We start from the raw sequence: 72,089 nt of genomic DNA on the forward strand, positions 1-72,089 counted from the left end.
CACTTAACACCTTTGGGTTGATTTTTGCAGCTTGAGAAGAAAGATGTCCTGATGAGGGAGGGGCTCAGAGCCAGGGATATTGAGATTCTCGGACTCAAGCAGCTAGGGGTGTGCATTCGAATCGGTTTATCGATAAATCGAATCGATTATTTGTTATCGAAATCGAAATCGAAAAAATCGAAACCTTATTGAAACGATAACGATAAGCATATGTACAAATCGATATTTGATAAGTAATTATCGATAAGGGTCAAAATCGAATGCACACCCCTAGACAGTAGACACTTGTTAAATGAGTAATTACCTATTTGTGTAGATTAATATAACATACAGAATGTATATATATTCCGCTACTATTTTGAAAGCGGCTATACAATATTATTTTCCCTCATCTATACCCTTTCCTTTACCCAAAGTCCCTTACCCTATTATTTCCTCTACCACATTTAAGGAATGATCATATTTAAAGATCAAGGGAATGAAGTTCAAATTAATGGAAAACAGAATTAGCCGTGATGATGTGTTCTTTTTTTTTTATATGTTGGTGGCATACATTTGATCCCTTACTTTAGTTTTGTTGCATGTGCTTGTTGACACAATTTTTATATTATAAATGGTGTTCGTCTTATTTTAGCTTCTTTTTGTCCATATTAGTTAGGCGCGTTTATAGCGATATACTTTCCGAATCCCGCAAATTTTCTTATTGGTGTAATCGATAACCGAATCGATAAGCCCCCAAAATCGATAAATCGAAATCGAAAAAATCGAAACCTTATTGAAACGATAACGATAAGCATATGTACAAATCGATAATCGATAAGTAATTATCGATAAGGGTCAAAATCGAATCGATAAATCGAATGCACACCCCTACAAGTAGCGTATGGACGAGATAGCCTCCGAGAGAGATGCCCTTCAGGAAAAGTTGACCTTGGTTGAGCATCATCTTCAGGATGCGAGGGCAGATAGTAGTAAGTATAAGGATCTCCATGCTGAATCGGTCGCCGCGCTATCTGCAGCCATGTCCGAAGCCGATGCGCTCATATCCTCGTACCGAGAAGATGCTGCTGGAGCACATGCTCGAGCTAGGAAGGTATCTGAAGATGCCGAGCTTGAACTGACCCGGGACCTGGAGCATGCCCGATTAAGATCTCGGAGACAGGCTCTCGAGGATGTACATACAGGGGGCATCGATTTGTCTGCTGAGATCGAGAGGGTAAAGGCCCTAGAGGAAGAATCGGCAGCTCTGCTTTCTTCCGATGATGATTCAGTTAGTGGTTCAGCCAGCGGCTAGGAGGATGATGAAGGTGAAGGTTAAGTCTCCGAGGGGGAGGAGGCCGTTGATGTTTCGGGGGTCGAGGGCCAAGCCGTTGAAGGCACAACTTCTGAGGGAGCTCCGTCTGGTCAAGTGACCCCAGCGGTAGATTAGGCTTTTATTTGTTCCTTTTTTGTGTAAGGGCTCCAGGCATGAGCCTTGCAAATATGTCTTTGTGAAACTTTGATATATATATATATATATATATATATATATATATATATATATATATATAATGATCTTTGTTTCTCGTCATTTCTTGTCTTCCCTTTGCCTTTTTGGAATAAATTTTGATGTTTATCGATAACCAGTCCGCTGTGTCGAACTTACAATATAAACCCTTCAGGTTTTCATGCTCAATGAATGATTGGTAACAATTGACTGTTCGGGGTTCGATCCTCGAGTCAAATTTCGACCCGGGGCTATCGACCTTCAAGTTTTTAACACATTGGCCCTTAGGCTCTTTAGATCGGCCCTTAGGCTCTTTAGGCTGGCCCTTAAGCTCTTACGCATTAGCCCTTAGGCTCTTTAGGCTGGCCCTTAGGCTCTTACGCATTGGCCCTTAGGCTCTTTAGGCTGGCCCTTAGGCTCTTACGCATTGGCCCTTAGGCTCTTTTTAGATTGGGTCAATGCGACCTCTAATATGGCTATAGTTTTCCCTCATTTTGGCAAAAGACTTTTGAAGTTTTAATTATGCATTGGCATGTTTTATGTTCGTCCGACTCTTCGACGGCTCAAATGAGAGCCTCGATTATGAGTCGATATGTGACGATAGCTGAGTACCTTGGGAGGTTCGCTCGAAGGCTGAGTTTTCGAAGCCTTTTCATTGAAGGCTGATTATTTTCGAATCCTTTTTATTGTTCGGAGCTGATATTATCGAAACTCCTTTGCTTATGCTGAGGGTAGCCTGATTAACCGATTCTTTTCGAAGTATTTTCGAAGTATTTGGATTTATGGCAGCAGTCAGACGTCTCTGAGCCACGTTTATTCGGGCGTAGCCTTTAGTTCGACCGTAGTCTTTATGTTTGGCCGTAGCCTTTAGTCCCCGTGTGCGGTGACCTTGGCGTCTATATCGAGGGTATGCCTTTTTAGAGGTCTTACAAGTTCGGATATATAGCCTTGGCCTTAATATCGGGGTTATGCCTTTTTAAGGTCTTATCAATTTGAGTATGCCTCGTTGAGGTCTTATAAGCTCGGTATTGCCTCATTGAGGTCTTATAAGTTAGGGCATGCCTGAGGTCTTACAGATTCAATAATGCCTCACTAAGGTCTTATGAGCTCGAGTTTTTGATGGCTTCAATGAGCTGACTGTTGATGACAGTCCCCGAGTGTTCGAGGATTTTTGGCCCTTGAGCCGTTTTGCGTGACAGTAGTAAACTTCTTTGAGGCGCACAACATTTTGACAAGCAGAGAGGCTTCTTTGATTACTTGATATATGTGTACATGTTCTTGCCTTCGGAGGCTCGATTGTTCTACATGGACACGGTTCATTCGACCGTTTGGCCCAATACAATACTTTCCTATCGAGGTCCCCTTAGGTGTAATTCGATTTTTCGAAAAGATAACCTCCAAGGGGGATGCCCTCCAGTATTCGAGGTTGATTAAGAAGAAGCCTTGAATACTTGCTGAGTTTTCCTTGGCTAGCGTATAGATGTCGCCTCGTTAAAAACCTCACCGGTAAAACCCATTTGGGATAAAACCCGATCGAAGGGAAAAAGAATGCAACGCATGCTTTAAAACCTAAGGTCTTCGAGTCGAAAGGTGTTTCGGCGTCTCCAGTCGAACACCTGTAAGAAATTAGTGTGAGACATAAAGCGAAAAGGGAGAAGGTTATACCTTAGCAATAATAGCGTTTGAGCATTAATATGTTCCAGTTGCTCGGAAGTTGCTCGCCTTCCATGGTGCCAAGTTTGTAGGACCATTTGCCTACTGCTCCGAGGATGCAGTACGGTCCTTCCCAGCTCGGGCCTAGCTTCCCTTTGTTTGGGTTTCGAGTGTTGAGGGTGACTTTCCTTAGGAGTAAGTCCCCGACTCCGAAGTATCGGAGGTTTGTTCTCCTATTATAATATCTCTCGATCCTCTATTTTTGGGCGGCCATTCGGACTAGCGCAGCCTCTCGCTTTTCATCTAGTAGCTCGAGGGCTGTAGTCATGGCTTCGCTATTCGAGTCCTCGGTGGCATGTTGAAATCTGGCGCTTGGCTCTCCAACCTCGACCGGTATCAAAGCCTCGGACCCGTATACCAAAGAGAACAGTGTCTCTCCTGTGCTCGACTTCGAAGTTGTTCGGTATGCCCATAGTACTTCGGGGAATACCTCCCTCCATTTTCCCTTCGCATTTTCTAACCTCTTTTTCAAGTTTTGGATGATGGTCTTGTTCGTGGACTCAGCCTGTCCATTTGTGCATGGGTAATAGGGCGTTGATAGGATCCTCTTGATTTTATGATCTTCGAGGAATTTTGTCACCTTCCTGCCTATGAACTGCTTCCCATTATCACATGTAATCTTGGAGGGGATCCCGAATCGGCATCTGATGTGGTCCCATATGAATTCAATGACTTCTTTTTGTCTTATCTTCTCGAATGCCTGTGCTTCCACCCATTTCGAGAAATAGACGGTCATAAACAGAATAAATCTAGCTTTACTTGGTGCCATTGGTTGGGGGCGACGATGTCCATCCCCCACTTTATGAACGGCCATGGCGATAAGACTGAATGTAGCTGTTCACCGGGTTGGTGAATCATCGGCGCAGACCTTTGGCATTTGTCACACCTTCAGACGAATTCCTTGGTGTCCTTCTCCATCCTGTCCCAATAGTAGCCTGCTCTGATCACCTTCCGAACCAAAGACTCGGCGCCAGAATGATTTCCACAAGTGCCCTCGTGGATTTCTCGAAGTACATAATCGGTGTCCCCCGGTCCCAAGCATACTGCTAGAGGTCCGTCGAAGGTCCTTCTATATAGTGTTCCATTTTCGTCGAGTGAAAATCGAGCTGCTTTGGCTCGAAGGGCCCTTGATTCTTTTGGGTCTGTGGGCAGCTTCCCGTTTCTCAAATAGTCGATGTATTTATTCCTCCAATCCCATATTAGACTTGTTGAGTTGATCTCGGCGTGGCCATCTTCAATCACTGACTTGGATAGATGCACAACGGACGACCCCGGGAGTATGTCATCTTCTTCGACGGACGACCCCAGGTTCGCGAGTGCATCGACCTCATTGTTCTGATCTCGAGGAATATGGACTAGAGTCCATTCTTTGAAGCGATGCAATGTGACCTGAAGTTTGTCTAAGTATCTTTGCATCCTGTCTTCTCGAACATCGGAGCTCCCATTTACTTGGTTGACTACCAGAAGGGAGTCGCATATTGCTTCGACGACTTCTGCTCCTAGGCTCTTAGCCAGCTCAAGACCTGCAATCATAGCCTCATACTCGGCTCGTTGTTAGTTATATTCAAAGTTTTTATAGATTTCCTAATCATGCCGCCCGTAGGCGGTTTCAGAACGATAACGAGCCCGAACCCTTTCACGTTCGAGGCACCGTCGGTGAATAGGGTCCATACCCTCGATGATGTCCCGTTTTTAGCAAGAGTTCTTTCTCTACCTCGGGCACGAGGGCAGGCGTAAAGTCGGCCACGAAGTCCGCCAAAATTTGGGACTTGATAGCCGTAAGGGGTTGGTACTTGATATCGTACCCTCCGAGCTCGATGGCCTATTGGGCCAATCTGCCCGATAATTCAGGTTTGTGCAAGATGTTTCGAAGAGGGTATGTTGTTAAAACACATATACGATGGCATTGAAAATAAGGTTTTAATTTTCGAGATGCATTTATTAATGCAAGAGCTAATTTTTCTAAGTGTGGATACCTGGTTTCAGTATCTCCTAGAGTCCGACTTACGTAATAAATAGGGAATTGTGTACCTTGTTCTTCCCGAACCAACACACCACTTATCGCTACTTCGGATACTGCCAGATATAAGTACAACGTTTCATCTTCCTTCGGGGTGTGGATCAAAGGCGGGCTCGAGAGATACCGCTTTAATTCCTCCAAAGCATGTTGGCATTCCGGAGTCCACTCAAAGCTGTTTTTCTTCTTGAGCAAGGAGAAGAAATGATGACTCCGATATGATAATCTTGAGATGAATCGGCCTAAGGTCGCTATCCGCCCGGTCAGCCGTTGTATGGCCTTCACATTGTTTACCACTGTGATTTCTTCAATGGCCTTGATTTTGTCGGGGTTGATCTCGATCCCCCTATTCGACACCATGAAGCCTAAAAATTTGCCCGATCCTACTCCGAAGGCACATTTCTCGGGGTTTAGCTTCATGTTGTAACTTCTAAGGATATCGAATGTTTCTTTGAAATGAGTCAGATGGTCCTCTGTGCGCAGGGACTTAACTAGCATGTCATCAATGTAAACTTCCATAGATTGACCTATTTGATGTTCGAACATCTTATTAACTAGGCTTTGGTACGTAGAACCTGTGTTTTTTAGCCCGACGGGCATTATATTATAACAGTATGTGCCATACTTTGTGATGAACGAAGTCTTTTCCCTGTCCTCCGGGTTCATTTAAATTTTATTATACCCAGAATAGGCATCGAGAAAAGTGAGAATCTCGTGGCCGGTCGTGGCATCGATCAAGCGATCGATGTTAGGCAATGTGAATGAGTCTTTGGGGCATGCTTTATTCAAGTCTTTATAATCTACGCACATTCTTAATTTACTACATTAGCCAACCATTCGGGGTATTTTACCTCCCTTATTGATCCTATTTTGAGGAGTTTTGTTACCTCGTCTTTGATGAACGCATGTTTCACCTCGGATTGAGGCCTCCTTTTTTGCTTCACTGGTTTGAACCTGGGATCGACACTTAGTCGATGGGTTGTTATTTCAGGCAGAATCCCTGTCATGTCTAAATGGGACCAAGCAAAGCAATCAATGTTGTTAATAAGAAATTGGATGAGTTTTTTCCTGAGTTCGGGGGTTAATCCTGTCCCCAGGTATACCTTTCGATCTGGAAGATGCTCGATCAAGACGGCTTGTTCGAGTTTTCGACCGTTGATTTTGTTGCATCCGAGTCCTCGGGGGAAACGAAGGTCCAAGGAGTAAGGAAGTCTTCTTCCTCGTCTTCGTTCGAATGCTCACAGACCACCTGGTCCTTGGGGGTCAGTCTGTTTCCTGTCTCATCCTGGACGGGGAGAGTCGATGTCGGTGCCATGTCGCTTACCGCGAACATCTCCTTTGTTGCACGTTGTTCTCCGTACACCGTTTTTATACCATCTTTTGTTGGGAATTTCATCATCTGATGAAGAGTTGATGGTACCGCCCCCATGTTGTGTATCTACGGTTTTTCAAGCAAGGCATTGTACCTTATGTCACCTTCGATGACATCAAACTTGGTGTCTTGAACTATACCGGACACGTTGACTGGGAGGATGATTTCTCCCTTTGTTGTCTCGCTTTCCATGTTGAATCCATTGAGGATTCGAGAGGTGGGTATGATTTGATCGAGCAGTCCGAGTTGCTCCGCCACCTTCGACCTGATTACATTGGCCGAGCTACCTGGATCCACGAGCACACGTTTAATTTGAACGTTATTTAAAAGAAAAGAAATTACCAGTGCATCATTATGTGGTTGGGACAAGGCCTCTATGTCTTCTTCTCTAAATATCATGGCATCCTTGGGTATATAGCTCCAAGTTTGCCTTCCCGTTGTGATGGACACTTTGGCCCATTTCAACATGGGTCCTTGTGGGACGTCGGTTCCTCCAACGATCATATGAATGATGTGCTGAGGTTCTTCTGGGTCCATTCTTTCCATTCGCCTCTCTTTCTCGAAAGTGGTTTTTGGCTCGATTGCTGAGGAATTCTCGAAGGTGCCCTTCATTGATCAGCCGGGCCACCTCCTCTCGAAGTTGCCTACAATCCTCGGTCCTATAACCGTAGATGCCATGGTATTCGCACATGAGGTTGGGGTTCCTTCGGGAAGGATCAGACTGTGCGGGCTTTGGCCATCTGGTATCCCTGATTCTACCCATGGCTGATACGATGTCCGAGACATTGATGTTGAAGTTGTATTCTGACAATCGGGGTGCCTCCATTGGCTTCAAATGTCTGTCAAACCCGGTCTTGCTCATAAGTCCCCGGGAGTTTTGGCCTCGATCTACTCTTCGGTCATTTCGAGGTATATTCCGCCCCGAAGTGTCTCGTAGATCTTTAAAGTATGGCTGATACATTTTTTTGCCTGACCTTGTCTCCCTTTCTATAGACTTTGATTCCTTTGCTAGGAGCCTGTTTGGATATACTGAGCCAGAGGGGGCTCCCAATTGGTCGTCCTCGACCCTAATCTTCGATTGACATCTGTTGTGTACATCTGCCCAGGTCACAGCGGGATACTCAACCAAGTTCTGTTTTAGCTACTTCGAAGCTATCGAGCTTTGACCGTTCAAGCCCTGAGTGAAGGCCTGCACTGCTCAGTCATCGGAGACCGGTGGTAATTCCATTCGCTCCATCTGGAAGCGAGATACAAATTCCCTCAGCATCTCGTTCTCCCTTTGTTTGATCTTGAAGACGTCGGACTTCCTTGTAGCAACCTTGATGGCACCGGCATGTGCCTTCACAAAGAATCCGCCAAAATGGCAAACGAATCTATCGAGTTCGGGGGTAGGTTGTGATACCACATCATAGCCCCCTTTGACAGTGTTTCTCCAAATTTCTTTAGCAAGATGGACTCAATTTCGTCATCCTTTAAGTCATTCCCTTTTACAGTACAAGTATAAGCGGTAATGTGCTCATTGGGGTCCATGGTCCCGTTATACTTCGAGACATCGGGCATTCTGAATTTCTTTGGGATAGGCGTCGGAGTCGCACTTGGTGGGAATAGTTTCTGTATGAATTTCTTTAAATCTACGCCCTTCAGAATCGGGGGTGCGCCCGGGATCTGATCGACCCTCGAGTTATAAGTCTCTACTTTTTTATCGTTAGCCTCTTTCTTCTTTTCTCCTGATTCATTCCTTTTGGTGAGGTCCTCGAGCATCTTCATAATAGCGGGGTCTGATGTTGACCCGTTGTTACTCGATCTCTCTGGTGCCTGCTCGACTCGAGGAGCCGTTTCCAGTGCTGCTGCGCTTGGAGTTTTTTGTTGACTTTGTAGCTGAGCAATAGCCACTTGTTGTGCTTGCAACATCTCAAAAATGACTTGAAGGCTAACTTCTCTTTCCTCCTGAGCTGGAGTCCCCTGTGCTTCACGCCGATTTTCCCCGCGCACACTTCCGTCGGTATGAGAGTTTACGTCGACATGCACAGCGTTGCGTGAGCTCACGTCGACGGGGATTTGTGCTGGTGCCACCCCTGGGTTTTACGGTGGTACACCAGTATCTGCACCGTTCTCTCCATGAAGCCCAATACCGTTGTTTTCATGTGCGTTTGCTGAGTTAGACATTTTTTGACCTGAAATCAGAGATTCTTGGACAAGAAAAAGTGTGAAAGATAATTTGTGTTTTCAGAAAACTAGCACCAAAATAGTCACTATTATTTTTAGCCCCATAGTGGGCGCCAAACTGTTTACCTTGAAAATGGTATTTACAATTATATTTAATTTTGTGGTTCTAAAAATATGCGATTTATTTCAATACTAGGTTTTAGGCAATAGATGCTAAGTATAAATAAAGAGAATAAGATATGCAAACCAAAACTATCGCAAGACTGAGTCTCGAGCTGGCTGGAACAAGGGCTTCGAGGTAGTTAGAGCGGTTAGCAATGAACAATTTGATGAAGAAACAATGATAATGAAGGCCTCAAAGGTAGCCTTTTTCGGTTAATAATGGGCAATAAATGGTGAACAATAAATGAACAAAAGATGAACAATAAATGAACAAGCAATAAATGAATAGAGCAGTTGTGGAGCACGTTTAAGCAAGAAAAGCAGAGAATGTTGTATTGTATTCAATAACGTGTCGTTACAAAATGACAAGGGTTCCCTTTATATAGAAAGGGGAAATCCCAACACAGTACATGTCTAATCATGACGAAGAAATGCTATTGGTACAGCTGTATAACGGCTCAATACGGATTTGCACTATTTCTCACAGACTCTGTTAGTTCTGATCACGTGCCCTTGGGAACTTTCCACCTTTTCATGACGGTCATCGATTTGTACTACTCCGAGATTGACCCTCGATATGCTTCCTCGAGGGATGCACCTCGAGGTCACATTTCGAATTTTGCTTCGGGCTTCTCGAGGTCGGGCGTGGAGTGCCCCGGTAGCCCCAAAGTCGAACTCCCCGATTTTGGCCGTATACACATAGCTTATTAATATATGTATGATTTTTAAAAAAATTTTATACTCATCGATATAGAGTTCACGCGCAACGTGCGTACCCTAAAGCTAGTTATATAAAATGGGCAGAGAGGTATTATATAACTCGATCCATCATATCATAAAACGATAATTTATTATTTACTGCTACTATTTATTATTGTAATTATTATTTGTTGTCAATATTACTTATCTATATATTGTTGCTTTTTTATTATTTTATTTTTAATTTTGGGTTCGGTTTTTAAATTTTATTTTACGTATTTCTTGAACTCCCCTGTCTATATCTATATTATTATAAAAGCATGAATACAATGTTGGTTTACAAATATAACCTTATAATATTAAGCATAATAACTCATAATAAAAGGACATAACCGGAATTCTAGATATTAGCCTTATAATCCTATTAGTTTTACGTTACTACTCACGCTAGCTTCAAATTAAGTGCAAAAGGACTTATCGTTATTTCAGTGAGTGAAGTCTAACAATGAATTTGACCCATTTACTTATCCATGTGATAATTTTTACAATTTGGTTCCAACAATGTAGAGGAACAAATTTTGTGTCCAAAATTATTTATAACTCTATATTTATTAACCGGAAGAACTCATAGGGAAAGGACATAACTGCAATAACCTATTTTTTGAACTACAATATCTTCTATGTTAATTTTTAATATATAAAATTAATAAAATCTTGTCTATTGAATTCTTATTAAAAATATGTAGGAAGGTTTAATAAAATCAATTTCATAAGAATCCTCCGAATTGGCAATACATTACCACTACATAATATCCCATACGAAGAAAAAATAAAAGTAATATTAANTCTTTGAAAATAAAATTATAGTGGATAAAATTATAATTAAGATTAAATATTACAAAACAAGAGTAGAACTAATATTAAGATCTGAATCAACATAGAATAAATTATTTTTATGTTAAAATCAAACAATTAAATTTTTTAATTAATTATTTAGCAAGAGAATCCAATTCAATTATTTTTTAAATTCATCATATGAGTAAAATTCTTATTCAAGTTAAAAAAAATCTTAGGGTACATAACTTTATTTCATAAAAAACAGCGTTAAACACAAAGTAAAAAGGTTAGTATATTATTAAGAATCAAAATACTATATACAAGTGTCTGAGGAAGCATAATCAAAGCTAAATCCTAAATAAGAATACGTTTTCAAGACTATATTATAAAGAGTCGACTCTGGTATAACGCGATTATTCTTTGTAGATGCCTCTGGCGTAATTGAAATAATATTTGTATGTCATGCATTACTTTCAAATATCATATCAAGAGGCATGACACTATTAGCAATAATAGCAAGTGGTATACCCACAACGATTTTATTGTGAGATCAATTACTGTAGATTTGATATACCTCTTCAAACAACTTATATAACCATCACAAATAGACCAAAACAGAGCAATGTTGATAAATTTATAAGGAAAGCAAAATTGATAATGTGGGATGAAACACTTATGGCTAAGTGTCAAACGACCAGAATAATTGACCGGAGTTCTAGAGATATGTTGGATATTAATGAATCGTTTGGTGAAAAATTAATGGTTTGGGAGGCGATTTCTGTCAAGTACTACCAGTAGTTCCAAAATCGACAAAAGCAGAGACTGTAAAAGCTAGCTTGCCAAAGTTATACTTTTAGCCTCAAACGAAAAAGATTTAACTTACAAGAAATATAAAGTAAGAATAGATCCAATATTCAGTGTCTTCTTGCCGTGTCGGAAACGAAGAAGAGCATCCAATAAAAGATGATTTGGTTCTTCTTAAACACTTGGTTGTCAATCCCAATGGTAATAATAGTGCATTTAATATGAGAAATATTTTTTTATCATTAGATTAAAATATAATTTGTGCAAAATGCATAATTGAATTAAAAAGATATCTTAGCTAGAAATGAATATGTTGATCAACTAAATAAAATGTCGATTGTAAAATTTTATAGTAAAAACAAAATGTTTTTCAGTTTTTGATTTAGTAGAAAATGATACCAATAATTTCTACCAAGAATAATACTTAAATACTTTAAAACCAAATGACCTTCAACCATACACGTTTGTTGTCAAGTTTCTTATTTCTTACGTATATTACTGTCACCGTATATATAATAGACTAAGTTAAAATTGATCTGCATTGTATATAAGTAAATTTTGAAGAAAAATATGCCTGTCATGCTACTGAAAAACTTAGATACGCCGAGTAGCTTATGTAATAGCACACAGATGGTATATAGAAGTTTTGACAATAATGTCACACATGCAAAAAATTTGATATTGGTTAATGTGTTTCTAAGTATATTCTTACCCCTGAATTCAACTTTCGTCTTCCGAAACTAAGGAATATCCTTTTAAATGTGTGTGAAAATAATTTTTAGTCTATTTATGTTTTGTAAATATAATAAATAAAGTGCAAGGACAAACATCCTAAATATTGGACTATATTTACCACAATATATTTTCTTGCACGAACAACTGTATGTTGCACTTTCAAGGGGGATATCCAGATCGACAACAAGAGTTCTGGTTAAGGCAGAGCAACCAGCGCATTAGGAGAAAACATACACAAAAAAATATTGTCCACAAAGAAGTGTTCGTTAAGATACCATCACATTAATAACTTTTAAACTATAATATATAATTTTTCTAACTAACATGATAAAATTGATCATTTGTGTAAGATTTGATAATGTCCTTTTATTTTAAATTCATGTATTATGCTAATTATGTAATAATATTTTCGGCATTTAGATGATTGTTATATTGTTATACATAAAATTTCTTTCAATAATTAAATTTTATTGTTCCTTCATATAAATAAATATTTAAATCATCACGCGCCATTATTAACGTGTATCCCGTAAGTTTTTAAACAATCAGAGGCAAGACACGTCGTCCCTAGAAACTCCCGACCCGAAGGGTTTTTCTTTTAGCTCTTTTGAGTCTCGACACAGCATGAGAAAAGAGGGGTTTTAGGCTCAACCCCAAAATCCACCTTTGCTTCTGCACAGGCATCGAATCTACAATTACTCAACCCAATGCTTATAAACCTAGTTCGGGTTACATAAACCCCTGAAATCTCTGCAGAAAAAAGATGGTAGCAGCTGCTTTGAGTGGCAGAGCAAGGCTGAACACTTTAACTTTCTTATGCCATTCTTGTTTCAATCGATTGAACTACAGTATCTCTGTTGGATTACACTCTGCGAAAGCAATTCGGCCATTCAATACACTGCATCGGTGTAGAAATTTCTTTCTTAACGTGAGTATTATTCTTTTGGATTTTTAGCTTCTCTATCTCTAAATGCTAGTAAATGCTTTTTCTAGGCTTTTACCCTTTGGAAATTCTTCAGTTCGTTGCTTCTTGCATTTTCTCTATTAGCTGTTTTTTATATATATACTTTTTGGAGTGGTTAAGTAGGCTATTCTTTATTTCCTTGAAATTTAGTGATTTTTTCCTAATCCATTTATAAAAGAGCTTTTAGATAGGGATTTTTCTATTTGTGCAAGTGCGCCAAGAGTGTAATATCATTTTAGTAACCAGTTAAAAGAAGTGAACTTTGAGACAAGCTGGCCCAACCATGCCGGTTTTTGACCTTTCATAAGAGATATGATTAGTGAAAATCTCATTTTATAAAGGTTGCAGTACATGATGTTTCTTCTTTTCCTTGATTTTTCCTTTTTTGTTTTTTTGGTGGTTGAGCGGTAATGGGAGTGAGTTAAAATGATATTAGCAGGAAATTTGATGTTGAGGCTGCGAAACTTCTTATGCAACAATAAATTGTGAGATTGTAATTTCTAACAACAGTCCTTGTTAAGGAACAGCTTTGTCATGTATTGAATGGATAAGATATTCTGAACCAGGCTTCACTTCCCTCTTGCATTCCTGTATCTTGAGGCACTTGCTTTATCTGTTTCTAATGGTAAATTACATGGTTTTTGTCTTTTAATCTTGTGATTTACTGCTAATTTCTAATACAGAATTGTATTAAATCCATCCCAGTTGGAGCCCTCTTCGATTGGCCAACTTTTTCTCCTAGTATTTTGTTCATTAGCCGCCAATCAATCTCAACCCAAGCATTCCCTGCTGAATTTGTCGATGAAGCGTTGATGGAAGTCCTTTCGGTTATGGCTAATTCACAAAGTTCAGGAGAGGAACTGTGTGCTGCTTATGTTGATAAGTTTTGCAATGACAGAAATCTATCAGCAGCCGCTAAGCTTTTGCAGATTTTGCAGGATAAAAATATCCTCCTTCCCCCCAGTGCATACAATCGCCTTCTGAAAGCTGCAGGCGAGGAAAACGATATTGGCCTTCTATGTCAAAGTTTCAAGGATCTATTAGTATCTTGCAAATCTCTGAATTCATCTACATATCTTATCTTTGCTCAGGCTTTTATCAAGGAAAATGATGTTGCCTGCTTACTAAGATTTGTCCGGGAGATCTCCGAGTCGATTTTTCCAAGTACTGCTACAGTTATGAATAGGATCATCTTTGCCTTTGCCGACTGTGGACAGGTTGATAAGGCCTTGATGATTTTTGATCAAATGAAGAGTTTGAAATCTAAACCTGATGTGGTTACATATAACACCATTTTGGGAATACTAGGCCGGTGTGGTAGAACAGATGAAATGCTTAAAGAGTTTGTGGCCATGAAAGAGGATAGTCTAATTCCTGATATTGTTTCTTATAATACCGTAATTACTGGACTGCGGAGGGTAGGCAGGCTTGAATCATGCTTAGTATTTTTCAAGGAGATGTGTGAGAGAGGAATTAAACCAGATTTGCGGACTTATAATGCTTTGATTGACAGCTTTGGAAAATGTGGTAATATTGAGGAATCACTGAGATTTTTTAATGAGTTGAAGCTCAGGGGATTCCGCCCATCAATTCATGTTTACAGATCACTGATCAGTAATTTAAAGAAGATGGGGAAGTTGGAGTTGGCTGTTGCTTTTTCAAATGAGATGAAAGAATCAATCTCAAACCATCGTGGACCAAACAATATTCAACAGAAAAACAGATAGTTTTGCAGTTCAAAAGTAATAGTGGATACCGGTTGAGTAATGTTTATAAAGAGCATCAGTTTGCTCCATGCTGTTGCTGCTGCTATGTTCAACAAGAATGGATCTGTTGTGGTATGTATTTCATAGAATAGAATATAATGTTCATAGTATATGAGTACTGTTATTATAGGCGCAAGCTCTCGTTTAAGTGCGTATTTAAGTTAAAGGATATTTTCTTTTGGTTACAGGCCAGTAAAATTTTGAAGACCAGCCATCTGGTCCATCATAGGCTGGGTTGCCCACGTGATGGATCTCTGATTCGAATCTCTAGGGAGATGGATATTCACGAATTTTTCGAGGTGCTTTCTCTCTTCCGTTGGTTCTTACTATGCCCCTATCCCATCGGAGAGAGAGAGAAAAATACTTCTAGTTGAAGATTGGTGGTGTAAATATCAAATTACATCTTTTTGGATGTTGTAACCTCATTCATTGGTAGTTCAGTGCAAATTGTAAATGGTGAAAAAGGGATTCTATGCTGCATGAAGCATGAAACGTTTTGGAGAAGAAACAGAGATTTAAAAAATAGTTTAATGTGTCTCATGCTGACCCTTGTATGAAATAATCTCACCTTCTTTGTTCTGTATCTCATTGGTGAACTATATATTCTCATGATTCATTGAAGGCTTAAGGTTTTAGCAGTTACATGATGCAATTTATTTTAGAGGGAAGTCTCTCAAATGCTTAATGAGTAAAGTGCAAAAATACTTGCAGACGTGTGAAATTCCATTTCTATAATAAACAAGTATATGTGTTTAATAATACGCCCTTGATAAGTGCCAAAGAGACGGAATAAATAGCTAAAGGAAATCGGTTCAGGAAATATAATACTAACAAAATTTCTCAATTACAGTAAGTAAAGAAGAACAAATCAAAGTTGGGTTTGGTGGAAAAGTCAGATGCTGCTTCAGATTCTGCTAGAGTCCCTCCCAAATGTGAAACGCCTTATCCAATCAGATACCACCAACACCCTTGTACGCCAGCTGACTAGCTTGCTGAAATATGAAACCAAGCACATATTAATTTGGAACTCTAAAAACATATATTGTTTAGTTTGCTACAGACACTGGGTGCTGAGTTAAAGTTTTTTTTTTTGTAATGTGACAGACTTGTTACCTTGCATATACTGAATACCAGAGCCACTGGGTACTGTGACCTATTGAAACCCAGTCTCCAGGGAGTTGAGCTGCAGTCTGTTCCCCACCCAATGGTGCAAATTGCCCCAAATGCCTATACCTGTAAGAGAGGGAAAAAGAAGGGGTAAAAACATTGAAGCATAAGATCAGAAAAAAGGTAAAGAGTGAACATTAGTGTCAACTCTAACCAAGAGGAGTCATATGATTTCCTAAAATATGTTTCTGTAATCCCTAAGCATTCTTGCTAGAGTTGATGGTGTTTCATGCCCTACCTAAAAGGATGAAAGCGATGGCGGCCCGTTCCTCGGAATCTTAGTGGACCTTCAGGATTAGCTTCACATATTTCCATGCGATTGAAACAGTCAGCAAGGTAACTACCTTGTTGAGCAGCAACCTAGGTGTAGAAAATAATAACAGAAGCATAAGATGAGGAATTATAGAAGCATATAACAAGAGAAAATAATCTATAAATTTACCTGTGCTGTAGCAGGAAGATTTTTCATCTGGGAGTCTACTTCAGCAAGTAGTGACTTGAACTTTTCAATGTTAATTTCAGCATCTTCTTCTGAACTCTTTAGTAAAGCATTAAAGTTGTTCAGCTGCCTTTTCTTCAGATAAAGATCCACTTGAGGGTACCTCTCACATATGTCATGGATCACTTCTTTAAAATCTTCTGCCCTCAGGGTACCAGAATTATCCTTGTCTGCCTTGCTAAATATGATTCCAATATCTTCCTGTAATGTAAATATAAATTCTAAATATTTTAAAAAAAACTTGGTAGTTCCTTAACTTGTATAAAGATGAATGAAATTTCATCCACTTTGCTGAGGGTCTATCGGAAATAACTTCTCTGCCTATGTACATCCTACCCTCTTCAAACCTCACTTATGGGAATACACTGGGTTGTTGTTGTTGTTGTTTCATCTACAACAACAAATACGCCTCGGTCCCAGATGTGAAAGCATGATATTGTTCAATTCCTGATCATGAATTTCAAAGTTGTACCAATTTATGAGGGAGAGTGAGGGTGGAACTGAGAAGTATAGTTAAGTCCGCACAGTATATTCAGGATTACTAGTTGCAATACTTCATTTAATCAGGGATTTGAAGTAGAAAAGACCATTATACAAGTTGAAACTTAATGTTCCAAGAAATAATACTAGATTGTTCAAATTCAGTACATATAAGAAATCAATCTAAAGATTGGTCAACTGTACCATGACTTTGCGTTGGTTTATTGTGGCACAATCACCTAACGCATAAATATCGCTGCACCCTTCAACTCGGAGCCATTCATCTGTTGCTAAGACTCGCCTGTTTATCTGCAAACCATCAAGAAACAGAGGTTCATCTTTGAACCGATGAAAAAAGATTGGCGCAAGGTGATGAAACACAAGGAATTCAGTAATAGTAAATGAACATACCTGACCAATTTGCTTCATGAAATCCATAATGACAGGGCGAGTTCCAATACCAGTGGACCAGACACACATTCCAAATGGTATTGTAACAGTTTGTCCGGTGCTTCTCTCTTTTGTTGATATTTCACGATCACTTACTTTCACCACCATTGATCCAGTTTTCAGCTGAATACCATCTCTCGCAAATTTTTCCTCAGCAAAAGCTGTAATTCTTTTGTCAAACCTGAAAGCCAACAATAATCTCTGAGCCAGCAAACAAGTTACAAGCTATAATGTACTACTGCAGAGAATGTTGTTTTACATGTTCAGTATATGATCACCAGCCTCAAGGAGTGTTATCCTCGCATACTGTTTAAGGGCAGGATACAACTTGGCGAGATCCTCTTTGACAAAATCATGAAGCTCAGCAGCAAACTCCACGCCGGCTGGACCACCTCCAACTACCACAAAGTGAAGAATTCTCCTTCTCTCCTCTTCACTTATGCTGGGAATGCTTGCCCTCTCAAAACAATCTATCACATTCCTACGAATTCTTTGAGCATCTTCAACTTCCTGCAAACAAATATCATTTCCTCCTTCTTCAAATAAGGTAGTATCAGAAGGCTCAAATGCGACTATACTTCAATTCATTGACTCATTGATTCAGTTAAGACAGTTGCTCAGTAAGTAAAGCTACCTTCAGAAAGTGTGCATTCTCCACAACACCAGGGGTGTTGAAAGTATTTGCTCGAGCTCCCATAGCTATCACCAGATAGTCATAATCTACGGTAAACTCTTCTGTGCCACCACCCAAATGACTTTGTTGGGTTGTTTTACAGTGAACTTTCTTGTTTACTGTGTCAATCTTGTAACACTCAGCTTCCTTGAAATCAGCATCAAACTTTTTCTGTACAGAGAAAGATACAAGCTTATTATTAGAAATTATTGGTCGGAAAATGGTTAAAGAAAACAACTAACCACCCATATTATCTACTAAAAAAGGGGTTTGATAATGAACTTTTTAAAAACGGGTCAAATATGGATAAAAACCATATTATCCATTTAAAAAATGGATTACCGATGGATTACTAATGGTTTAACTTTTACATTTGTAAAAGTTCAAATCGGGGGTTCCTCAAGTTTGGGAGACTAAGAATTATGCTAAAAGTGATCATATTCATGAAGTCATGGATAATATGGTCCGTCAGCTAACCCGTTTTTTATTCGTATTAAATATGGGTCAGGTCGGATAATTTATCCGTTTTTTCATTACATGTTTTCGACCCGTCCCATATCCGACCCGACTCACCCATTTGCCACCCCTAGTACAAATACTTAAAACTCCAAAATTTTAAGGGCCCGTTTGGTCATATAATAAAATTACTTTTTTCCAGAAAATTTTCACGTTTTTTCCGAAATCAATGTTTGGCCATGAAAATTTCAATTTTCACTTGAAGTTAAATTTTGAAATTTTTCAGAAAATTGAAAAACTCCAAAAAATTTATTTTCACTTGAAACCACTCACAAAAATTCAAAAACAGCTCCAAATTGTATTCATGTCCAAACACAACTCTAATTTTCATTTGAATTTCTGAAAAATTATGTCCAAACGGCAGTAAATATGCAACAAAGACATCACTTTGGAGACTTTGAAAAGACGAAGGATATGTTATACTACCTTTTTGACAATATTGCGAATTGGTTCTACGATGCTTCTTGCTTCAACTGTGCCACAGGTAACACTAGGTAACAGAGGAGTGAAGGCAAAATAGTTGCGAGGAGACACGACCTGAACAGAATATGAGGGGTCTTTCAAATTCTTAAGGAAACTAGTTCCGGCCCAGCCTGTTCCAAGCACTACCACTTTCTTCTTCTTAACATCATTTTGACCTGCATCAGCATATACTGCAGCTAGCCCTCCACCACTACAAGTCCAAAGCAAAACAATTAATCAATTGTCCCCAATAGCTACATGATTCCACTCTACACGCTCTTCATTCCCATATGAAAATATTGCAGGCAAATTTATACAAGTACTATCTTATATGTAGCCGGCAGAAATATTAAACAGAAACGAAGTCTCTGTTACACCTTCAAATAAAAAGTTGCAACGTATGACTGATAATGAAAGCAAATAACTGTGAATTGTGTTAGCAATTGCGTGAAGGAAATTCAAATTCCTCAACTTATCTGTCCAGTATGAACGTAAGTTTATCTTTGGAAAACAGAAATAGAATTTAGAATTTTGTTTCACGTCCCGAGATGCAGAGTCTTACTGACCGGCAGGGGCGGACCTAGCCTATTACGGGTTTAATTGAATCCATAACTTTTGACGCGGAGTAAAAATTTTACATGTAAAAATTTATTAAAATTACAAAAATAATAGATATGAACCCATAACTTTAAAATTGTAACGGGTTCATACTAAAAACTTTAAAAGGTGAACCCATAGGGATTAAATCCTGGATCCGCCTCTACTAATCGACCCAAAATATTACTCCCTGAGTTACTATAAATAGTTGTTTCAAATTATTTGTCATTTAGAAGTTCAAGACAAAATCGATTGTTTTTTTCTTTTTTACCCTTAGTAATAATTGTTCTTGAAGATAGATATAACACATAAATAGAATAAATATTCAATAAAGAAAGATTATATTTTAAGACATAAATAAGGGAAGAATAGTCTAATTCCTTTCCTAATTAATATTTCTTAAGGGCATAAAAGAGAAACACGACACATAATATTAGACAGAGGTAGTAATTTAAGTGGCACGTCAGCACATTGATGACCAATATAAAAGTGCACATTCAATTTGAAGCTATCTTAATACACCCACTAGTTTTCTCTAGTTATAGTTTTGAAATAATGAACTATCGGGCTAAAAATAAACCATACACACTGCAGAGTCAGATCAAATTCCTCTATAAGGAACGAGCATGGAAAATGGTTGCAAGAAAATCAAATGTATATAAATAACAACATTGATGACAACCAGACATAGCAAATGCAGATTAGATATATATGCTCTCTGACAAGCAAAAACTTTAACAGAGACCATAACAAATCTGGAAATACTATATCCATTGGAATTGGTCTCGAACAATCCTGACTTCTAGTATGTGTAAGTTATGGATTCGGGTAGTTTTGGCTCAGACCTGTATGTTTGTCAAAAACTAAATATGTTCAATAGTAGATTTCAAACCCATACGAGCTGTGGTACAATCTCAAACTCACACTCATAAAGTTCATATCTAAATCCGCCTATAAGTATAAACAAGAAACATACTGAACAGCAAAACAATAGTGTAATAAAGAAAAATGGTGAAAGCAAAAGTTGACAGACCTAACAGTGAAAAGAACAAGAACTTTAGGGAGATGAGGGTAGTCATTGAAAGCTCTGGAGGCTCTCTGAAAGAAACTGTACCCACTCATTGTGTTACAATACAAACCCTAACGAATGAACTCTGTCTTTATAACTTTTCTTCAGTTTATATAAAGATGGAAACTAGGGATGAATTTGCAAACTTTCCATATATGAACGTAGTTGCAGCGCAGCCACTTTTTATTGCTTGTTTTGTTATTTCATGGGCCTTGTGGCACACACAAACAAGTGCGAAAGCAGTGGAGTAACTGTCACGTAATAGGCAATTTTTGCATATATTGACTTGTCAAACTGAAAAGGTAGGGAACGTGTCATTATGGGGCAGAGGGATCTGCATCTCCTTGTTATTAGGAGGACTTTTAGACCAAACTTTTGGTTTTTGGCCCGTACACCCTTCGATTCGGACAGCTGACTGGCCAAGCAGAATCATACCTGGCGATACACTTTTCCTTTTCTGACGCTATTAGAGAAAACATTCACAAAAACCCCCCAAAATCAACTAAATCGACCAAAATTATTTTTACATTTTTTGTTTAATTTGGTTTTGGTTTGAATTTTAAAAACCGATTAAATTTGATTTGGTTTTAGTTTTAATAAAAAAAATTAACCGGAAAAAAGTCGAACTAAACCGACTATAGAAGAGTCATTTAAATTTTTTATAACATCTATATATGTATATTCTTATACAAAGATTATGGTCCATGTTAATTATTTGAACTTTTAGTTGAGTTCTTTGCTATTAAATTATTTGCCTTTACATTCTAGTTTGAATAGTAGTTTTGCTAAGTACAAGAATCTATTTTAATTGACTCCTTAAATTATTTAGTACTATTTGATCCAGTTATCATCAATATATCTTGATAAATGATAGATTTCTCAAAGGCAATTGATTTGGTTTTACGTTGAAAATGTAGTCGCCGGAATATGTGTTTGGTAGTGTATGTCTCATATTTAAGAAAAAGTCGATGAATAACCAAAAAACCGAAAAAACGACATAATCGGAATCGATAAAAAAATGACTTAATTGGTTTGGTTTGGTTCCAATATTTGAAAAACTGACTTACTTGGTTTGGTTTCTTTTTAGGAAAAAACTAATCCCAACCTAAACATGAACACCCCTAACTACAGGAAGAATTTAATACAAATACTCCTATACGACGTAATTCGAATTTCAAGAGTTAAACGATTTTCTTTTGCCATGATTTTTTATATCCTTTTAAATATTTGAATTGTTAACTATTGTAACTTATAGTACTTTTATGTAGTTTCCAAATTTGTAAATTTTATTTTAAATTTTTTTAAAGATTAAGTGTCCCAATCAAAAGCATAGCCAGAAATCTCATCAAAGGGTGTTCAAACTTTAAGGAAGTCAATATTTTTCAATGAATGGGTCCACTGATTTTTTTCTAAAATCAAACTATGCAACATTTAACTAAATAATTACCACGCTTGTATAGAACTATAATTTTATAAATTAAAACTAATATAAAACAAGGTAACAAAAGAATTTTACCAATAAAAGTAAGCATAAATTCAAAGAAACGAGAGAGTCGAGAGCGTCTATAGTAAGTAGAGGATTATTGTTGAAGAAATTTTTGTAGAGCTTGACTTTAAAATTATTTATTTTGCTTAAGAAACAACTTTTAAGATTAATAGTTTGTTTTTACCCAAATTTTATGTTTTAAGAGTTATTTATTAGGATTTTTTTGATTCAAAAGAATCAAACAGACCACACAAGGTGGTCCGTTTTGTTTTGGCAAACAAAATGAGCAGATAAAAATGTTTAGATGAGGATTCAAACCTGTGAACAACACCTCACTTTGAACATTCTAAATAATTGAATTACTTCACTGAGCTATGTTAAGGGTGTAGAAAATATAATATATAGCCATATAAAAAAATATTTGACCTATATATGTAGTGCAATTATCCGACGAAGGGTGTGCTAGAACACTCTTGATATAATGTGGCTACGCCATTGGTCCCAATTAACAATCAAAATTAAGGTGTTTTAGATCTCGACTGCATCACATAAATTGGGTCATAGGAAGTATTTAAATGTTTAAGTATAATGTACTTAATATTTTGAAAATAAAATCATTGTCTAAAGAATTGAAAGATGATCATGTCCACATTTGGTATTACAACGAACTGGGGATGGAGTAGTTTTGAAAGCTGTACTGATACGGCTACTTAAGCTAAAGTCAGTACAGCGATTTATGTAAGCACCAAGACGGTGTGACCAATCAATAGTGAATTTATAGTTTGATGCTATGATTATGGTGAATTCATAATTTTGTTGAAGTCGGTTGAGCAATGAGACTAAAACAAGATTTTAATACTATGAAAATGAAAGCTAAAAGTAGACGTGACAAGTCGTATTATCTTACGATGTTTGTGCATACGGTCAAAATCGATGAGCAGGATTTTAGAATCTTAAATCGAGTTACAGGTCCGAGTCCGGGAGACCCGAGGTGGAGGCCAGATCCTGCTAAGGGACACTCATCTCGAGGAAGCTGATCGAAGACCTAGCACGACCTGCATCGAAGGCAGCACAATCTCGAAGTCAATCAAGAAAGAGTAAGAATTTCTCAAGGACACGTGGACCAAGGCATTAATTAAAGGAAAGGGTTTGTACGAAATGGTACAGGTCCGTACTAGGCCGTTATACACCTGTACCAATAGAATTCTTTACCTTTATGAGGAATGTACTATATTGGGGTTTTCTCCTCCTATATAAAGGGGACCCCAATCATTTTGTAAGGCATCTGACATTATTCTCTGCAATAGAACATTCTATTCTTCTCTTGTTTAACGTGCTCAGCAATTGTTTTTCAGCTTTACTGCCTTTACCTTATTTTCATACTTTATTGGTCTTAGCTGACCTCGAGGTCCCTGAATAGCTGAGCTCAAGGCCCCTACTATTTCAACAACATTGATTTGGTTCATATTTCTTCTTACTTAAGCTCAATAACTTGTATAATCACTAGTATTAGAATATATCACATATCTTTAAAACCACAAATCATCTCTAATTGTTACTTACATTTTTTGAGGTAAACAGTTTGGCGCTCTGATGATAGACTATAATTACGTATTTTAGTCGATTATTACACTCTAATTTACTGCACTTTAGTTGAGTTTGCGCTTTAATCACTAGTGTTTTGCACCAAGTGTGTGTTTTATGCCTTGTAGTGATTCCAAGCTATGTAGATGCTATGGAATGAATTCAAGTGATTTGGAGCTTTGAAGTCTGAGTAAAAGCCCACGGAATTAAGCCGGGATCGTATTCGGGGACCAACGGATGATAGAGCAACAAAACGAAGAATCGAGTAGGCATATTGCGCACTGTCTAGTAAAATACACATAACTTTTCACTCAGAACTCCATTTGAGCTCCACAATATATGGTTGGAAATCTAACTCAAAGAGCTACAACTCTCATGTTTTACGTTTTTCCAAATTCCAAATAAAACAGGGTGAAAAATGCGGTCGAAACTGCAACCGCGGACCTGATGCGGACTGAAATAGTAGACTTGCAAAGTACCGCGCCCGGACCGCGCCCGGACCGCACCCACGGACGTCCAGGCCTGGAAACTTGTCCTTTTTCGCGTAGGAGAAGGTATAATTGTTGGGCCCGACCCTTCTTGGTATATATACATGGAAAAACGATATTTTGAGAGGTTGGACACACTTTTGACATAATTTAGACCTAAGGAGGCTAAGGAGACCGGAGATTCGACCTAAGGAGTCAAGAACACACTGGGATCAAGGCGGAGAATTCTTCCACAAGTTTTTCACTTCCTTCTTCCTATTTCCTTTATTGGTTATGAATTCTAGTATTGTATTTTTGCATACTATTATGAATAGTTAATTTGTTATCTAGAGTTTTGATAGAACCTTTTGTAGGATAAATTCTTGTTATGTTTTTATATAATTGAGCCGTTGGATTTCTCTACTGGTTCAACTACGTGTTTATTGTTGTTGATTGAATGACCATCGATTGACTGTGCCTATTTATTATGTGTTGCTTGAGAAAGGATACATATTTAGGTGGTTGTTGAACAACGTCACTCCTAACGTATGTGAGAAATCAATACATTGGGTTTAAAGGTAGGTTTAGAAATAATAAAGCCTTGACGTGGTCATAGTGAGCGGTTAGATGAAGCCAACTAGCGTAGTTCGAGAGAATATGTCTAGTAAATTATTGTAGTTGCTCGAGAGAGAATTACGGCACCTAAAGAGCTCACGATCAGTAGAGAATATATCGGCGAAATTGTAGGGAACATAGCTGTAAGAATTCCGACAATTAGGGAAATCATAACTCTAGACCTCCTTAATTTAGTCTCCAACCCTTTGTCTCTTTAGTTGATAATTTTACCGTTTTCTAGTATTTGCTAGTTAATTAGTTAGAAATATAAATCTCAATCTTTATAATTTAGAAAATTGTTCAAACTTGTCTTTTTAGTGATATTAAACAAATATAGCTAAGCCTTAGTTCTCTATGGGATTCGACTTCGGACTTTTAGACCGGATTATATTTGCAGCGACTGCTTATCCTTTTTAGGACTAGAGTTGGGCGTGATCACGCTCACCGTGGGGCTAAAGATAATAGTGATTATTTTAGTGCTAGTTTTCTGATAACACACGTTATTCTTCACACTTTTTCTTGTCAAAGATTTTTTGATTTTAGGCCAAAATATGTCTAGCACGCAAAATGTACCCGCTCATGACAGTGAGGGACTCAGAGAAAATAGCGGTATAGGGCTTGGTGTACCACCCATAAACCCTGAGGGAGTGCCAAACGTGGAGCCAGTTGATATCAGTTCACACAACGCTCTAAACACGGACGCAGGCGAAGACCCCGTAAGGAATGCACACGGGGAAGCCCGAGCTGGAGGCCAGGAAACACAAGGACTGGAAGAAGGAGGAGTCATCCTCCAAGTGATATTCGAGATGTTGCGAGCTCAGAAAGTCGCCATCGCTCAGCTCCAAAGTCAGAACAGAACTCCTAACACCGTCGAACCAGTAAACACACGGCATGAACTAGTGTTAGAAAGGCTCGATGAAAGTGGCTCTGGGACTGATCCCGCTATTATGAAAATGCTCGAAGAGCTCACTAAAATAATCGAGTCCGGAGAAAAGAAAATTGAAGAAAATGACAAAATGGTAGAGACTTACAATTCAAGAGTTAACCAGATACCAAGGCGCCCCCGATTTTGAAGGGGCTGGACTCGAAAGAGTTCATACAAAAACCTTTCCCCCCGAGTGCAGCTCCAATGCCCATTCCCAAGAAGTTTCGCATGCCCGATATACCGAAATATAATGGAACAACTGAGCCTAATGAACATATTACTTCATACACTTGTGGAATCAAAGAAAATGACTTGAACGATGATGAAATCGAGTCAGTAACATTAAAAAAGTTTGGGAAAACATTATCAAAAGGAGCTATGATATGGTATCACAACTTAGCTCCTAACTTCATTGACTCATTTGCTATGCTGGCGGATGCCTTCGTAAAAGCACACGCTGGGGCCATAAAGGTGGCCACAAGAAAATCGGACGTCTTCAAAATAAAACAAAGGGATGACGAGATGCTAAGGGAGTTCGTGTCCCGGTTTTAGATGGAAAGGATGGAATTACCACTGGTCTCCGACAATTGGGCAGTTTAGGCCTTTATGCAAGGTTTGAACAAAAGAAGTTCGATAGCATCTCGACACTAAAGCAGAACTTGATCGAATATCCAGTTGTAACATGGTCGGATATGCACAATCGGTATCATTCAAAAATTAGGGTAGAGGATGACCAGTTGGGAGCCCCCTCGGGCTCAGTTCACCCGAACAGATTCGCAGCCAAGCCCCCGAGGGACACAGACCAGGGATCAAGATTCAACAAAGAAAGATATCAACCATACATCGAAGATAGAAGGAATATTTCAAGGCGTAATGCACCCTGGAATGATCGAAGAGCAGATCGAGGCCAAAGCTCCCGGGGACTTATAGGCAAAACTGGGTCCGACGGGCGCTCGGGACCAGTGGAGGCACCTAGATTATCGGAATACAACTTCAATGTCGACGCCTCAAGTATCGTCTCAGCCATTGGCAAAATTAAAGATACTAGATGGCCCAAGCCCAAATAGACAGATCCTTCTCAGAGAAACCCCTACTTAATGTGTAAATATCATGGTACTCATGGGCATAAGACCGAGGATTGCAGATAGCTTAGAGAGGAGGTAGCCCGACTATTCAACGTGGGGCACCTTCGTAAATTTCTCAGTGACCGAGCTAAAAACCATTTCCGAGAAAGAGATGCAAAGAGGAAGAATGAACTCGGCGAATCTCAACATGTCATTCACATGATCATCAGTGGAGCCGACGTCCCACAGGGACCTATATTCAAACGTACTAAAGTATCCATCACAAAGGAAAAGCGGACTCGGAGCTATGTGCCTGAGGGCGCCCTATCATTTTGCGACGAGGAAGCAGAAGATGTGTCCCGGCCTTACAACGACGCCATGGTAATCTCTATCTTTTTGAATAAAATTCAGGTTAAACATGTTTTAGTGGATCCAGGTAGCTCGGCGAACATAATCAGATCGAGGGTCGTGAAACAACTCGGCTTGCAATATCAGATTGTACCTGCATCCCGGGTACTGAATGGCTTCAACATGGCGAGTGAAATAACAAAGGGAGAAAATATCTTGCCAGTAAGCGTGGCCGGGACCATACAAAACACCAGGTTCCATGTAATCGAAGGTGACATGAGGTATAACGCGCTCCTCGGGAGGCCATGGATACACAATATGAGGGCAGTGCCTTTGACTCTCCATCAGATGATGAAGTTCTCGACAAAAGGAGGAGTGAAAATAGTCCGCAGAGAACAGCATGCTGCAAGAGAGATATTCGCAATCGAGGAAGCGGTACCGATACCGGAACCCTTGACCTCGAAAACATCGAGCTCCAAAGGTAAGCAGGTGGCTAAGCAGTAGTCACTGTTCCGAGTCTCGACGGAAGCAGAGTAACAGGTAACCGAGGGCGAAGGAAGGAATTTCCCAGATCCTCGAACCTTCGTTGTTCCCAAGAAGCTCGATGCTACCAATCCACCCGCTCGAGAAAAAGGTACACCTGGGAACGAGATTAATCCCCGCACTCAGGAAAAACTCATTTAGTTTTTTATTGATAATATAGATCGCATTGCTTTGCCCGTTAAAATATGATAGGAATTCCGCCCGAAGAATAAACAGGTAAAATAATGAAAGCTTATATTGATTGGTCAAGTCCCTATGCGCAGAGGACCACTTTAATTCATTTGCAGGAAATAACCAACGTTTCGTGGCAATGCGGCGCGAAGCTCAATCTAGAGAAACGTTCCTTCGGGGTTAACACGAGTAAGTTTCCCGGCTTCGTGGTGTCGAATCGAGGCATCAGAATCGTACCCGACCAGGTCGAGGCTTTCAAAGATATTACGGCCACTGATAGCAAGATAGGACCGCATCGAGCCCTCGAAATCGTTAGAAAAGGATTTTACAAGCCCGATATGAAGGGAGCTCTCAAAGGCGCATAATCTCGGATGTACTCCTTTTTTACACGAAGGCCTTAGGTTTTAAAGCATACGTTGCACTCTTTTTTCCCTTGGCTCGGGTTTTGACCCAAATGGGTTTTATCGGCAAGGTTTTTAACGAGGCAACAACTATGTGCTGCCTAAGGAAAACTCAACAAGTATCCAAGGTTTCTTTTTAATCAACCTCGGATACTGGGGGCATCACCCTCGGAGGTTACATTTTTTAAAAGACACTTCACGCCTAAGAGGGTCTCGATAGGAGAACTTTGTAATGGGCCAAACAGTCAAGCGAACTGTGCCCATATAGAATAGTCGAGCCCCCGACGGCCAAACATGTACGCATGTATCAACTATTTAAAGAAAGCATTCTAGTTACATCAAAGATATTTTGTGTCTTGTACGAGCTCTACAATTACAATCCTACGGGAAACGGCTTAAGAGCCAAAACATAGAAGCACGCGAATACTCGGGGACTGTCATCGAAAATCCGAATTAATAAGACCTCAAAGAAGCACCCCTTCGAAACAAAGGACAAGGCCAATATTCTCGGGGACTAACTTCTCGAACAAGTTCGGAAAGTTATCAGGAAAAAAGTCCAAGTGACGTGCCTGAAGGCTACGTCCATACAAAAGACCACGGTCATATAAAGGCTACAGCCAAATAAAAGACTGCGGTCATATAAAGGCTACGACCAACTAATACGGCTCAGAGACGTCCGACTTTCGCTATAAATTAAAAGGCCTTCAAACACTTTGTAAAAATCGGTTAAATTAGGCTACCCTCTGCAAAAGCTAAATACTAAGGGCTTCGATAAATTCAACCCTCGAAAATTCCAAGGGTTTCGATAATATCGGCCCTCGGAAACACCTCAAGAGGTGTTCGATTATGTTTACACAAACAAATCACTAATAAGGTTCTGATATATCGAACCCCCGAAAAACATACGTGTGCAAAAAACACATGCTAAGGCATAATTAAATTTTCACTAAGTCTTTTAAGCCGAAATGAGGGAAAAATTATATAGCCATTCTAAGAGATCGAATCGGCCCAACTTAAAGAGCCTAAGGGCCGATATGTAAGAGCCTAAGGGCCAATATATAAGAGCCTAAGGGCCGACATATAAGAGCCTAAGGGCCAATATATATGAGCCCAGGGGCCGATATGTAAGAGCCTAAGGGCCAATATATAAGAGCCTAAGGGCCAAAATATAAGAGCCTAAGGGCCGATATGTAATAGTCTAAGGGCCAACCTCGAAAGGCTTAAGGGCCTAAAACTTATAGTTCGAGACTCCGCTTTCATTTCGATTCGGACTTAAGGTTCACAAAATCCCGAGCCCACAACGAGTTGATTTAAACTCGGCTCGAAAATTATTATACCTATCGATAAAGATCTAAGGGTTTATAGTACCCCGAACCAATCCTCGAACTAGTCATTCAAACGAAGTTTTCCATAAAGAAAGGCAATGTTGAATACAGGCAATGTTAAAACCAGCATTAGCCAAAGACGAGATAAAAGTTCCCCTCGTATTTCCAAAGGATGATCATAGGGAATATTTACACAAGGGAGGCCTACAAGAAAACAGAATAAAGTAACCGAAAACTACTTTGGGGTTACATCCTTAGCAGCTGCATCTTCACGAGTTACACATTCGGGAGCTTCGCCCTCGGGGACTTCATCCTCGTCTCCTTCACTCTCGGAGATACTGGCTGAATCATCTTCATCGGAAAGTAAGGCGGCCGCTTCTTCTTCCAAAATCTTCTCCGCTTCAATATCGGCTGAAAGATCAAAGCCGCAAGCATGTATCTCCTCGAGGGTCATCCTCCGGGTTTGTCGCCTAGCATGGTCAAGGGCACTTGATAACAGCCTCCGCCGTAGAAGAGATCTACTTTGCCCGAGCATTAGCTGCTTCGGCATCGGCTCGATACGAACTCATAAAAGCTGCAGCATCAAATTTAGCCTTGGCCAGCTCAGCAGCAGATCTGATCTTAAGCTCCTCGATTTCGAGGCCCCGAGCTAGACTCTCCTTCTTCACACCTCGAAGTTGGCGTTCGAGCGAAGATAACTGCTCTTTTAAGGTTTCCTTCTCAGAGGCGAGATCGTCCATACCCTGCCTCCACCTCAGGGCCTCGGCTTCTTTCATCTTAAGCTCCTCACGAAGTTGCGCCTCCAAATCGGCCTTCTGTTGGAACTGCAAAATCAAAAGTGTCAACCGCCAAAACAAAACAAGTACGTAACACATTCTCGGGAGCTATATTACCTTCTCAACATACTCGGCTCGACCCTGCCACGCCTGCGTCAACTCAACTCGAAGATCATGGATCTCCACCTCTTTCTTAGCATAAAGGGCTTTGGCGGCGTCCCTCTCCCCCAAGGTTTTCTTAAGTTCAACCTCACATCAAGCAAGATCGTCTCGAGACTTGGAAAATGCCTTCTCATGGGGCACCATAGACTTCATGAAAAATAAGGAAAAGTTAGATTCAGAACAGTTAAAACAAAGGCGCAGGCACGAAAAATAGAAAACTCACTTGCTTAAAGAGTCTAAGTGCCTCACTAAAAACGAAAGAAGCATCGGGGTCGGGGCCATCGTCAAGCCCTGCAAGACATTCTTGAAAGATGTCGCGCCATTCATGGCTTACTTCCACTTCAGAAGATCTCATATTTACAGCCTCCCGGATTTGACCCTCGGAGAACTCAGGGCCAGGGGGAGAATCATCCACGTTGATCACCCCGAGTGATCCATTCGGGGCATTCTCTTTTATTCAAAGAGGCTCGGGGTCAGGACGTTCGACCTCGCCCTCACAATGATCTCCTAAGCGAGGCGCCTTCTTTCTGGACGTTGGTTCGGGGACCTTGTTTGAACTCCCTTCGATGATTTTTTCAGCTCTAGAATGAGCCACATCAACCGCCGCTAGTTCGGTGGGCTTCGAAGCATCGGCATCTTTCCTTTTACAGTTTACCAGCAGGAAATCGTCATCTTCTTCTTCCTCCTGGTCCCAAAGACGTTGGTTCGTTTCGGGAGATAAGGCCGATGCATCTGCCTTAGGCTTTCAAGCCAAGCTTTTCTTTGGTTTTGGGGGATTTTCGGATGACTCTCTCCTCCTTTTTCTTTCTTTGGGGGGCTTTGAAGCCTCCACTTCGCCCGCTGGGGCCGACCTCAATTCAACGGCATCTCCAAGACCTGTGTGAAATCGAGATTAGTATCCCGTAACAGAAACACTGAAAAGCAAACAAGAAAACTCACCATGGTTTTTTTCCCCTCCCATCGACCCTTGGCCAGATCTCGCCAGCAACGCTCCGAGTAAGAAGAGGCGAGGCCAGCTTTTGGACCCAGCCCTCGAGGTCCGGGACCCCACCGGGAAACCAAGCAACAGCTACACCATCGCAAAGAGGTTAGATCAAAGAAAAATATGAAGTCGGGAAAAGAAAAGAAAGCAGGGTATACTCACGTTTCATGTTCCACTCCTCGGGGAACGGCATCCAATCAGCAGGAATCAAATCGGAGGTCTTGACTCGGACAAACCCGCTCATCCAATCAGCAGGAATCAAATCGGATTGGCGTTGCAACTTTATCAATCCCCCACGATAAAGTCGGGGACTGTACAATCTGATCAGGTGATCGAGGGTAAAAGACATTCCCTCGATTTGGTTCGAAAAGAACCTGATTAAATAAATAATTCGCCAGAAGGAGGGGTAGATCTGGCCGAGCGTCACTCGATGTCGTTGGTAAAAGTCGAGGATAACTGGGTCTATGGGACCCTGAGCCAGAATTGCAGGCCCCAACGTAAACGGGTAAGTATATACACTCAGGTACCCCGCTTTATATGTGGTGATATCTTCCTCAGAGGAAGGAATCGCTATTGCCTTATTGTCCCATTTGCAATCTTCCTTTACTTTCTTGAGCTCAACCTTGGTCACCAAACAAACATATTGAGACATGGGCTCGCATCAGCCTGGTGTCGAAACAGGTTTTCGATTTTAAAATCGGATGTTATCTCACACGGCAGGGGGATGCATTCCTCGATACGAGGTGGAACTACCGGTTCACTCTTGGTTGATTGAGAAGACGAAAGAGCTTTTTCTTTTTGAGGAACAGATTTAGAAGTTTTAGCCATCACTATGCGATAGATCCAAGAAGATGAAAAATGTTGTTAGTGAAGAGAAGGGGGAGCTCAAGGAAATTGAAAAGGGATAAATGAGACTGTGGAAGCACTGTGGGAATAAAGTTTGTAAGGTTGTGGAATCTATCTATTTATAAAGATCATTTAAGCGTGCTGAGGAAGCCAAAAGGCCGACCATCAGCCGCCTCCAATTAATGATTTTGGGAGTCGTACAAAAAGCAACTTTTCAGTCACTTCAACCGCTTATGTCACAATATTGGCATCAGGACCAAGGCATCGGGAATTAATTTGTCAAAAATCATTAAGGACAGCCTACAAGTCGAGCTCGAGCAAACACTCATTTGACTACTAAGACCAAGGGCTACCCGAGTTCGAGCAAATTCTCATTCGGGGACTACCTATGAAGCCTAAGGGCTAACTTTATTTCGAGTTCGAGCAAACACTTACTCGACTACTAAGCCCAAAGGCTACCTGAGTTCGAGCAATCTCATTCGGGAACTACCTATGAAGCCTAAGGGCTAACTTTATTTCGAGTTCGAGCAAGTGTTCTCTCGACTACTAAGCCCAAGGGCTACCCGAGTTCGAGAAAATTCTCCCTCGGGGACTACATATGAAGCCTAAGGGCTAACTTTATTTCGAGTTCGAGCATGTACTCACTCGACTACTAAGCCCAAGGGCTACCCGAGTTCGAGAAAATTTTAACTCGGGGACTATCTATGAAGCCTAAAAGAGCTAACTTTATTTCAAATTCGAGACCTTGCTCTCACTCAACTCGAACTCAGGAGTCCCGGTGTCCCGAGCTTGTACCAAGTCAACTAAGCTTAGCTCGAGGATTAACAAAGAACCTTAAGAGGTATTATATTAGTCGATTTAAAAAGGGTTTATTATGTTCCGGGTCCAGTATTCGGACTAATCATTAGAGTTATACACTCGGATTTTTCACAAACGAAGGCAGAATGGAATTCAACACGGATCGAAAATGAAATAGAGAAATTCTTTATATTGACAAAAGACATTTACAAAGCCCACGCGGGGCCCTTACACAGAAACAAAGAAGCAAAAACAAAAGCCAAGAACCTAATCTACTTTTAGGAGCATATCTTCGAGAGCGGCATCGTCGAGAGCCTCCTCCTCGGGGACTCCATCTCGATCTTTAGAAAAAATTGTGGCCTGGTGAAAACTTTGGCGAGTATGGGTCTTATCAGCACAACTGTTTTGAAACCACTTCTTGAGACATTGTACCGGTATAGGATGCAAAAGTTAGCAGATGTTAGTGCCACCTCACTCCATGGAAAGCAAAAGGAATGAAGCGCCACATTAGGTTGAAGTTAAGAGAGATGAGCAGCAGTGTAAAGTTTGCATATCTTCTGATACGGGAAGAAACAGATGCCCTTCTCTCGTTGTTTCGAGCCAACAACAACAACAACAACAACAACAACCTAGTATAATTCCACTTAGTGGGGTAAAGCTTTAAGAAAGGGAGCCTTGGCGAAACCGGTAAAGTTGTTGCCATGTGACCTTGTTGTCACAGATTTGAACCATAAAAATAGGTGATTAGAGGAAGAGATAGAGAAGGGAAAAGGCTAAAAGTTGATGAAGAAGGAACATGTGTAGTTTTTGTTTAGCCAAGTAGCCCCCTATTTATAGAAAGTCAGTGACGGTTCGGCGGCACAAGTGGCCGACCAATGCTGACATACATTCAATGCTTTTGGGGAGATGGACCGGCGGGGCATTCAATGTTTTTGGGAAAAGGACCGACGGGAAGTTTCGATCACTTCAGGCGCCTACGTCACGGGCATGACATCATCGCAAGAGGCTCAGGAAAATCGAAGTTCAAATAGTTTCTTATCATCTTATTCTAAGAAACGCGGGGACTATCTATATACGGTCAAAATCGATGAGCATGATTTTAGAGTCTTAAATCTACAGGTCCGAGTCCGGGAGACCCGAGGTGGAGGTCAGATCCTGCTAAGGGACACTCATCTCGAGGAAGTTGATCGAAGGCCTGGCACGACCTGCATCGATGGCAGCACAATCTCGAAGTCAATCAAGAAAGAGCGGGAATTTCTCAATGACACGTGGACCAGGGCATTAATTAAAGGATAGGGTTTGTACGAAATGGTACAGGTCCGTACTAGGCCGTTATACACCTGTACCAATAGAATTCTTTACCTTTATGAGGAATGTACTATATTGGGGTTTTCTCCTCCTATATAAAGGGGATCCTATCATTTTGTAAGGCATCTGATATTATTCTCTGCACTAGAACATTCTATTGTTTTCTTGCTTAACGTGCTTAGTAATTGTTCTTCAGCTTTATTGCATTTACTTTATTATTCATACTTTATTGGTCTTAGCTGACCTCGAGGTCCCTGAATAGCTGAGCTCGAGGCCCCTACTATTTCAACAACATTGATATTGTTCATTATTTCTTCTTACTTAAGCTCAATATTACTTGTATAATTACTAGTATTAGAATATATCACATATCTTTAAAACCACAAATCATCTTTAATTGTTACTTACATTTTTCGAGGTAAAAAGTTTGTATAGAATCGTACGATGTTGTTTTGATATCTTCTTGTACGGTTGTACCAACATTTACAAACAAACAAAAAATGGTTAACTGCTAATTTTGAATTTACAGTCAAATTATGCATAGACTTTGAAAATATGTAATCCAGCAAAAAATCTGATTATTTCGTTAATAAATAAGTTGTTATTGAAATAAAGCAAAGTTAAAATCTATAATTGTTAGACTAAAAGATTTTACTTGTAAAGTTAAAAATAACAATAACATAACATAATCTTCACTTATCAACGTTTCTCAAGAAATGTACTGACGATGATACATTAACTAAATTCTTAGATTCTATATTTTACTAGTAAATAAATCTTTTGTTTATGGAAGCTCAATTGTTGAGCGACTTTGAATACGATCCATTGTTCAATATATATATATATATATATATATATATATATATATATATATATATATATATATATATATTGATCCATGCGAATTGCAAACTTTGAGTGAATTGGATAATGATTCATTTGGTTGTGCTAACCCAAGTAACTATCCAATTTGACCCAACCCGTCTATTAACTCCTAATGCGACTGTCAATTTTTCATTTTATCTCTACTAATCAAAGATATAGTATAAAACAGATGAAGCAGTGGAAGGAAATCACTAATATGAATACGAAAGGAATTAAAATTAAATAGAAATAACATGCCTGATGAGCTTCAAAGATGAGTGTCTATCAACCCAAATAGTACTAAATAGCCACTTTTGTTGTAGTTGCTGCTGTAGCCATGGCTTACTATTTAGTACTAATGCACTCTTTTTCGTTGACCCTCTAAACATGATCAGCCTTATTACTTTTTAATTAATCTTCTTTTCTAATACCAAGCCCTTTGTCTTTGTGAACAAACAAATTGGGTCCACTAATTCACCCTCACTCTCTTGTAAATTCTTTCTCCATCCACTACTACTTTCGTTTTCAAATGGGAATTCTGGATGTATTATTATAAGAAGAAGAAGAAGAGGAGAAGCAGTACTCTGCCACCGTTCTCACCGCTTCAAAATTCTGTCTCGTGCCTTTCTTTAAGGTGAGATTGTAGTGTCAATCTCAAAGCAAAATGACAAGTGGAAATATAACCATCACCAACATCCTATAGTGGTGACAACAAGCAAGTTTTTTTTTTATAAAGAATTATCTCTTTGTTAATTCTCCCTTTGCAAGCTTGCCAGGGGTGAACTTGCTTTATGCGCGATGCTTTAAATTGAATTCGTAACTTAATACAAATTTTAAACTAATTGACATACTAGTTAATACTACTTTCGAAAAATTACATAAATAAAATAACGCAGAATAGTGTAGGATTACTTAAAATTGTGATGGTGAAAAACAGGAGTTAAAGCGAAAATACATACTGTTGTTTGGTTTCACTAAAAAAGTGAAACAATGAAATATATTAGGTTAGGTGTATGAACAAATTAATAATATTCGGTGTGATCTAAAAAGGAAAGGTCATCATATTCGGCTTGAATCTCTTCCGAAAATGTATCTTCTTGTCCAGTCCCAGACGACTAGGATCCTTGTCCGCCAGCTAACTTGCTTGCTGAAATGCAAATAGTATCACCAGATTATAGACTCTTGGAATTCACAAGGAGAAAAAACATTAAATGAATTCAAACATATTGACCTTGCATACACAGAATACCAGAGCCACTGTGTGCTACGACCCATTGAAACCCAGTCTCCTGGAAGTTCTGCTGCTGCTTGTTCCCCACCTAATGGTGCAAATTGCCCTAAATGTCGATATCTGAAATGGAACAATAATATTGATTGCAAGTACCTGTTAGCCAACTTGGATAGACCATGCCTATACCGCATTTACAGGGAGGATAATCAACTTGCTGATTGCCTATAGCCTAACAATATTTGGTATCATCATTTTCTGCACTTCCTTACTGAGGAACTTATGTAAGAGACTCATAAGGGACAAATTAATTTTTACTAGAATAGTCCTTCACGTAATAAAGGGCAGTGCAGTGCACAAAGCATCCCGCGTTCATCCTCGGGTCCAGGGAAGGACCGTACCCCAAGGGGTGTAATGTAGACGGTCTACCCTGATGCATATATGATAGTATAATTTTTGGAACAAAAGAGACAAGTCTTGGATCATGCTAGTGTGAGCAAGCCATACCGGAAGGGTAAAAATGCATGACGCCCAGCAATTCCAAAGAGGCGAGGGCCTTCAGGGTTAGCGTTGCATTGTTCCCAACGGTTAAAGCAGCTAGCAAGATATGAACCTTGTTGAGCAGCAACCTACAGTTTGAAGTAAAAAACTTGAAACTGATAGCAAAAAATGAAGTAGTAAAACAAAAGGAATGGTCCTTGCGTTCCCTTTGACTACAGGAATACACTAGGATGTCATCAATGGATACAATCACCAACATATATATACCTGAGCAGTAGCAGGTAGACTCTTCATTTGGGAATCTACATGAGAAAGAGCTAACTTAAATCCTTCAATATCTACCTCCTCTCTTTCATTTCCCTCCGAGTCCTTGAATAACTCTGTTACTTCAAATAAATGGTTGCTCTTCAGATACAATTCCACTTGAGGATATCGAATGATTATGTCTTCTAGAACATCTTGGAATTCTTCAATAGTTAAGGTTCCGGAATGATCTGTATCCGCAGTTTCAAATATGGTTGAAATATCTTCCTGAACCAAATAGTGGCACACAAAAATGCATATTGAAGGTCAAAAATACAAAGGCATGTCAATAATATGAATCCACCAAATGTTAACTGATGTGCTAGCAGAAGAATGTAAAGAATATTGGGGCTAAAGCAGAATTGAGGAGGAATATCCTGTAGATTAAGAATTCCTGAAATACTTCAGGCATAGGTACTTGGTCAAGATTTGCATACCATAATTTTACGTTGATCAACAGTGGCACAATCACCAATAGCATACACATCAGAACATCCCTTTACTCGCAACCATTCATCAGTTGCTAGAATCCATCTCTTTCCCTGCCAAAGAAACGGGTAAAAAAAACACATATATGGTCATGATTAATTGGTCTTGCACTTTTGCCAAGGTATAAGGATGTATATAATGGACACGACTCTTTCTCGCAGCACAGCAGAAGCTTAGTGTACGGGGTTGCTATTTTGAGCCTCTACTGGAGCTTAATTGACAAAACAGTCAATGGTGCTAACTGCAAACATACCTGGCCAATTTGTTCCATGAAATCCTTCACAAATGGGCGAGTACCAACACCAGTTGACCATACAACCATCCCATGAGGTACAACAACATATTCTCCTGTAGATTTTACTTTCATGTTAACTGAATGTTCAGAAACACTAACTACACGGCAACCTGTCAAAACCTCAATTCCATCTCTTTGAAACTTCTGCTCAGCAAATGAGCTAATTCTTTCATCAAACCTGCACATTCAAAGACATTATGATCTCCAATAAGTTGTCCAATATTGGAATAATCTCATTTTTGAAATTGACACTTGAGTTCGTGAAATCTTACGTGTTCAGGATATGATCTCCAGATTGGATGACTGTAATCTTCACTAAATCCTTAACTGAAGGGTATAATTTTACCAAATCTTCATGAACAAAATCATGTAACTCAGCTGCAAATTCCACTCCAGTTGGACCCCCTCCTACTATAACAAAATGGAGGTTCGTCCTTCGCTCTTCTTCACTTAAGCCTGGGAGCACAGCTTTTTCAAAACAATCTATTACAGTTCTCCGTATCGTCTGAGCGTCTTCAACTTCCTGTATGACACATGATTCATTCTATTAGAGAAATCTAAAACTTGGCAGCTCAAGAAAAGAATCTTCTTGCGATTGGAAAGATGTCACTGTCCAATTAATCAGGTCTTAAAATACATGTAGTTGCATATTGTGTAGAGAAAAATGTGCTATGAATCCACCATTTTAATTAATCAGGAAAGGGCATTAGAGGCAAAGACTATACCTTCAAAAAGTGACAATGTTCCAAGACACCTGGAGTGTTAAAAGTATTTACTTGAGCTCCTACTGCTACAACCAAATAGTCATATTCTAGGGCAAAATCATTCTTTCCAACCAAATTTTCCACAAGAGAATGGCAAAGAACTTTATGATTTTCAGGATCAATCTTGAGACATTCTGCTTCCCAAAATTGTATTTCTCCACTTCTCTGTCACGAAAAAGGAAGAATTAAAAAAAAATACATTTGTATCAATCAAGTACAACACTATATGATCCAGTCAGGGGCGGAGCTAGGTGGGCGGAAGGGGGTTCAGCCGAACCCTCTTCGCCTGAAAATTATACTGTGTATATAAGGTTATGCACCCATATTAGATGTTAAATTCCCTTAGTTTCTTTGCGTGTTTACTTTTTTATTTTTATTTTTTGAATCCCCTTAGAGAAAATCTTGTTTCACCACTGTGAGCACGTGATTTTTGCCACGTTTAAACTACTCCTACAAAATTCCTTAGAATTAGGATTTTTCTTTATTATTTGAATTTTTAGGAATTAAATTGCATGATTCTGTGTCTTGTTTGCATTTCTGTGTGCATTTTACTTGATATAATTCCAAAAATACAAAACAGTATGCATTTTAATATTACAAAAATAAAGAAAATAACAAAAAATGGTCTTTGCATTTTTCACTTTCAATTTCTAGAATTTGTCTTAAGTTTCCTTTTAAATTAGAGATTAGTTAATTTTAGAATTTTAATTAGTATAATTGTAGAGTCAATTGGATCTTTTATTTTAATCTTGCGTTTAATAAAATCAGAAAAAAATACAAAAATACAAAATGAAAATAAAATAAAGAAAAGAAAACAAAGATAAAAAGAATTAAAAGGTTTTTGATTTTGGGCCATGCACATAAGGACTCCAAAATCGGACCAAAATCACCCCATGCCCAGGCCCAATCTAGTCAGTAGCCCAGTCCGGCATGGCCTGCCCCGTCCCAAAACGACCCCGTTTCCCCAAGTTTTAATCACAGCCCTTGATCTTCCTCATCCAACGGATGAGAACTGACGATGTTTCTTGATATATATATGTCCTAACGGACCCTACCCCCTCAGACCCCCCTTACCCTCTCATCTCTCTCATCTCTAACCTAGAGATTCTCAGGCCACCGCTTTCCGCCGTTGTCCGCCGCCGGAAATCGCCTACGGCGGCGGCCGGTGTCCAATGACACCCAAACTTACACCCCTATACCATCTCAACCCCCTCGTTACAAATCCACCCTTGTTTTCTTTCGAATCCCAACCAAACACCTCAAATATTCCAAACCCTAGGCGCCGCCACCACCGTGCACGGCGGCGGCGCCCCCCAAAACCTACCAAATTCACACCCCACACCCCACACTCCCCTCACCTTCCTTTACCTAAACCCCTAAACCATTTTCCTCAAATCCAACCGGAACTTGTAAAATTTTAGATCTAGGGTTTATGAGAGACTGTTGGATTTTTAAAAGACTGTCCAAGGATCGATTTGAGTTCCTAAATAACCTGATACGTTTGTTCTTGAGAACAAACGTATAATGTTATTTGGGGGCTCAATCCGAATTCAATTCATTGAAGACCATATCCGTGAGTTTCTGTTCTTTTCTTTCTTCCTTGTTTATTTTTCTTCTTTCGATAAATTTTGTTATCATAATTTTTGATTTCTAGTTTAACTTTCGTTTTGGTTGATTCTGCCTACATGATTTCTGATTTTTAGTTAATTTTGTTTTAATTTTTGATGCTGTTCGATTTTGTGTGATTCATATTTGACTTCGTGCATGATTATATGTTGACATGAATTAAACTTTAGTTTCCATTTTTTTTATTGGTTAGTTCATTGTTTTGACCATAGGATATTAGTGTTTATTAGAGTCAAAGTCCAATTTCAAATAATTAGATTAGTTAGCTCTAATTTTAATCTTTGTTTGGATATAGCTGAATTAGATTGGTTAGTTTAACTATAGTCAAAGGCTGACTAGGGTAAAAGGGGTTGGGTTAGTTGATATAGGCTTTGTAATTTCAGAATCAAATCAAGGGTATATTGGGTAATTCCAATTAGGGAATCTTGAAGTAACTGATTTGGAAAGCCCTAGAATGTTCTAGATGGGGTGCCAATTGTAATTTCAGAAACTTAATGAAGTAACTTGAGTAACAAGTCAACAAATAAGGGACTGAGTGAGTAAAACTTAAAAATAAAAGAGGGGGAAAAGGGGTAAGTGAAATCTAGAAGCTTCCCCTAATTTGTTGCCTATAAAAGGCAGTACCCCTGCCTTCTTTAACAAGTTTGGAAGCCACAAAAATTCCCCCAAAAATATTCTTCAAGTTTCATAAGAATCTGAAATTTGAATTTCAAATCCAAACTCTTTAGATCTTAGTTCTTTCAAACATACAAAAACAAAAGCAATAAAAAAAAAATCAAAAATTACTATTGCATTAGTTTCCCTTAGGTCAATTTCGAACTCTAGTTGTTGGTTTGCATCTTCTAGTTTGATTTCTGGTTGTGGAGGTTTCAGAAGTGTGTTGGGTGCATTTTCAAGTTCATTTGGTGTCATTCAGTTATTTTGATCAGTTTTTCTGCTTGATTTGGTGTTAAACATTCATTGAGTTCACCGGAGATTAATTCTGGGTTGAAATATGGCTGGCTCCTGTTGATATTGCTGCTGTCAAATCACTGACTCTAATTTCTTCTCTGGTTTTGCTTAATTCCAGGTACTTACTTAACCTCCAATGGCCAAAAGCTAAGGAAATTTGTAACTGAAGTTCTGATCTGAAATAGAAGGTTGATTTAAGCATTCGAATTGTTTAGATTTCTATTTGTTCATGTATATTTTTCATATGACCGTTTGCTCATGTTAATTTCATGATTAGCTCGCTTATGTGCACATCAGTCTTCATATTAGGTCGTATAGTAGCAGTAACTAGCATTTGACAAATTAGGACTCTTTTGTTTTTGAATAACAGTACTGTATAATTGGATTCCATGTCTGGACTGAATAGCTACTACACTACATTGGCTACTGGTTAGTCATTAAATTGCCAAACGTACTGTATAAGTGGATTACATTAGAAATTGGTTAGTCATTATAGTTATTTGTATTGGATTGTCATAAGTGCAGTACTAATTATCACACTTTGAATCTCACTTACAGTAGTTGAGGATTGTTTCACGCTTTCATTGTGAATCCAAGTAATAATTCAGTCTGAACACTTCAGTAGCTATTGCTTCAAATATGTGTAGGAACTTAATATTGCAATAAAAGAGATAATCTGATTAGTTAATTGACCGAATTGGGCTGCCGTTTCCCTTTCCTTGCTACTGCACACGTTTGGGCCCCAATCACGCACAGGCTGGCCCAATTCCAGTTTTCCCAGCTCGCTAATGGGGCTTGCGTTGGAGCCCAAAGCTGGCAGCGGCTCAACAAAGCGACTGATTGTGTCTAGTTTATATCGGACCAATTTCAGGAGTCAAGGGCCTGGATGAGGACTAATTTTGACAAGATAGGTCTTTGGGCCCTTGAGTTAAGTAGCACACTTGAGCTAAGAGGTGTTACCTTTTGCTCAAATGTGGACTTGAACTTGAGGCCCATTTTCCTTGATTACTTTCAATAGCAATTAGTAATGTATATTAATTAGGGCCCTGTAGAGACAAATAAATAGAAAACCGTAGTTTGCATCAGATTGGCCTTTAAATAAAAATGAGATGAGTCTCGCCAAACAAAACACATAAATCTCGGGCCCCTCATCAAATACTTAATTAAACAACTTAGAATTCGGGGCGTGCCGTTTAACGAATTTCACGGCCTCCCGCAAAGATAATAACGCGTTAGCCACTTTAGGCGCGTTTTTAATAATTTTACCTTCTTAAATACAGGGTGCATTTCATGCGACCCAAATCCAAATTCCCAAAACGTTGAATAAGAATGTGTCAAGGATACGGGTGCATTTCATGTGACGTGATCCAAAAATATATTTTTAAACGACGTTCACTTTCTTTAAATTTTTTTTTTTTAACTAAAAGCGGTAACATGATTCTAAAAGTACACTATAGGTTTGAACATGTATAAAAATCAGATTTTAGCCATTTATAATAATTTAAGCGACCGTGCTAGAACCACGGGATCCGGGGGTGCCTAACACCTTCCCTCAGGTCAACAAAATTCCTTATTCAGAATTTCTGGTTCGCAGACTCCAATTGGGAAGTCGAAATTTTCCTCGATTTGGGATTCAAGTTAAACCGGCGTAATGACCCGGCCGGTCGTTTTTGGAATTTACGCCCCGATACCCCATTAACTGCTTCCCCTAAGTTCATTTCTGCTATTTTGGTTTGCCGGGACGTTCGGTGTTGGGATTCGGAGTGTTTTGGGACAATTAGTCCCTAAATGAGAGCTTAAGAGTTGAAAAATGGTCCGTAATCGGGACAGTGTGAAGACGACCTCGGAATGGAAATCCGATGATTCCGTTAGCTCCGTTAGGTGATTTCGGGGTTGGGAGCGTGTTCGGAATGTATTTTGGAGGCTCGTAGCTCATTTAGGCTTGAAATGCCGAAGTTTGAATTTTTGAAGTTTCCGGTCCGATAGTGAGTTTTTGATCCGAGGGTCGGATTGGAATTCCGGAAGTTGCAGTAGCTCCGTCATGTCATTTGGGATGTGTGTGCAAAATTTCAGGTCATTCGGGCGAGGTTTGGTTAGGTTTTTGATCGAAAGCGTGTTTTGTTGGAATTTGAAGTTCTTAGGCTTGAATCCTTGATTAATTCGTGTTTCCGGCGTTGTTTTAGGTGGTTTAAGGATTTGGTACAAGTTTGAATGATGTTATGGGATATGTCCGCAGGTTTGGTTGAGGTCCCGGGGGCCTCGGGTGTGTTTCGGGTGCTCAACGGAGCACTTTGGAGTTGGAAAATGTTGCAGAAAATCCCTTCAGCTGTTCAGAACCTTTCTTCATTGCGATCGCATCAATAACCATGCGATCGCATAGTGCAATTCTGGAGGGGGGACCAAACCCTTCTATGCGATCGCATAAGCTGTCCGCGATCGCACAGTTCAGCTTTCACCTCTTTTGCGATCGCAATACCTTGGTTGCGTTCGCATTGAACAATTTCTGGACCTTCCAATTTTACTCTTCTGCGATCACATGCCTACTCCTGCGATCGCGTAGAACAAAATCCCTGGGCAGATATAAACATTTCAAAACGAGGGTTTAGCCATTTTTAACAAAACTCAAGCTAGATGTAGCTCGGATTTGGGAGAAATTTCGAAGGTTTTTCAAGAGCAACGATTGGGTAACGATTCTCTACTCTTTTATGCTTAATACCCACTAATCTAATCACGATTTCATCTTTAAATTTCGGATTTTGAATGAAAATTGGGTGAAAGTTCATAGACCAAACTATTGGGTTTTGAGGGGGCATTTGACCTCCGATTTGGGAGTTTTTTATATGGTTGGACTCGTGAGAGTACGAGGGTTCTGAAAACGTGAAAATCATTAGATTCCGAGACGTTGGCTGGAGGGACATTTTGGTCATTTTACCTATTTTCGCGCCCTAACTTTAAATTTAATAGTGGAATCAGTTGTTTGCAATATTATTTACGATGTGTAATTGAATTGACTAAATTTGGGCCATTTGGAGTCGGATACTCGTGGCAAGAGCGTGGTTTCTAGTTGATATTGAGCCGGTTCGAGGTAAGTGGCTTGTCTAACCTTGTGTGGGGGACCTTTCCCCTTAGGATTTGTTATTTGTTGATTTGAGTGCCTTGTACGCGAGGTGACGAGCGCGTAATTGAGCCAATTGTTGAAAATCCGGTTTTCTTAAGATATTGAGATTGAGTTCCTTTCATATTTGCTTTATTCTACTTGCAATTGTAACCTGTGCTAGATTAGGAAAGCATGTTTAGTTGATTTAACTTGCCTAATTGCTTAAGTTGCCTTGACTGTACTACGTGAAGCATGCTAGGTCAGTACTACCTGTTGCTTGTATTTTGTACTTCGTTTCCGTGTACCTTCTGGTTGTGATTGCGCATTTACATTGGGACTACGGATGTGGGATTCCGGTAGCTCCCCCCTTGTTTATTTACTTTGGAACTACGGGTTCGATTCCCGATAGATCCCCCTGCACTTTTACTTTGGGACTGCGGGTTCGATTCCCGATAGATCCCCCTGCACATTGATGGTTGGACTACGGGACGGTATCCCGGGAGATCCTTCGGATGTACATATATGATGGACTACGGGACAGTATCCCGAGAGATCCACTAGACAGTTGAGGAAAAGGGCTACAGGACGGTATCCTGGGAGACCCTCATTGTTATCATTGGTATTGAGCTGTGTTTACTCTGTGTTTATTCTGTACTCATGTAGTTGTTATAGCCTCGTTGACTTGTCTTATCTCACTGCAGTACTTATTATATCTGTCAGATTTTTATATTGTTAACTTATTATTATTATATTTTGTCTCAGCAGGGCCCTGACCTTCCTCGTCACTACCCAACCGAGGTTAGGCTTGGCACTTACTGAGTACCGCTGTGGTGTACTCATGCCCTTCCTGCGCATGTTTTTCATGTGCAGATCATCCATGTACCTCCGCTCAGGCGCACTATCAGTGGGGTAGGAGGATTACGGAGATTTCGAGGTAGATCTGCTGCGTCCGCAGACCGACGAGTCTCCTTCTTACTCTATCTTTAGTACTTAGTTTTTCCTTCTTCGGTTGTTAGAAATTCTGGAGTTTGGAACCTTTACTATACACTTCTGTAGCCTGTGTTGCCCGTGAGTTTCCGGGTTTTGGGAACTGTTTTAGACTTGTGATATTGAGTTGTACTTGCCAAGCGGCATTCAGTACAGTTTCCTTTAGATATTTGATTTGATTTTCTCTATTTTTTCGCAACTTTTATATTTCCGCAAATGTTAGGCTTACCTGGTCATGGGGACCAGGTGCCGTCATGACATGTTCACGGTTGGTGAACTAGGGTCGTGACAACCGGTGACTTGGGACACCAAAAGCCAATCCTATCCCAAGTGGCGACTCTAAAAAACAAATAAATAATCCCATTTCGAATAATGTCACTTTAAATGGAAAAACTCCCTTATACATTTACCTTTGGGGTAGGTGTGTAAAAAAGGAGGTGTGACAACCACGATCCAATTATATACTCTATTTACACCAAGCTACATTGCTTTATCATATTTAAGTGATAAATTGATATGAGAATGCATATAATTCACAGTCGAAACAAGTTGTAATGAGAACTCATCTTACCTTCTTTATAATGTTCCTGACTGGCTCAACAACGCTTCGTGCCTCGACAGTTCCACAAGTGACACTAGGTAACAATGGAGTAAATGCAAAGTAATTACGCGGAGAAACCACTTCAACATCATAGGAAGAAATATCCATATCCTTTAGGAAGCTAGTACCAGCCCATCCTGTTCCAAGTACCACTATTTTCTTCTTCCCTGAATCTGATAGACTCTTTTGGACAACTTTTTCGTTGCTGTCTACATTAGATTCTGCATATACTATGAGACCTCCGCTACTGTAAGATCATACAAAAGAAAAGCGATCAGTCTCTAAAAAATATTACTAATAAATTGAACAATCAGAACAAAAGGGCCAACAATAAGCCCGAAGTTGACATTGCAAATTAAGAAAGAGGTAAAAAAAAGTATTGATGGAATTCCAGGAGTCCAAAAGCAAACAAAAAAATAGAGAGATTAAAAAAATATGCAATTCAGAAACGTTGTAATACAGTCACACATAATTGGATTAAGACCAATGCTTTGTATTACATAGGGCAAAGATCAATTTAAAACTATTTATATGCGGTAGTCACAAAAATTTGTATATATTTTATGCATAACATAGAGAAATATATGAAAAAATAGTAGAGTAGTAGATAAGGAAGAATGAGAAAGTGTTAATAATTAGCAAACATGACCAAAATCCAGCACATGATGAAGGGATCAAACCTGATAGAGGAGGCAACCAAAAGTCTGGAATAAGAAGAGCGGATATGGAGAGCTCTTTTAAAAAATGAGAAACCCCTCATCTTCTTAATTTGTGTTTCTGTTAATTACATGATGATCTGATTAAAGGCTATGGAAGAAGTGCTAATTGAACATACAGAGAGTGTCAAAGCATATATATGTGGCAGCTTCACTTTGGCCAGCATGGCATTTGGAACGGCTTACCCGATCGAGTCAACACCGGACTAACAGATCTTAATTAAAATTAAGACAGTGTAACGCCACTTGTAACAAACTCCTATTCACCATTTCAATTTTTTCAGCCAAAAGGTATAAATTTTATTAACTCGGTGTAGGCCTATATTAGGGGATTCATCAAAAATGAATATTTATCATTTGAAGTTATGATTTAAAAGGAACTTTTGAACTGGAATTCTCGTAAATACTTACCTACATGGAGTATTTACATCTAACTGAACTCCTAATCATATGAGTATTTGTCTAAACATTTTAGTATCTCTCCATAAAAATCCAACTCAACAAATTCAAATTTACTAAAATGATTAAAATCTGGGACCAATGGTAATAATTTTCTAGGTTATCAATTCATATTTGGTGTAATAAAATTTTTAGTGGCTTAATTATATAAAATGTTATTTATAAATAAGCATAAATTCGTTCAAGAATAGAAAACTCAATCTACAGATAATGACAACAAAAGTTAACATCCATATAGACCTCATTGTAGAACTTCATTACATCTCATTTTCTCATGACCGTTTGGATTTACTTATTTTAAATGCTTTTGAGCTAGTGTTTGAATAAAGTAAAAAGGAAGAAGATTATGAGCCCGTTTGGAGAGAGCAAGACAATACCAATTCATATCTCACTTACTTGGGACTGAAACGTAGTTGTTGAAATTTAGAATTGTTCAGAATTAATTAACCCAATTCTCTTGTCAAAATGTTCAACTTCCTTCCTATTCAGCATGTTTTTCTAACTAAAATCTTTATTAATCAATAACAAATATTTTGAATTCACTATGTGTCTATGCTAAAAATCCAACATTCATGAAGGAAGGACACTGGGAGCATAACATAAATTGTAATTAAGGACAAAAGAAAAAAGATGATATAAAAGAAAGCTTTAAGATCTTATTGATGGTTTGTATAAAAGGAAGTTTATACAAAATGACTTGTGCAGAGGTTGGTTCTTCGTAGGCACGGAACGTCTGTCGAGTCGAGTGGTAAGTACATGGACAGCTTGCTGAATCTGTCAATCTTGAGATTTCTATTATGCATTCTACTCAAGTCCACTCTACTACGTGCTAGAACCAAATTTGCCGCAACAATATGAAAACTTTTCTCACGCTACCTCTGCAACTATATATTGTGAAGTTGGAGATTCTTGTTTCAGGATTCTTAATTAGTAGAACTCCTCAACTCGTATTTTCTTGTAAGGTTCTCTCTTATTTTATTATTTTTTTCACCAGCATTAGTTTTACTAGCTCCTTTCTTATCCTCTTCCAGTGTATATAGCCAAAACTTAATAAAACAATTTCATAACTGGAGGATAAGCTTAATCAACGGATAACATAATTGTTTGACAAAAAAAAATAATATATACTTTCGGTTAAACTATTAAATTTTGTGTAATAAAGGATTAAACCTAGTTCGTGATAATATCACTAGATTTAGAACTAGTTAGCATAAATAACGTGAGATAATGCTGGTGGAGTACTGAAAACAGTGCGCATTTAATATTCTAAAGGATTCGACCAATAATAAAGGAACATCAAGCAATAAATAGCAACAAATGATATTTATGTAAATAAGGAGAATGATTCACTCAATATTGAATGAGGTGGATGATTCTTCTTTCTAACAGTAATGAATGACAAACAAATCCTAGAATATTGGAACTATTCTAAGATCTGATGGAAAAGTATGAAATAATAGAGGATCGAATCTGGTAAAAAGGAGAGTTTGTATCTTTGCTAGAGAGAATGTCTTCTTCTCAAAAAGTGTTCTTATCAAATGAATATTACATGCTTCATCCCCTTATCTCTTTTTCTATTTATATGAGACACATCCATAATCAACCCTAATAGTACAAGTGCAGAAAATATTCAATGGAATATTCTCTTTAATATCTTATTACAAAAACTAGCCGTTAGTGTTCTGTCCTTGATGCTTGATCTCGACCATCATTGACTGCCCGGCCACAAATCCCACTGTTTCCTAGTCGACCTCGACCGCATGTCACGCCCTAACCTCGGGAGGCGCGACCGGCGCTCAATCGAGTGAACCCAACTGAGCAAGCCTTATTAACACTTTCTACCCAACTCAATACGAATAAGGAAACCCTGTTTTTGTTTATTTAGACAATAGCAAAATCGAACATTCAACATTGCTAGTTCATTTTTATATCACAAATCTTAAATCATGGCTAAGTTTCCAAGATTTGTATAGTTATAGTTTAGATGAACTAGAGTATAGAGTTACAACACAGTTCATTAACCCATCCAACACCCACACATAACCCACACAAATATCTACGGAGCCTCTATGGATACAAAAGACAATTTATGATAACGCCGGCAACAAGGCCCCGGCTATACCTCAAAAGTGGAAGTCTACAACAAAAGATGTACAACATAACCCCTTGAAAGAAAAAGGGGCTCACCAAGATTTTGAGAGGAGGACACTCTGCTACGCGCGATCGGCACTGTCCGCTATAGAGCCACCTACATTCATTTAAAAATGTAGCGCCTCCGGAAAAAGGGACGTTAGTACCATGGATTAGTACTAGTATGTATAACTAAACACCATCTAGTTAGAAAGAACTTTCATACAAGAATAAGGAAATCACAAGTATAATTCGAAAGCTTAAAACGATCACCAGATAATCAAATAAAAGAATCATACAACTTTCACATAATTTTCCATTGCTTTTAGTTTGGGGCATTTCATGCTGTTCATCATTGTTCACAATACCACCGCTATCTTGAGCGGAGTCCGATCTCAATTCGATCGGCTAGGTTGCTTCATTTGAGACATATACCTCAATCACAATCTCATTTTCTTTTTCCGAAATTCAATATCAGCACAATACCACTATGTGTGCGGCATGGCGTCTGATTTCGGCCCGATCGGCTAGGCCGCCTTACCAAGACGTTGTTCCCTTTTTATTAATCGTCTTGTTTCAATCTTTGTTTCACATATATCATTTCATAGGCACTTGGGGCCACAACTATCACATCATTTTTGGCACTAGGGCACATTTCGCATCATTCCTAATTTCAATGTTAGCTTTGTAATTTAGGATAATAGGTGCACACAAGAGCAATTTAAATTGTAAGCATAGATAAAACTTCACATAGATGGCACAACAAACGCAGCTTCAAGAATAACATTTCAATACATGATTCATATTCTTCGCACCTTTTCAAGTTACCAAGAATAGCACATTGATCATATTGAGACACACCTTTCACGTATATAAAGTTGCAACACCAATTCATGTGAAATAACAATCAATACAACAATCCAACTTTAATCTTAACGCATTTATACAAACACCAACGGAGCTCAATTTCTAAAAAGACGGGGTTTTAGCCATACATACCTCAATAGAGCTTTCCTTAAATTCTTACAAAGTTCCGGGACTCTTAGCAACTTCAATCTATTTTATAGGAATTACAAATTGAACCAAGAATTAGAGACATGATTAAGATTCTAGCTCATTTGAGCATATTATCAAGCACTAAGTGTGCATTGTGATCTTAGGTCCCTTTTGTGAGGAATTTCTTCAATCTTATACTCCAATTGCTATCCTTTTTAGTTCACAACCTCCCCATACCCCATTATCTTTTATGCATGTAAGATTATCAGCTCTTATTCCTATGAACTCACTTGCTAATCACTTATTTTAATAGAAATTTCGAAATTATCGATTAGGGCACAAGTTCTTACCTCTTAAGGTGAAGACCTAGTAATTTCACTTGACAATCTTCAAGGATTTGGGACAAAAATTGAGTGGGGACTTGATGAAGATCACTCCCTCTCTCTAGAACTTCCTCTCTCACTCTATATGCAGTAAAATAACAGAAAATGGGTCTAATGGGGTGTTTTTAATGGGATGGGGTCGGGTTTTAAAAGTTAGAAAATAGGAGCCCCGACAAAATCTGTGATCGCATATGCGATCGCATAATTGACATGTGGCCCGCGAAATGGACCGCAAAAATGGCTTCAAAAACCTAAACAAACTGCCCGGGTATGCGACAGGAATGCGGTCCGCATACCAGTTCTGCGGTCGCATAATGCACCGCAGAACTGCCCCTCACAAAATTCCAAGGGGATTATGTGATGACTATCCGGCCCGCATATTGATTATGAGATCGCATAGTTGGCCGCATAGTTGACCTCAAAATTACCATCAAACTGTCTGACTCCGCGGCGACTATGCGGTCCGCAAAGCTATTATACGACCACATAATGGACCGCATAAATGCACTTTTTTGGAAAATATTATTCCTTAACTTTTAATGCATAGATCAGTCAAAAGGGTCCGAACCGCGGCTCGCGAGCTCGCGAGCCGCGAAGAATTTTACAAATTTCTAACACGTATTCCTAACTTGGCACTACGAGCTCTCGGGTTTTGAATAGAAATTTCCACGGGGCCTTACATCCTCCCCCACTTAGGATCATTCATCCTCGAATGAGGATCAAGATTCACTCATTAGATATCTTTATGCAACCTCGGCTTTTCACAATCATGGAACATGTCAACAGCCCCAAATTGGCTAACTCCCTAAATTTCCAAAAATTTCGCTAGAGTTTCCTTTGTATCTAGGCCTATCCACCTGCCAGAGAGCCCCAGAAACATATCCTAATAGCATATACTTATTTCATAGACATAACATAACTTGCACAACACTAACCATAGCCGCATAGGCAACATATAACCAAAATAAAACAGAACAGTTTTACATAGATCAAATCAAGGATACAGAGTTCATAGGAACCCAATGCATAAAAACTATTACATGGCTATACAAAAAAATGTGGGTACTTCCTTCTCATTTCTTCCTCGGCTTCCCAAGTGGCTTCCTCAACCTGCTGGTTCCGCCATAACACTTTTACGGAGGCAATTTCCTTATTTCTCAATTTCCGGACCTGCCTATCAAGAATGGCAACTGGAACTTCTTCATAGGACAGTTCTTCATTAACCTCAATAGTTTCAACTGGCACAATAGTGGACGGATCTCCCACGACCTTCTTCAACATAGACACATGGAAGACTACGTGTACCAATGACATCTCGGGTGGTAGTTCGAGCTTGTATGCCACCTGATCAATCCTCTGAATGATCCTGTACGGTCCGACATACCTTGGACTCAATTTTCCTTTCTTCCCAAAACGCATGATACCCTTCATGGGTGGAAACCTTCAAAAACACCCAATCATCTTTTTTGAACTCCAAATCTCTGCGGTGAACGTCCGAATAAGACTTTTGGCGACTCTGAGTAGTTTTCAACCTTTCTTTAATAATTTTTACTTTCTCCATGGCTTGGTGCACAAGGTCCGGCCCTATCAATTCAGCTTCTCCAACCTCGAACCACCCTATGGGAGACCTACATCTCCTACCATACAATGCCTCAAATGGTGCCATCTGGATACTAGCGTGGAAGCTGTTGTTATAAGCAAACTCTATGAGTGGCAAATGCTCATCCTAACTATCTTTGAAATCAAGAGCACAAGCACACAACATGTCCTCAAGCGTCTGAATAGTCCGCTCTTCTTGCCCGTCGGTCTGAGGGTGAAAAGCTGTGCTAAGATTTACCTGCGTGCCCAAACCTTGCTGGAATTTCTTCTAAAAGTTGGCCGTGAACTGAGCCCCTCAATCTGAAATGATTGAGACTAGAGTACCATGCAACCTGACTATTTCCTTGATATACAACTGAGCATACTGTTCCGCTATGTCGGTGGATTTGACTGGCATGAAGTGCGCTGATTTCGTGAGTCGATCCACGATTACCCAAATTGAGTCTAACTTGCACGGAGTGCGCGGTAACCCTACCACAAAATACATGTTGATCATTTCCCATTTCCACATCGGAATTTCTGTGTTTTGAGCCAATCCACCGGGCCTTTGATGTTCGGTTTTCACTTGCTAAAAGTTCGGACATCTTGCCACAAATTCCGCCACCTCCTTTTTCATGTTGTTCCACCAATAAACTTCCTTGAGATCATGATACATTTTTGTAGAACCTAGGTGCACAGAATACCTGGAAGTGTGAGCTTCCGCCATGATCCTTTCCCGAAGACCGTCAATATCCGGAACACATAGGCGGCCTTGGTACCGTAGGGTACCATCATCCATGCCAATACATTATCTATCCTACCCATTGACAATATTGCCTCAAAATCGGTTGCATCTGCGAGATCTCGAGATTACTAGCGTGGACCAGCTGTTGTTATAAGCAAACTCATGACCGCAGTCAGGCAAATGCTCATCCTCCTAACTATCTTTGAAATCAAGAGCACACAGCACAAACAATGTCCTCAAGCGTCTGAATAGTCCGCTCTTCTTGCCCGTCGGTCTGAGGTGAAAAGCTGTGCTAAGATTTACCTGCGTGCCAACCTTGCTGGAATTTCTTCTAAAAGTTGGCCGTGAACTGAGCCCCTCAATCTGAAATGATTGAGACTAGAGTACCATGCAACCTGACTATTTCCTGATATAACAACTGAGCAACTGTTTCCGCTATGTCGGTGGATTTGACTGGCATGAAGTGCGCTGATTTCGTGAGTCGATCACGATTACCCAAATTGAGTCTAACCTTGCACGGAGTGCGCGTAACCCTACCACAAAATACATGTTGATCATTTCCCATTTCCACATCGGAATTCTGTGTTTTGAGCCAATCCACCGGGCCTTTGATGTTCGGTTTCACTTGCTAAAAGTTCGGACATCTTGCACAAATCCGCCACCTCCTTTTTCATGTGTTTCCACCAATAAACTTCCTTGAGATCATGATACATTTTTGTAGAACCTAGGTGCACAGAATACCTGGAAGTGTGAGCTTCCGCCATGATCCTTTCCCGAAGACCGTCAATATCCGGAACACATAGGCGGCCTTGGTACCGTAGGGTACCATCATCCATGCCAAAGGAAAAAGTTGTGGTCTTGTGTTTATTAATCCCCTCTTTCAGTTGTGCTAATAATGGATCGTTGAATTGCTTCTCTTTCACCTCCACCACAAGCGACAATTCAACCCTATTCTGCACAATTATCCCTCCTTCATCAGAGTCCGCAAGGCGAACTCCCAAACTAGCCAATTGATGAACCTCCCGGGCCAACGGCCTTTGATACGCCTTCAGATGAGCCAAACTCCCCATAGATTTTTGACTAAGAGCGTCCGCCACAACATTAGCCTTTCCCGGGTGATAGAAAATATCAATGTCATAGTCCTTGAGTAACTCTAGCCATCTTCTTTGTCTCAGATTCAACTCCTTCTGCTTGAAAATATATTGAAGGCTTTTGTGGTCCGTGAATACATCCACATGGACTCCATATAGATAATGTTGCCAAATCTTCAGCGCAAACACTACTGCCGCAAGCTCTAAGTCGTGGGTTGGATAGTTCTTTTCATGGTTCTTGAGTTGCTTAGAAGCATAGGCTATAACCTTACCGTGTTGCATTAACACACACCCAAGCCCGATCCTTGAAGCATCGCAATACACCACAGACCCCTCTGTACCCTCTGGCAGGGTTAATACCGGTGTTGTAGTCAATCTTGATTTCAATTCTTGGAAGCTCCTTTCACAAGCATCGGACCACTGGAACTTAACTTCTTTCTGGGTCAATTTAGTCAAGGGAGAGGCAAGAGTAGAAAATCCCTCCACAAACCTTCTGTAGTACCTAGCCAAACCCAAGAAACTGCGAATCTCTGTTGGAGTAGTAGGTCTAGGCCAATTCTTTACTGCTGCAATCTTTTGAGGATCAACCATAATTCCTTCCCTGGAGATGATATGACCCAAGAACGCGACATTCAAGCCAAAATTCACATTTCGAAAATTTTGCATACAGTTGGTGTTGTTGAAGAGTCTGCAGAACTGCTCTGAGGTGGTTAGCATGATCCTCTCGACTTCGGGAATACACAAGAATATCATCAATGAACACTATCACAAAGGAGTCTAGAAAAGGCTTGAAGCTCGATCCATAAGATCCATGAAAGCTGCCGGGGCATTTGTTAGCCCAAAAGACATTACCAGAAATTCAAAGTGCCCATACCGACTCCTGAAAGCTATTTTTGGAATATCATGCTCCCTTATCTTCAATTGATGATACTCGGACCGCAAGTCAATTTTTGGAAAACACGTAGCACCTTGCAATTGATCAAACAAGTCATCTATCCTTGGTAGACGGTATTTATTTTTTATTGTGACTTTGTTAAGTTGCCGGTAGTCAATACACATCCGTAGCGACCCATCTTTCTTCCTTACAACAAAACCGGTGCGCCCCATGGTGACACACTTGGCCGGATGAAACCCTTCTCTAGCAAATCCTTCAATTGTTCCTTTAGCTCTTTCGACTCTGTCGGTGCCATTCTGTAAGGTGGAATTGATATAGGCTGCGTGCCTGGCATCACATCAATTCCAAAATCAATCTCCCTGTCTGGTGGGATCCCAGGGAGCTCATTTGGAAAGACATCCGGAAATTCATTCACAACTGGCACGGACTCAAGGCTAGGTGCCTCGGCATCTGCGTCCGTAACCCGAACTAAATGATAGATACACCCCTTCTTGATCATCTTTATGGCCTTAAGGTAAGAAATAAACCGACCTTTAGGCACTACATTATCTCCCTTCCATTCAACAACAGGCTCATTAGGAAACTCAAGCCTCATAGTTCTAGTCCGACAATGAAGCTTAGCGAAACATGAATAAAGCCAATCCATCCCTATTATTACATCAAAATCGACCATCCCCAATTTAATGAGATCGGCCATGGTATCCCTACCACGTACCGTGAAAACACAACCTCTATAAACTCGAGCAGCCGTAATTGACTCATCAATCGGAGTAGACACCGAAAATGGTTCATGAAGCTGATCCGGTTCTATCCCAAATTCCATAGCAACAAAAGGGTTAATATAGGACAAGGTGGAACCGGGGTCAATAAGTGCATACACATTATGAGATTGGACAGTCAGAATACCTGTAACAATATCTGGAGAAGCCTCTGCAGTCTGGCGACCACTCATAGCATAGAACCGGTTGGGTCCTCCCGAATTCTGCGCACCACCCCTAGCTGCACCACGCCCCGCGGGTGCTGGGGTACCTCGAGATGGAGATGGGGTTGAAGATGTAGTAGCTGCTGGGCTGGCTGGCTGTGTTGTGCCCCTGCCCACTCCCTGGCGGATACACGACAATGCCTCTGAATATGACCCCTCATCCCACATCCATAGCATACGGGTAACTCCAAGTAGCAAATCCCTGAGTGCATCTTCCCGCACCTAGGGCACGGGGACCTCTGCTGCTGTTGGGATCCCTCTCCTGACCGACCCCGCTGGTAGGATCCCCTGCTGCCTTGACTGGGCCTGAAACGACTCCACTGCTGCTATTGGATGGGCCCTGATGGTGGTGCACTGGCTGAAGACTGTGCAACAGACTGGGACAGCCCTGATGATCCCCCCCGGAAAGCTGATCTTCCCCCACCTAGTGACTCACCCATGTTGCCTGTAGACCGGGTCTTTATGTTACCCTCTATCTCCATTCTGTTCTTTAGCTTACGGTTCTCTGTGGCCTGAGCAAATGCCACCATCTTCCCATAATTCATGTCAGAGTTCAGGGCAGCTGTAGAAGCCTCATTAATAGTCAAAGGATTAAGGCCCTGAACAAACCGGCGCACCCTAGCCTCCATTGTGGGCAACATGCGAATAGCATACTTGGACAGGCGGGCAAACTACATATAGTACTCCCACACACTTCTGCTACCTTGCTTCAGATTCTCAAACTCTGGTGCACGGGCTGCCCTTGTCTCAGCAGGCAGGAAATGATCTATAAAGGCATCGGCAAACTCGCTCCACCTCGCCGTAGGGCTCCCCTCCTCACGGGGATCTTCCCATAACTCAAACCACGAATAGGCCACCCCTTTCAAACTGTAGGCAGCTAACTCTACTCACTCTGTCTTAGTTGCACGCATAACCCTGAGGGTCTTGTGCATCTCATCAATAAAATCCTGAGGGTCTTCTTCCGGATTGGCACCCGTAAACACTGGTGGGTCTAACCGAAGAAATCTGTTCACCCTGAAACTGGTGGAATCCCCTTGTTGGCTAGATGAACTGGGTGCGACATTTGACCTTTGGGCCTGAGAGGCCACTAGCTGAGTCAACATCTGAATAGCTCCCCTAAGATCCCCATCAGAAATACCAGAACCGGAAGCTGGGGTTGGAGGCGGAATAGGAGTATCAATGGGAGGGATAGTGGTACCCACCGTAGATGTAGGAACTGAGGCAGTCTGCTCCAGAATAGAAGAATCAGGCAGGGTGATAGCAGGGCGATTATCCTCCCCCGCAGTATCAAGTATTGAATCATCGGCCACTCTTGAGGTGGCACTGGCTCCTTGGCCAATTTTGGCTTTCTTCTTAGGTGCCATGTACTGAAAATTGAAGGAATGCATTAGTTAGAGGAGGAATAGTTTCACAATTGTCGCACGATCCAGAATATCAAAGAAGGGTGTTATTCCTAAATGCCCAAGTAGCATCCAACTTATAGATGTGGTCGACTACACACCGATAAGAAGGACTCTACTAGACACGGCTCCGAGACATCCTAGGACACTTTAAAACCTTAGACTCTGATACCAAGTTTGTCACGCCCCAACCTCGGGAGGCGCGACCGGCGCTCAATCGAGTGAACCCAACTGAGCAAGCCTTATTAACAATTTCTACCCAACTCAATACGATTAAGGAAACCCTGCTTTCGTTTATTTAGACAATAGCAAAATCGAACATTCGACATTGTTAGTTCATTTTTATATCACAAATCTTAAATCATGGCTAAGTTTCCAAGATTTCGTACAGTTATAGTTTAGACGAACTAGAGTATAAAATTACAACACAGTTCATTAACCCATCCAACACCCATACATAACCTACACAAATGTCTACGGAGCCTCTATGGATACAAAAGACAATTTATGACAACGCCGGCAACAAGGCCCCGGCTATAACTCAAAAGTGGAAGTCTACAACAAAAGATGTACAACATAACCCCTTGAAGGAAAAAGTGGCTCACCAAGATTTTGAGAGGAGGACACTTCGCTACGCGCGATCGGCACTGTCCGCTATAGAGCCACCTACATTCATTTAAAAATGTAGCGCCCCCGGAAAAAGGGACGTTAGTACCATGGAATAGTACTAGTATATATAACTAAACACCATCTAGTTAGAAAGAACTTTCATACAAGAATAAGGAAATCACAAGTATAATTCGAAAGCTTAAACGATCACCAGATCATCAAATAAAAGAATCATACAACTTTCACATAATTTTCCATTGATTTTAGTTTGGGGCATTTCATGTTGTTCATCATTGTTCACAATACCACTGCTATCTTGAGCGGAGTCCGATCTCGATCCGATCTGCTAGGTTGCTTCATTTGAGACATATACCTCAATCACAATCTCATTTTCTTTTTCCGGAATTCAATATCAGCATAATACCACTATGTGTGCGGCATGGCGTCCGATCTCGGCCCGATCGGCTAGGCCACCTTACCAAGGCGTTGTTCCCTTCTCATTAATCGTCTTGTTTCAATCTTTGTTTTACATATATCATTTCATAGGCACTTGGGGCCACAACTATCACATCATTTTTGGCACTAGGGCACATTTCGCATCATTCCCAATTTCAATGTTAGCTTTGCAATTTAGGATAATAGGTGCACACAAGAGCAATTTAAATTTTAAGCATAGATAAAACTTCACATAGATGGCACAACAAACGCAGCTTCAAGAATAACATTTCAATACATGATTCATATTCTTCGCACCTTTTCAAGTTACCAAGAATAGCACATTGATCATATTGAGACACACCTTTCACGTATATAAAGTTGCACCATCAATTTATATGAATTAACAATCAATACAACAATCCAACTTTAATCTTACCGCATTTATACAAACACCAACGGAGCTCAATTTCTAAAAAGACGGGGTTTTAGCCATACATACCTCAATAGAGCTTTCCTTAAATTCTTACAAAGTTCCGGGACTCTTAGCAACTTCAATCTATTTTATAGGAATTACAAATTGAACAAAGAATTAGAGACATGATTAAGATTCTAGCTCATTTGAGCATATTATCAAGCACTAAGTGTGCATTGTGATCTTAGGTCCCTTTTGTGAGAAATTTCTTCAATCTGATACTCCAATTGCTATCCTTTTTAGTTCACAACCTCCCCATACCCCATTATCTTTTATGCATGCAAGATTATCAGCCCTTATACCCGTGAACTCACTTGCTAATCACTTATTTTAATAGAAATTTTGAAATTATAGATTAGGGCACAAGTTCTTACCTCTTAAGGTGAAGACCTAGTAATTTCACTTGACAATCTTCAAGGATTTGGGTCCATAATTGAGTGGGGACTTGATTAAAATCACTCCCTCTCTCTCTAGAACTTCCTCTCTCACTCTATATGCAGTAAAATAACAGAAAATGGGTCTAATGGGGAGTTTTTAATGGGATGGTGTCGGGTTTTAAATGTTAGAAAATAGGAGCCCCGACAAAATCTGCGACGCATATGCGATCGCATAATTAACATGCGGCCCGCGAAATGGGCCGCAAAAATGGCTTCAAAATCTTGAACAAACTGCCCGGGTATGCGACAGGAATGCGGTCCGCATACCTGTTCTACAGTCGCATAATGCACCGCAGAACTGCCCCTCGCAAAATTCCAAGGGGATTATGCGATGACTATGCGGCCCGCATATTGATTATGCGATCGCATAGTTGGCCGCATAGTTGACCTCAAAATTACCATCAAACTGTCTGACTCCGCGACGACTATGCGGTCCGCATAGCTATTATGCGACAGCATAATGGACCGCATAAATGCACTTTTCTGGAAAACATTATTCCTTAACTTTTAATGCATAGATCAGTCAAAAGGGTCCGAACCGTGGCTCGCGAGCCGCGAAGAATTTTATAAATTTTTAACACGTATTCCTAACTTGACACTACGAGCTCTCGGGTTTTGAGTAAAAATTTTCAAGGGGCCTTACACCGCATCTTTTTCCTTAATACCACTTTATGCTAATTCCCTTAGGGCATATTTTGGCCTATATAGTTAGTCCCGCCGCTTATTGAGGCCGACCCTGGACGACCTCGATGAGCGGACTCTGCTAGTTGTGGTTGAGAAGTTTAGGCGAGCAGGTCGAGTAGTGGCATTTCAGATGAGGTGGTGACTTGGCCTTTCGTGAGCTGCAACCTAAGTTCACGCCGATTCAGAGTGACTTCATGACATCATGCGTCATTATTACGCGTTTTCCCGATGCCTTGTATTATTTCTCGCGCCTCTGCCATTTCGATTCCTGCGCTGGGTAGTAACGATTTGATTTCTCGATTCTGGTGCTTGAACTCTTATAAATAGGTATATGGAATCATTTACCTACGTTTTCCATACTTTACATTGAACCTTTGTGTCTTCTTCCACATTCTTCATTTAGAGTTCTTATCCTCTGATGAGTGGTGATTTTACCACTCATTCTAGTTTCTTTTCTTTAGTTTTTATGTTCTTTAACTATAATATGAGGTCATTTATGGTGTGTATTGTTATATTTTCAGGTAAATGATGCCATGAAGTGATTTGAATTCAATTGGAGTAGAATTGAGCAAAAACGGGTGAAAACCATGCAAAACTCTCCTGTGATTGCGCATCTGCGTAAGATTGGTCGCAGAAGCGACCCCGCTTCTGCGGGAACTGGTCCGCATCCGCGAAGATGATTTACTTTGCCAAAAACCGCATCTGTGTGTATATTACCGCATCTGCAGTGGCGCATCTGTGCTTGGGAGCCCGCATCTGCGGTGCCAGAAGTTTATTTGATTTTCCGCTTCTGGGTTGGGGTATCCGCTTATGCGAAGCCGCACCTGCGAGGATTCTTCCGCAGGTGCGGTCAACGGGCATCAGAATTGGGCTGGATTGACATTCACATTTTCTCAATTCCAAACCCACAAATACACGACCAAACCTATTGGGAAAAAATCTTTTAGCTTATTTTCAGTTCCATACACTAGAGAGAACAAGGTTGGAAGCTAGGGTTTGCACACACACTTTGGTCTTAAGATTTTGAAGATTGTGGTTAAGAATTTCTTACTCTTTTGTACTCATTTCTTTATTTCCTTGCTTTGTATTGAATATCTAAGTGCGTAGTATTGTATTCAACACTTGAATCTTGTTTATGGAAATAATCATATTTAAAGTGTGGATAAATACCTTGTTGTGCTTATGTATTTAATGATTTTTTATCTTTTATGAAGTGAGTTGTTGTTACTTTAATTATTCTTGTTCTTTAATGTTTCCATAGAGATTAGCTAACCCTAGGACTTGCCCATTTACTCCAAATTAATTTTGGAAAAGATTATTTGGGGTTGGGAAAGATTAATTAACAAGAACTTGAGGCTTTAACCCTCATTTTATAGATTCTACCTAGGGATAGGATTGAACTATTTGTAGCCATATCCGGGTGTGCTTAATCTCCTAATTGTTTTAGGGATAATTCAATTAGGAAGTCTTGTTAGTCTTTGGAAGAAGCTAATATAGAATTATTACCCGTGGCTAATTAACATAAACTCGCTCATATTTGTAAAATCGTGAAATACATTGGATCGTTACTTGAGTGTAATTCCCAATGCATCCATCCTTGTAGCCATTGATTATTTTACTTGCTTTCTAGGTTAGTTTACATTTCCGCATTTAGGTATAAATCTTTTCTCAAATCTATTCTTAGTGTTTGGCATTGCATAATAAGTGATAATTCTCTTACATTTAATCGCCTACATATTGTTCTCTGTGGGATTCGACCCCGACTCATAGTTGGGTAAATTATATTGCATGCGGCCGTGTCCATTTACTTTTTAGTAGTGGATTTGGACGTCATCAAAAATTGGCGTCGTTGCCGGAGAACAATTTGGCGTAATTTAGGTTGTTTGAGAAATAGGCGTAAGTTCTTTGGTCCAAACTTGTGAATATTCGTGTAATTATTTTTCTTACCTTGGTCTATTTTTCGTGTTTATTTTCTTATTTTTGAAAAATGGCATCATATAATGAAAATTGGTCGGATGGTAGTTGTTCATACTTTGATGACCCTTGTCCTTATTGTGGAGGACCACACTCGTGGAAAAATCGTTTAAATTCTCCCGGGGGTGGATTGTGCGCACAATCTCAAACCCATGAGTGGAGTATTTGTGATAAGTGTGGTTGCCAAAATGGTCATTGGGAGTATTGTGCTTATTTGTCCTTCACTTCCCCAAGCCCCCACTATGATGATTCTACTTTTTATGATGAAAATGATAGGGCTATGGAAGTGGAAGAAGTTGACCATGGTCAAAATGGAGAGTTCAAGTTCATGTTAGAATGCCTACTTGAAGGAGGAAACAAAGAGAAAAGTGCCTTGGAGGAGCTTTTGAAAAATAGCCTCCAAAATGACTTGGCACTTGAAAGGTTGCACTCACAAATGGGAGAAATGCTTGAAGCTTTAGAGGTCCAAAAAGCCTCGGAAGTTAATGATAGCCAAGAATTTTCCATAGATGTGGAAGCTGAAAATCCTTCCTTTGCACTTGATCAAAACCAAGAAGAACTCTCAAATGCTCAAAATGAGAAGATGATGCTCATGTTGGAGACCATTCTTGAAAATGAGGAGAAGCACAACTTTGCACTCGAGGACTTGAAACAAAGCTTGACTCACAATGATGAACATATCCGCACTTTGGAAGATCAAATGAAAATATTGGTTGAGGCTCACTATGCCCACCAACTTGAGAGTGTGGGAGGAAGTCAAGAAGAGTCCAATTTCGAGGAAGAAAGTGAGCTCTACTTTGAGGAATCAAGAATTGAACATCCACCAACCGACTCCATGAGTGTTAGTGATGCCAAGAAAAATATGAAATTAGAGTCATCCGGTGTAAATGAAAATTTAGTTGAGATTGACTCTAGTTCGAGGGAAAAAGAGGATGTCAAAAACCGGAAAGAATTGTAATTTGGAGGTGTGATGTCACATTCCAAGCATTTTTCAACATTGAAATTGTGTGGTGAATGGGAATTGAACCACACGAGTCAATGAGGGATTGCGAGGAGGAAAGGCAAAATCCATACATCTTACAATTTGAGGGAACAAGAAGGCAAAATGACATTCCTCACATGAAATCCAAGAAATGCAAAATGAAGAAATTGAGGTTTGGCTTGATCATCAACTTACCACCCCCCACCGCTCGTGGTCACAAGCTTGATTCCAAGCTAGGTGCCCAGTTCATATCGTCTAAGTGGCGAGAAAAATGGTAAAGTTGTCTTGCGTCGTGCCACGACGTTAAATGCGGCGCTTCATGGGAGGCAACCCATGTGTGGTAACATCCTTTTTGTCCTTTAAATTTTAACTTTTGTTAGATAGATTTGATTGAGCAACTTAAAGTGTATTTTAGAGTGCAGGTGATTCAAAAGATCATAACACAGGGTAAAATTGCGAGTGAAAGGGAAGAAAAGTCACCATGGGAAGTCTGCTACACATATGCGGTCACATTTTGACTATGCGGACCGCATAGTGGTCGCAGACCTGGGCAGTTTGTTCAGCAAATATTGATGGTCGAAATGCGGCGAGAACATGCACTTCGCGGACCGCATATCGGTTATGCGATCGCACAAGTGCACCGCATTGTGTAGATGAGCAACTTAAGTTGAAACCACCGCATAACACTTATGCGGTCGCATAAGGTGTTATGCGGTGACTTATCCACCGCAGTTTCACAGGTAAGTATCCCTACCCTTTCGCACAACAAAACACACCAGCACTCAGACACACTCACTTCCCTCTTAAACAAACAAACAAAAAAACGAAACAAAAAGAAAAAGGAGATCTTTCTTTCGTATTTATTTTCTTTAGTAGCTTGGTGTTATTAGTATTAGTTACTTTTATTTTAAGTATCCTCTTTAGTAGTTTTGTTATTTTATTTTTATTTCCTTAGTAGTATTTCCTTGGGTTTTCTTCATGCTACGGTTCTTTTCCAAGGAATATTTTTGAAGTGAACCGGGTGACTTTTCCCTATGATAGATGGCGTGACAACTTTCTTAAGGAAATTAGTCTTGTTTTGTTATGTGGAGACTATTGGATTATTTGGTACTAATAGAATTAGTCTCTTGCATGTGAAATGTGAATTAAGAATACCCCTCCGAATTTTGGTTTTAAATTGAAAAAGTAAATTCATGGGAAGGAATAATTTTTGTGATAAATTTTGGCTCTTTTAGTGACTCTTTGCACACTAGTTGGCATGATATTGCTCTAAATACTCTTATAAAAAAAAAAGTGAAATTGATCTGTCTTGACTAGTTCATGTGCCATGTGTGTTAGTTTTTGTTAGAAATAATTCTTGTGTTTACTTATATCATCTAGAACTTGCCCGGTTGGTCTTTCAATGCTAATGTTAGTTATGTTTGGTTGGAGGGATGACTTTATGCATTCTTTGTGATCTTTGAAAAACTTCTTTTGCCTTTCAAGCCTACCATTGCATAAATATTATCACTAGCTTACCCCATTTGAGCCTTTAACCTCTTTTTTGGCCACCTCATTACAAACTTTTACCCTTTTGTGAATAATTCTATCTTTTGAACCTGTCCCTCCTTGAATATTGAGAATGAGGCTAAAAGCCTAAGTTGGGGTGTTGGTGTCAAAGTAGAAATTGGTAAGGTTGTACATTGAGGTATAATTACTCAAGCTCCAAAAGGAAGTAGTTATATACAAATATATATATATATATATATATATATATATATATATATATATATATATATATATATATATATATATATATATATATATATACAAATTTATATATATATATATATATGTGTGTGTGTGTGTGTGTGTGTGTGTAAATATGGAGCCTTGAGAAAAATAGAGAGGAACTTCAGGGGGGTTCTATGTTGGTAACTAGATGCCAATAAAGGCTATGTGGTTTAAAAAGAAGCAAAATGCAAAAAGAAAGACAAATGTGAGTAATATTCAAGGAGGGTGTAGTCACTTGTATCCCAAATGCTTATCCTACCCTTTCCTAAACCTACATTACAAGTTTAAAAAGTCCTTATGGGATCTCCAACCGAATGTTCTTGAATAGGCGGCGAATTAAAATAGGGGCAAGCTTATGGCATGATATTTTGTAACACTTGAAATTCTTTGTTGAGAGTGAGCGTCTTTGTGCATTTGTCCCTTGTGTTGTTATTGTAAATATGGTGATTTTGGGACTTTCTTTTGAGGGCACATGAATTAGGATGGATTGGTAACATTGTTGTATCCGGAAATGAGTAAATGGTGCATATGTAGTAGACTAGTGCTTTTGAGTCACTTCTTGAGGCTTTTTGTTGTCACTTGATTACTTTGAAAATCCTTTGCATTTCTTGAAAGTGTTTTTAAATGAGGGAATTATTTGGTTAAGATTCGCTTGCTTGAGCCTAACTATTAGTACCAACCAAATCTGTAAGTATGGTGATTAATTGGGAATGTGATTTGTAAATGATAGCAATACTACTTGTGCTTTAAATGGTAGAGCCTCATTGAAGTGTTGGTTTTGATTTGCTTGAGGACAAGCAAAAGCTTCACTATCGTGTATCTTCCTTCCTTGATTCCGGTAGTACCAACTGCTCACAACCCTTCTTTACTTGCAATATGCTCTTCTTTTAGGGAAAAAAGAAAAAAGATGGTTAACGTATCTTCTAGTTCTGGTAGAGTATCTGACCTTGTTCCTTTAGCGGTACGTATGCCTCCCCAATTATGATAGTGTTCCCATTGCCGTCGAAGATGAGAATTTTCCTACGGTTGAGGAGATAATCCCTCGTAGTGAAAAGGTTAGATCTGATTTTTCAAAGGTGCCCGAGGATGACCCTGAGATCTCGGGGACATTGATGAAAGAGGCTGAAATTGCCGAGTTTAGGGCAAAGCTCAAAATTCCTACCCACATTGATTTAATTATATCTGAACACGATGCGGTGCAAATACATCGCCCTGGGTATTGCGCTTTCTATACATGCCATTTCTATGTCGGCTACTCCTTCCCCGTTCTCCCATTGGCGAAGGAATTATGCCGCTATTACGGTGTTTGGCCGGCCCAACTTTCACCATATATCTACAAGCTTATCCGCTTGCTCATGAAATATGCATAATTAGTCGGGGTCGGGGTGTCGCTTCGTCATTTGATGCACCTCTTTGCCCCCAGTTTCCATAGAGGGATGATGTTGCATCTTCGCCACCGAGGGAACAAGTGTTAGGTGGTGAAGATGAATGATAAGGAAAATCGTCAGTTTTGGCTCAACTACTTCTACGCCAAAATCGAGGACGTGGTGGCCAACGCGGACGGGTTCCCTGAGGCGTGGAATTATGCTCGTAAGTATTTCTCTGTTTCTCTTCATTCCTTCTTTTTTATCAAGCGTTTGTTGTGCCAGTTTTAGCCATGTTTTGATACTTCGTTCTTTCTTCGTGCAGTCGAGACTTAGCCTCCTCCTCTGGTCGAGGATATTCATGACTGGGTTAGCCAAGTTCTGCCTCACACGGTGGGGATACGCGAGTGGCTGGCCTTTGTCAAGAAATTCGGGTCGTCGTTTTTGGCGGCCGGTGAGTTCGTCTGTTTTTACTTAAAAATTGTTTTGACTTTGTGGTCGCTTGCTTGTCATAGCATTCAGGAAATGATTTATTATTATTATTATTATTATTATTATTATTATTATTATTATTATTATTATTTTCTTAAGAGGAAGACCGCTTCGGAGTCGGCTCCCGCCGTGATTGTGGCCAGGCCTGCTTGGTTGCCGACTGCATCTATTCCCCCTTCTGCTGCGGCTAGGTCCGCTCGGTCGTCGACCGCATCTGTAGCGCCACTTCCGACTTCTCCCTTGGATCAACTAATAGACGAGGAAGATGAGTCTTTGTCGAGCGACGAGGGCTTGATTTCCCCTAAAAGGATATCGGTGGACATTGGTGATGGGACCGTCCATGCCGTAGATTAGTAAGGGCGATCATGAAACGACGACCGTGATGCTTGATGATAACGAGTTGTCGTGTGAGAACCCGCCCTCAACTGAGGTCGTAGAGGGTGTATCATTTTATGATGCCGAGATTGGAGCTGGAGGGTCGTTCGTGAGATTTTGATGCTTCACGGTGAGATGAGCCCTCGTCCTCGCGACCGGCTGATATTCCTGCTTCGTCGATCAATGAGAGAGAGAAGGGAGTCGTCGGGGATGGTTATGAAATGGGCTCAGACCTAATGCGGACGAGGTGAGAATGTTGAGGGAGGGGTTTTCCCGTGTTGATGTGAGATTGGAGGGGTCCACGCGAACCATAGCGATCCCCATGGATCGAGACTTGCTAGTGAACACGAAGAACATAGTCCCTTCCCTGGGCCCCCTTGTTCCGATGTGGAGGGTAAAACTCTTGAGAAATTGAATGACGTTGCCTTGTCAAGGAGTATAGCCGGCCTCATACTCCGGATAAGTTTCTTGACCATTTTTCAAGTTCAACGCTTTCTGATTCGTTCTCATTTTCTGTTTTCTCTTCTTCTCTTATTTAAGACTGTGGTTTTGGAGATTGAGAGTTCCCGGCGGGAGGCGAGGTGCAATGCTATTTTTCAAAAGATGGAGCGGAAGTATCGCGACTACCGTAACAAGCACCGCGAGATTGCAGGCGGTTTGGTGAGAGCGGCAATTTCCAGGTTCTCCGAGCTGAACTGAAGGAGAAGAATGACGAGTTGGTGAGAGTCATCGGAAAATGCAGCGTCCTCGAGAGAGCATTAAGGGATAAAGAAGAGGAGCTTGAGGTGAGAAAAGGGGTCGAGGTCCAATGTGCCGACCTTCAAGTCCAAGTGGCATCGTTGCGCGCCGAGCTCGAGGAGTGTCAAGTCAAAGTGGACACTCTAGGTGGCGAGGTCGCTGAGAAAGCAGCAGAGTAGGAGAAGGCAAAATTGACTCGGTTGAGGGCTTCGAGGAAAGATGAGGCTTTGGAGGCCGTAATCCGCGTTCTTTGTTCTGAGTGGGAGAGTGATCTGGAGATGGCCAGGCTTAGAGAGGAGCGGCTTGATGAGCGAATAGGGGAGCTGGAAAAAGAGACTCCAGGCCTTAATGATGGAGTTGCTGCTCTCGGAGTCGAGAAGGCCCAATTGTTGGCTCAACTGTCTTCTTCTCGCACTTCTGCTTTTCCTGATGTTCTGCGGGATCTGTATGAGAAATGGATCAACGCCGAGGCCCAACTGGATATATTTAGAGATCTGATGGGGGCGAGGAAAGTTTCTGAGGATGACTTCGAGGACGCTCGTGCTAAGGCACGTACAGCTCGTATTGCTTGTGGCTATGACCTCGCTACGCCAAAGGTCAGTGATGATGAGGAGGACGCAGGCATGGATCGAATTGAAGAGGACGCCTGGTATGAGGATGAGTATCCAGATTGCAATGGCGGAGAGGCGGATGGCGCTGCTGAGTTAGACGGCGATTAGTTGTTTTTCCTTCTTTTTGTTTATTGACTTTGTGTACATATTTTTGTGAGCATTTGTTCTAGCCTTTGTAAATGGAATATTCCAAAGTATGAAATGCTAGTTCTGTTGTGTACCTTTAGCCTAACTGTAACAAAACATTCACAAGCCTATAATAATTCAGTAATGTCAAACAAATTTCGCACAAATATTTTATTACCTCATTATTTATTAATTCGACTAAATCTTATAAAGGTGGCCTAGTACAACGAAGTCAGAAAAAAAGGTTTGGTTTCACTGTTTAATACTTCTTATATGGCAAAATATATAAACGATACATTCAAGTTATTCCCAACAACCAGATAGTAACCTCCCACTTCAAGCCTATAGTAATATAGGTCAACTAAGCATCCGACCTTGTCAGTCCTACCGCGAGATACACTCCCTAAGACGCCCGTTAAAAAAGAAGACAAAAACAAAAATTATCCCTCTCCTTTTCCATCATTATCGTACTTTTCCAAAGAGCAACGGATGGTTTCGATTTAATGGAGGGGGCTTGAAGTCTCTCTGCCCATTCTGGAGTAGGTGCAAGATTTATATACACTCTATCTTCCCTATCGTTGTGTTGGTGGTGATGGTTTGAAATATGATTAAATCTTGAAGACAGATGTGAAGTGGATTAGTGTCTTTCTTTCGGGCTGTATTGTGAAGGAATAAAGATTGAGGTTGTGAAGTGGATTAGTGTCTTTCTTTCGGGCTGTATTGTGAAGGAATAAAGATTGAGGTTGTGAAGTGGATTAGTGTCTTTCTTTCGGGCTGTATTGTGAAGGAATAAAGATTGAGGTGGTGGCTTAAAGGACAATGTGACGATTAGAGAGGAGTAATGGTTTATTAGTTTTTCTTTTGTTTTTGAAGTTTAGAGTTTAGACACGTATCAAATAGTAATTGGCTCATAAAATTGTCTATTAGTGTGTATCACCCGAGGTGGGCAAATGAGATCGGGTGCTTAATGATCTAAATTATTAAAGGCTTTAATTGCCAGTAATTGAAAATAGACTCAATTAAGTTGTCTACCTAATCATTAAGAATAACTTAAAGAGGCCATCCACATATTTCGCCTTTTATTTCAAAGAATGAATAATGCCAAGTCTTTATGCATTTACATATGAAGCTTTTCATTTATATTTTTGTTTGGCACAACAGCAACAACCATACAAGTGTAAAGGTTTTTAGTTGGTATTATAATTACAATTATACCTGCGATTACATTATAATGTCGAAGTTCATGCAAAAGAATGTTTTATAATCTCTATTGTGATTATTATTTTGCAAATAATCATTACCTAATAAGAAAGGTCGTTCTTGCAAAAAACTTAATATTATAAAATTCCTGGAAGCGTTCAGTTCAAACAGCAAGTAGGTGACACTACTAATAGAAATTGGTTACACAGCTTCACTCTAAATCAATTAGATACATAATTGCCTTAAAAGATTGTAGTTATTCATTTAACACCAGCGTCATTAAAGTTTGTAGTTGTTCATTTAACTACCGGCGTCAGCAATGAATTTTCACTAGAGTTGAAGGTCCTTGTAAAGTTGCAGAAATGTAAGATCAAGTTATCTAATATATTACTAATATGTAGTGCTGATATTTAACTCCAATCTCAGTGAAATATTCAAGATAGGAGGTGATGGACTGCACCCATTTTATGAGTTTTCATTTACACTCACTACCATCAATAGGCAAGGTGCTCATATATAGTAAGATAAACTCAATGCAAGCACCTATATAGTTGATTGTGCTGAAAAATTTAATACATATAAAACTAATCGTGTAGAGCAGTTGAACATGTAGTGCCTATATAGCAGATAGCACTGGCAAATTTCAAGAAAAAAAATTAATACATTTCAAAGTAATATTGTATAGCAAGTAAATATGTAGTGCTGTGATTTAACCCCAATCTCGTTTATTATTCAAGAGAAGAAGCTGATAAACAGCACAAACTTTATGAGTTTTTTCAGACCCTAACCCCACTATATGTTCAAGAGCAAGAGTATAGTTAAACTCAAATCAATTCATTAAATAAGTATAGAACAAAAAAAATGAGTAAAATTTAAGCCTCAGTGATATCCGTATTAATCATGTGCAATGTAGCAAAACCAAGGAGGTTCCCCCTGCAAAGCAGGGACCTTGGATTCACTACACCTCATAGTTGGATTGAAACATCATCGGCTGCAAATCTACAGAAAAAAAATTNTAGGAGAAGGACAAGTTTATGAGTAGGGCAATACCAGCAGTACTAATGGGCTATTCTAGCACACAAAAAGGGTACATTCTTTTAAATCTAGCTAACAGTACTTTCTTTGTCAACAGGGATGTTATATTCAGGGAAGATATCTTTCCCTTTCAACATTCCAAATCTCAGCAATCTCCTATTTTTGCTTCACAATCAGAATCAGCCTATATTCCTGTTCCTGCACCAGGGGCCATGGCTCCCATGTCTCAAACCTCCATTAGTACTCATCCCTCTACTGATGATATGCTCACTACTGATGCCATTGAGGAGACTCAAAGGGAAATTCAACAGGAAGAAAGATCAGAGGAGATTCAGCAGGCTGTATTACCATACACAGTGCAATCACAAGATTAAAGTTTTCATCCAAATACTGTAGCAGATCAATCCACTGGGGCACCCACTACAACAGAGGTTAGGAGATCTTCTAGAGAGAAATGTCCACCTATATGGATGAAAGATTTTGTGTCTCTAAATGTGCATACCTCAGTACCCTACCCCATAGCAAATTATGTGTCATATGGTAGACTGACCCCAAAGTATCAGTCATACTTGGCTTCTTTCTCTACCATAATTGAACCTACTACATTTACTAAAGCTTGTCAAGATCCTAGGTGGGTGGAAGCTATGAAATCTAAGATTGAAGCACTGGAAAGTAATCATACTTGGGATATTGTATCACTTCCAGAGGGTAAGACTCCTACTGGTTGTAAGTGGGTTTCCAGAGTGAAGTACAAGGCATCAAGTGAACTAGAAAGATTCAAGGCAAGACTAGTTGCCAAAGGCTACAGCCAAAAAGAAGGCATTGATTATCAAGAAACCTTTTCCCCAGTGGTGAAGATGGTGACAGTAAGACTATTCTGTCAATAGCTGCTGCTCAACATTGGCACATTCACCAGATGGATGTGTACAATGCCTTTTTGCAGGGAGACCTCTTTGATGAAATCTACATGCAACTGCCTCCAGGATTCAAGAGCCAGGGGGAGTCACAACCAGTATGTAGGCTCATTAAATCCCTATATGGCCTTAAGCAGGCTCCCAGGCAGTGGAATGAGAAGCTTACTGAAGCTTTATGCACCTTTGGTTTCATTCAGAGTCAGCATGACTATTCTCTATTTGTAAAAAGAACCATAGAAGGCATAACAGTAGTACTGGTTTATGTAGATGACATGTTGATTACTGGTTCACAACTGAAGCTAATTGAAGACACCAAGGCAGCATTGCAGAAGGCTTTCAAGATGAAGGA

General features: G+C 39.9%; 3 protein-coding genes across 3 annotated transcripts; 1 reads left to right on the top strand and 2 right to left on the bottom strand.

Moving 5' to 3' along the window:
• The first annotated feature begins 12,575 nt into the window (after positions 1–12,575).
• LOC109244879 (pentatricopeptide repeat-containing protein At1g11900) lies at positions 12,576–15,349 on the top strand. The gene is made up of 3 exons (XM_019412041.1): positions 12,576–12,919; positions 13,639–14,793; positions 14,910–15,349. Exons 1-2 carry the CDS (start codon positions 12,755–12,757, stop codon positions 14,680–14,682), a joined length of 1,209 nt encoding a protein of 402 aa, XP_019267586.1. The 5' UTR covers positions 12,576–12,754; the 3' UTR covers positions 14,683–14,793; positions 14,910–15,349.
• A 119-nt stretch (positions 15,350–15,468) lies between these two features.
• On the bottom strand, positions 15,469–20,728 carry LOC109244878 (external alternative NAD(P)H-ubiquinone oxidoreductase B4, mitochondrial-like). The gene is made up of 10 exons (XM_019412040.1): positions 20,599–20,728; positions 18,933–19,179; positions 17,952–18,161; positions 17,577–17,827; positions 17,279–17,498; positions 17,072–17,176; positions 16,331–16,588; positions 16,127–16,248; positions 15,835–15,954; positions 15,469–15,713 (listed from the first exon to the last, which is right to left on the bottom strand). Exons 1-10 carry the CDS (start codon positions 20,685–20,687, stop codon positions 15,626–15,628), a joined length of 1,710 nt encoding a protein of 569 aa, XP_019267585.1. The 5' UTR covers positions 20,688–20,728; the 3' UTR covers positions 15,469–15,625.
• Positions 20,729–36,182: 15,454 nt separating this feature from the next.
• LOC109244880 (external alternative NAD(P)H-ubiquinone oxidoreductase B1, mitochondrial-like) lies at positions 36,183–46,982 on the bottom strand. The gene is made up of 10 exons (XM_019412042.1): positions 46,822–46,982; positions 46,112–46,388; positions 38,841–39,044; positions 38,388–38,638; positions 38,074–38,293; positions 37,769–37,873; positions 37,296–37,559; positions 37,035–37,156; positions 36,531–36,650; positions 36,183–36,446 (listed from the first exon to the last, which is right to left on the bottom strand). Exons 1-10 carry the CDS (start codon positions 46,899–46,901, stop codon positions 36,359–36,361), a joined length of 1,731 nt encoding a protein of 576 aa, XP_019267587.1. The 5' UTR covers positions 46,902–46,982; the 3' UTR covers positions 36,183–36,358.
• Positions 46,983–72,089: the final 25,107 nt, after the last annotated feature.

Source organism: Nicotiana attenuata, unplaced genomic scaffold (genome assembly GCF_001879085.1).
Source record: "Nicotiana attenuata strain UT unplaced genomic scaffold, NIATTr2, whole genome shotgun sequence".
NCBI classification, from domain to species: domain Eukaryota; kingdom Viridiplantae; phylum Streptophyta; class Magnoliopsida; order Solanales; family Solanaceae; genus Nicotiana; species Nicotiana attenuata.

Bases quoted from the DNA above. Each gene is read 5' to 3' on its own strand.
- LOC109244880 (XM_019412042.1), bottom strand. From the start codon at position 46,901: ATGAGGGGTTTCTCATTTTTTAAAAGAGCTCTCCATATCCGCTCTTCT. The intron at 39,045-46,111 runs GTAAGATGAGTT...TTTTCGTGACAG, and splicing joins TCAGGAACATTATAAAGAAG to AGAAGTGGAGAAATACAATT. The intron at 36,651-37,034 runs GTATGGCTTGCT...GTTCCATTTCAG, and splicing joins CATGCATTTTTACCCTTCCG to ATATCGACATTTAGGGCAAT.
- LOC109244879 (XM_019412041.1), top strand. From the start codon at position 12,755: ATGGTAGCAGCTGCTTTGAGTGGCAGAGCAAGGCTGAACACTTTAACT. The intron at 12,920-13,638 runs GTGAGTATTATT...TTTCTAATACAG, and splicing joins GTAGAAATTTCTTTCTTAAC to AATTGTATTAAATCCATCCC.
- LOC109244878 (XM_019412040.1), bottom strand. From the start codon at position 20,687: ATGAGTGGGTACAGTTTCTTTCAGAGAGCCTCCAGAGCTTTCAATGAC. The intron at 17,499-17,576 runs GTAAAACAACAT...GTTGGCTTTCAG, and splicing joins GGTGATCATATACTGAACAT to GTTTGACAAAAGAATTACAG. The intron at 16,589-17,071 runs GTACAGTTGACC...TTTACATTACAG, and splicing joins TAAACCAACGCAAAGTCATG to GAAGATATTGGAATCATATT.